The sequence below is a fragment of the Vicugna pacos genome, chromosome 2 (genome assembly GCF_048564905.1).
Source record: "Vicugna pacos chromosome 2, VicPac4, whole genome shotgun sequence".
Taxonomy (NCBI): domain Eukaryota; kingdom Metazoa; phylum Chordata; class Mammalia; order Artiodactyla; family Camelidae; genus Vicugna; species Vicugna pacos.
In genome coordinates this window covers 28,841,705-28,913,793 of record NC_132988.1, presented here as the reverse complement: position 1 = coordinate 28,913,793, position 72,089 = coordinate 28,841,705, and positions in this window count along the sequence as shown.

The window sequence follows — 72,089 nt, the reverse complement described above, 5'->3', positions numbered from 1 at the left end:
AAGTTATAGATCCCAAGCAACTCATCAGAACTTCACGCACAGAAGGACCACTGGAATCTAATCCTGCAAAACTGAAATGCTAGGGTTCCTGGATAAGCAGGCCGAACAGGACCCCCATAGAGGTTAAAATGAACAAATACACATGTAAAGAAACTGTTTGATTTAATACGTTATTTACAAGATCTAAAACAGTAACTGTCACATAGAAAATCCTAAATATTTATTTATTTATTTATTTATTTTTATTGAGTTATAGTCAGTTTACAATGTGTACAACACAATTTTTCAGTCATACATGAATATTCATATATTCATCTTCACATTCTTTTTAACTGTGAGCTATTGCAAGATCTTGAATATATTTCCCTGTTCTATGCAGTATAAACTTGTTTATCTATTCTATATATACCTGTCAGTATCTACAAATCTTGAATTTCCAGTCTGTCCCTTCCCACCCCCTTCCCTGCTGGCAACCACAAGTTTGTATTCTGTATCTGTGAGTCTGTTTCTGTTTTATATTTAAGTTCATTTGTCTTCCTTTTTTTTAATTTAGATTCCACATATGAGTGATATCATATGGTATTTTTCTTTCTCTTTCTGGCTTACTTCACTTAAAATGACATTCTCCAGGGACATCCATTTTGCTGCAAATGGCATTATGTTGTTATTTTTATGGCTGAATAATATTCCAGGAATTCCTAAATAAATACTTCCTAAATCAATATTCATTTAGCCAACATTGATTGGGATCTTCTCTGTGCCAGGCACCGTGGTAGGGTATGAAGGGATACAAAGAACACAGGGGCTCATCACCATTGTAAAGAGTAAAATAAAACAACTGTTATAAAGGAATAATAAAAGCTACAGAAACTGTCTAGAGAGATCATATAAATTTTCCCAGATAAAGAAGTATGTGATCCAAAATGTGAAGGTTGAATAGGAGTTCATAAGATGGAGTGGCACTGGGAAAAGGCAGTCTAAGCAAATAGAACATATGCGGAAATGCATAGGGTGTTTTAAAAAAGAAAATTAAAAAATTCTGAAACCAAAGATTGAGCACTGCGTATAAATTTTATTGCCTGGCAGGAAAAACCTAAGCTAACATACTCTCTATGATAAAGCACTAGAGAAAATAAAGTAGTTTTTTTTTTTTAAGTTTTTAAAGGTTTTAAAACTTTAAACAATTTCTGTCCCACACCAGTAAAGTCAAGTCTCAATATTGCTTATTGTCTGGCAATATGTGGGCTAATTATTGGGCATTATGGAAGGCTTGGACTGCCTGGAAGTTGTCTTCATTGTGTCCATGAAAACCTCAGTTTTGTATCACGGTGTCTAGTTGCCATGGTTGCTATTCCCCATGCCTTTTAGGAACTACAGTATCCCCAGTTGTCATTTGAGCAGAAGTCTCACCAGATGGCCATGTCAGGGTTTCTGTGGGTTGAGGGGAGTACAGTGGGAAGACAGTAGTGTATTGTGACTATATAAAGTGAATGGACTCTGATTAGCAGTGTGTGTAATAACAGCAAAGGAACATTTACAGAGATTTGGATATTAATAAGTATGCCAGTTTTTGTACCTAGAACTGTACTTTTAGGGGAAATGTGCTCAGCCTGCTCAGCATCAGAAGCACTTGGGAATTCTGGTTAAAAATGACCAGTGTATAATTTAAATATTATATTTAATGAGGCAACCATTTTAATTGAATGTTTAACATTATTTTCATTAAAAATTAAATAGGACTTGTGGGATATGTATAATACTTAAACTAAGATTATTGACATTATAAATTATTTCAGTGATTCTATGACATGTGATTTGAGTTGGTATTCACAATGTTATTAACTAGGTATTGTTCTCCATTTGACATATGTTTAAAAATTTTAAATGATTGAAATTACTTACCAAGAAATATCAAAACCAGAAATACTGCATCCTTTTAATTTTCAAGGTAACTGTTTTATTCATTCTTGCATAAAGCTTTATTAACTGGAATGAAATTTTAAATGTCCTCAATTAAAATTTTAAGAAATTGTTGAGAAATATTATTTATGCTTTATTTGATATTACTGATGCTAATTCTATTGTTCAATCATCATCATTTTCTGTAACTTATTTATTTTTATAATTAATAGAGAGAGTTATATAAAATACCATTTGGAGCCAATATGTAGCATGTCTGAATACTCATATTTAAATATCTAACATTGATTTTTTTTTTTAGCAGCAATAGTTACTTCTAGTAGCAATTTGTGGACTCTACACATAGTAATTAATAGACTTACTGCTTGAAATAAAGCAAAAGGACAGATAAAACTTAAGGGAAAAAGAGAATTGAGATAGGAAATGTATTTGGCATTATTAGGAGTCAAGATAATAAAATACTTACAGTGTAATTTAAGTAACAGTTTAAGATAGTTATAAAAACTTCAACCTGTTAATCAAATATCTCAGGATAGTGAGCTTGACAGAATAATTGTCTTCTTAGTCATGAAATACATACTTTAAAATTTAGTCATAGTCCTGGAATTGAAAGTAAACATTATTATGAGCAAATCACTATTAACATCAAGCATTTGCAAACCATGTGCTCTGCGTGGAAAGAGCTATTCATGGGTGTTCACATCATTGTTGAGTTCATGTCGGTCTTTTCTCTGGACATGTCCCCTGCTTCTACCCCAGCAGAGATGTAATTAGCATATGCCTTCAATTGAAGAAGAGCTTTAGAGATCCATTAATTGTTAAATTTTTCATTATGCTTAAAGCCACTGGAATGGAAAGATTGGAAGTGAAACTGTAATCCTAATGTTGAAAGCCATTACTGTTTTATTATCTCTCCAAGTTTATGAGAATTTTAAGAAAAAGTGAGCCCATTCTCTAGTGAGTATGTGTATATCCATATGAACAGTGATTTCAACCTTTTTTTTTCCACTATTAAAATTTTGTTAACTTCATTTGGTTGTATTTATGATTTTTTTAAAATTGGATATTTATGAAAGCCACAATTATTGTCATTCATTAAAATTCTCTTGTTATTTTCTAAACCTGAGTGTTATAGACAAATATTTTAATTAATTTTATAAGAATTTATTGATTTTAATGCAGTAAATGACATATTAAGATATACATAATTTGGATATTTAAAATGTGTATTATTTTAAATTATTTATTTAATATTTAATACTTTAATAATAATTAATATTAATTAAAATATTTAATACTATTTTAAATTATTATTTAAAGTAATACACATTTTCATTATTCCTCATGCTTTCGACAATGTTGAAATTTACCTAAGCCCTGTGCTCCTTGAAAACTATGACGGCTAAGAAACTTCTACCATTCTGAGTTCAAGAAAGTGGTTTACTGCCAAGAACTACCCTTCGCCAGGTGAATTAGATACATCCTGAGGATTATGTCCTTGTTTACCTATGTCAAGGCCAGGCAGACCCTCCAAATTCTCATTCTTTGTTACATAAGTGTTTAGCTGAATTGTGTATCCCCTGACCAATCTGGACAAAATGCCCTCTAACTTAACTTGACTAAAATCTAGTTAGCTTTCTCTCCTCCCCACAGACCCTTGAACCTGACCTGGTCCCTGAGATTAAGCAAGCACTGAAACAGAAAAAATCCTTAGTGGCTCCACCTGAGAATCATCTGACTACGGAGAAAAACTTTCCTGATCAAAACTCATGCCACCTGCTCATCCCACTACCATCACCTGATTTCTCTAGCCTTGTTTACTCCTCCCTGTGAAAGAAAAGCCCATTCTTTCAGACAGTGGAGACTCCTGCAGATTTAATGGTCCTCCTATTACAGTAGACTGTGAAAAAGTCTTTCCTCCAGCTTTGTTTTATTTTGTTTGGTAGTTTTCTGGTGTCCAGACTTCGATGGCGTGCTGACTGTCCTTGGGCCCTTACTGTTTTCTCACAGGTGTGAATGCCAGCTTCTTGGACCCTTTGTACCCTTTCCTTATGAGGATAATGGGGATCCATGGTGGTAAGTCACATTTTCTAATCCAGTGTTCTAGACGTCTATCTGTAGAAGAGCATAAGGAGTTATGTTCTTTGATTCTTTCTGGCAAAGAGGCTTTTTTTTTTTTTTTTTGTCCTACAAGGCCTTTTCTGGTTTTCCTTTGTATTTTAAATGAGAATTGAAGATCTTCAATCCTAAACTCCTGGATTAAGGATTATACTCAGGGATGAGGCGTTGGCTGCTTTGGCTCCTGGGATCCCACAAGGGAGTATTTGAATGGAGCTTTTCTTTAGCTCCTTTAAGAAATTATCTCAGACTTAATTACCTAATCCCACAGGCAACCTTCAGTCTGTTGGCTCCCTCTCTCCATTTCTCACTACATGCACCACCATTAAGGTAGTAACTCACTTTAGTATATTCAAAGATGGCAACATTTTATTAAAGATCATTTAGACCTTTTGGGAACTTGGCATGCCCCCATACTGGCTTCTCTAGGTCCTCTCCCTTACTATAATCCCTGCTCCCCCTTCCTCCTCTTTACTACCTTTGACTTTCTCTTCACCTCCCTTGAATCCTTGATTTGTTTTCTTCAACACCCCTACCTCTTCCTCCAATCCTCTACCCACCCTGCCAGACTTTTTTCTCTGGGCCCATCGGCTCCTATAGGTACTCAAGCTTCATGCCACCTCCCATGTCAGGAGCTTTTGAGATGCTCAGAGACCCTAAAAACACTCATCTGAGACACAAGAAGCTAATTAGAAATGTTAGGCTGGATCTTTTATCCACTTAGATGGGCTTTGGAGATACCCAGGCAGGTACTTGCTTTCTCCTTAGTCCCTCACCCAAAATTGAGTCCACAGCCTTCATAAGTTACACATCAAGACAAAAGAAAACTTAAAGATACCATCCAATATTGTAGGGGACACTTTAGCTCTCATGTTGACCAGGTCACCTTAACTTGTCCCATCTGCTTAAAAACACAATCTTGGTAAAAATGTGCAGGTGGAACAAAGTGGGGAGCCATAGCCTTTATATAAAGCAGTGAGATGATTATTTTTGTGTTCATGCCTGACTCATGGCTAAAATTAAAACCTTGAAACTATACTCAAAAAATAAAAAGTGAAGCACTGTTTAAATCTGAGTGATTATAAATATGCATGCATATATTAATGTATGTATACATACATTTATGTATGTTATATATGAATTTTTTGCCCTCAGATGGTATTACCAAATTATTGTATATAAAATTTCTCTGGAAGGAGGGCTACTCCTACTGACTTAGTGATAAACACTTATACAGATGAGATCTTCCTATAATTCCCAGATAGTAAGAAAATTGAACTTCTAATACTTTCAAAATTATTTGTATAGAAACAAACCCAAATGTATCCGCTATGTATTTTTTGCTTCTTATTTCTACAGTACATATAGGAGATATATATTCCAAGTCTGTTAATGAACATGTTCATTTTTGCCAAATTGGGAAGTTGTACTTACATGTAAATAATGGTTGTACAAAGTTGAGATGTATGTTTGTAAACTCTTCTTGTCTGCTACAAAATATTGTGTATGACAGTTCATAATTATCCACTTGGTAATTTTCTCTGTGAAATACAAGTTACTGAAGTTAAAAGTTATAATCAATATATGTAATTATGAATCTACTGGGAGAAATAATGGCAGAAAAGGACAGCTTTAGTATGCAAGGTACAGGGAATGTGTTCTTGTTAAGGAAAAAAGTAGTTTTGTCCTAAAGTAAAATGACTGCCTCTTCCATGTTAGATATAGAAAGTTGTAGAACGTTTGCAGAGTATGTGTATCCATATGAACAGTGATTTCAACCTTTTTTTTTCACTTTTAAAATTTTACATTAACTTCTTCATTTGGTTGTATTTAATTACGATTTTTTTTATCAGATATTTATGAAAGTCACAATTATTATTATTCACTTAAAGTTCCTTTGGCTGGAATGTCATTTGAGAATGATACTCATTTAATCAGATACGACCAGACAGCTTTAAGGAAATAATGTTGTTATTATTTTTTTAAAATGGAGCCAATGATTACAAAGCCCTTTTGGAAAAACTGGCCTGCTATCTGGCCTTCAGGGTTTTCAGTCTTACAGGGAAAATAAAGAAGATCATTTCCTGGAAAACCTAGGAATCTTAGGATATCTTGGTGTGACCTAGGGAAAGGAAGAATTCACCCAAGTTTATAAGTATTGCAAGTGAAAATTGATTGCATATTCTTGGCTCTTGAGGTTAGGAAGCTAAGCCTTTCAAAAGTTCAGTCTGCTATTTCTTGTAAAAACTTCTGGCAAAGCAAACTTGGAAAGGTTCCTATAAGTATGCCTCATTTTATTATGCTTCACAAATGTTGCATTTTTTACAAATTGAAGGTTTGTGGCAACGCTATGTGGAGGAAGTTTATATGTGCCGTTTTTCCAACACCATTTGCTCACTTTGTCACATTTTGGTAATTTTTGCAATATTTCAAACTTTATCATTGTTATTATATTTGTTATGGTGATCTGTGATCAGTGACATTTGTTGCAAAAGGATATGACTCACTGAAGACACAGATGATGGTTAGCACTGTTAGCAATAAGGTATTTTTAAATCAAAGTATGTACATTGTTAGATAAAAGTCTATTACACTTTACTTAATGGACTTTATAACTTTCATATGCAGTGGGAAACCCCCCCAAAAAACTCACGTGTCTCACCTTTTTGAACATTCACTTTACTGTGCTGGTCTGCAATAGAACTGACAATATCTCTGAGGTATGCCTGTATAGGAAATTACCATTCTTGCTAGACATATTTAAATGGCCATACCAAATTTAATGAGACTGTCCTTATATTGTGATCAAGAGTAATCTTCCCTTGAGATTATCTTTGATCAAGGTGAAGAAGGCTGTCTAGACAGATTTCAGTAGAAAACTATAGCTTGTCTTCCTGGGTTATATTCTGGTCCTATTCATTGTCTTGGGCTAATTTTGCTACTGTTTGCAAATTGCAGGTAACTGATGGGTATGCAAACTTTTTCTTATAGAAATTCAAATGACTCTTTCCTGGGAAAAACAAGTTTTGTGACCTAATTATAAATTAGATTGGATCCTGTCACCATGCACGAATTGGAAACCCGCATCAAATTTTTACTTCTTCCATTGCGCTTCAGTATCTGGCTACTATTCTCCAAACAAGTATTCCTAATTTTTCTCTCTCCTTCCTACATCTGTCATCACAGACAAAACCTAACTGCCCATATCCAGAATCGCCCCTCCAGAGCATCATGACTGCAGAGAGAAACATTCCTGTCAACTGTCCTATCTTGACAACCTGCTCATCTAATTTCCCACACCTGTTTCTTTTTAGGCTTGTTTACTCACTATTAAAGAATCCTTTCTTTCTGACCTAAGAGGCTTACATATATCTTATGGTTGGAGCATTTCCTCTATTGTAGTAGCCTTTTTGAGTTGTCTCTCCTTATATAAGTCTGAATTTATTTTTCATTTGACACTATCTTTCATTATATTCCTTTTACCTGTAATCATCTTATCTTTCTTTCATCTACAATTGAAATCCTCCACATATTTAAAACTGAAATCAAAAGTCACATATCTGTGGAGCTTTCTCTGATCTCCTAATCAGAATTAATTTCAAGTTATATTTGATCTTGTATTTATCACTTAATCATTATCTTTATAAGAATTGTTAGCGAATTTTGTGCCAAATTCTTAATTTCTTAAAACCAGGGAACTTACATTAGTCACTTACTTTTTAATAGTTCCTTGAAGAGGATAGATACTCAATAAATGTGTTTTTCCATGTAGTCTCTAGCTATACCGAGTTCTATTATTATTTAAGGGAAGAGCAAATATCAGTAGGCAACTATGTGTGTCTGTCCCTAAAGCCAAAACAATCAGACGAGGAACTTGTAGTGATTTACATCAGTGTGGAGTGATTTAAATCAGTATGGAGTAGGTATACCTACAAATAATCTATATATTTTCAGCACCAATTCAGCCTAGGATCTACAAGAAAAGGATATGGCAAAAGAAGGATAAAATGCACAGTAAAGTAAGAACAACTTGATCTGCCTAGGCCTGATAATTTGACAGTTCAGAAGGGCCTGCGGAGATATTCAGAGTAGCATTAATTATTATCCTGGAATTGGATGAGTTAAACACACACACACAAAATAAAGCAAACACATTAGATTTCTAGTTTCAAAGTTCCATTTCTGACTAGAGCTACATCACCCACCAGAGACTTAACACTTAAAACTGAGACTAGATTATTTAGGAATTACTTAATATATTAAAAGGCAAAACTACAATGCTTCAGTAAAGATAGTTTGTTCTTTTAAGTTTGCAAAAACTCCAAAAAGATGGAGATGAAAAACTACAGTATGATAAGGCAGAACAATAATTTTCTAATTTACCTGTTTAAAATGAACACAATTTTCAAAGTCTGAGAATCATTCTATTAATTAACATTGTGACTGTGTTATCCTTTGAGCAATGATCTTTCATTTGGCCTTACCATTATTTTGCTATAAAATACTGAACTTAACCATAATATCCTTAGACCTTGAATTTTAATATAAAACGCTAGAATTTTTTTCCAAAATCTGACTAAACCCAATTTTTATTCATTTAATTAAAACTAAAATTATACTCAATTATTCTTTTAATTTTACCTATTTTAGTAATAATCATGACTTGCCACTCATCTAATAGAGTAATTTCTATTTATGATTACATCAGTGAAATGTCAAAATAATCCATTTGGTTAGAAGATACAGTAAGCTTTCAGAAGTTAATGAAAGGTTATGAACAAAATGTTCAACTTTCTACAAATTATTTTGAAGTTCTTTGGAGCATGTATTCAGATATTCTTAATTTTTCAAAACTTGAATATTAAGCAAATGAATCAGTGGGCTCCTGATAACTTATGAAAGGTAACTGTTTTATAAGATATTGGTAATAGTAACATAAGATAATGGATATTCTTTTGGGTTTCTCCCATATAATCTACTTCAGAAAAATTACAGAGCAATAGAGAAGCATAGGTTTGAATGATTAATACTTAAGAGCAAGACAGCTGGGAGATCAAAGACAGCTTTGATCTCCCAGCTGTTTAAGGACATGTTTAAGTGTGTATGGGTGTGGGGTGCCAGGCAGATGGCTTAGTAGCTTGTGGGTTAACAACATCCTGGGAGAAAAGTGAATTGCAGTAGAAGGCTAGAATGGGAGAGAGTTTTACAATGCTGATCTTAGAATCACATTATCTTGGAAATGGCAGTACTTGCCATCGCCACAGAACTATATGGCTATGTCCTAAGAACACGCCCTGCTGGCCTGAATTGCTAATGGAACAAGTGCAGGAGAAGACGAGAAGTTCATTGCTCCATGTCCACCTCCTCTAAACCCAAAGATTGGTGTTATGCTTCTTAGGTACAAAGTTTTTTTTCTTGAGTTCTTTTTCTAAGAGTAATTTTTTCTTAAATCAGAAATTGCTAATTATCTCCTAGGATCTATTAGGCTCTCTTCCCTGTAATAATAGAGCCACCTGAATTGTAGCAGGGCACAAGTCTGCTTCAGTAGATGCTGTGTTCCTAGCTTCCTTTGCAACTAGATGTGGCCACGTGATGGAATTCTGGTCAATAGAATATAAATGGAAGTTTCTGTTTTCATAAAGGAAAACTTCTGGTTCTCCCCATGTCCTCTTTTCTTGCTGGCATAAAAATTACAACATATGTAGCAACTGACTTGGATGCAGGATCGCCTTTTATCCGTAGTCTTTCAATGACTTTGTGGTGAAGAAATATCTTCACTAGACAACTCCCATTTGACAAATAAGTGGAAAAGGAACAATTCTTTCATGTAGAAGTTATCATAACCTTGAGTCTCCTTGGTACAGAAACCTAACCTAGACCCTGTAATTCAGGGTATAAGGAGGAATTGAAGACAAAAGAGTAGTTAGGTAGAATGGTTAAGGCATGACATTTATCAAAAGGTTTTCAAGTTTCCTGAGATTCTTGAACCTGGGGCCTATCCCTCTGTCTCTTAGTTCACTAGGAAGGACACAACTAGGACTTACCTCCTATAATAGAGTCACCAAAAAGGTTAGGTGATACCACCAGGGGAACAGAAACTCACAAAGCAAAATGATAATATCTGGGAAGTAAACCCACTGTAAAGAAAAATAGCATATGTAACATGATGCTGAATTTTTGGAACAGACAGAATAAGAATTTAATTTTAATAAATTTATGAAAGTTTGTTATATAAGAATATCAGTAATCAAAAAAACAAATGGTTACAAAGAAATTTTACTATGGTTGACAAGTTTAATTCTGATTAGAGATAATTAAAGAATGAGTAAATGAACAGAAAAATAATATTTAAAACATTTTAAAGGCAGCAGGAAAAGACACTGAAATAAATACTAAGAAACCAGGGAGAGAGAGAAGTAGAATTGCCAGCACTTAAACATAGACTACCAAAGTGAAAGCAAATGTTTGAAGAAATAATGATAGTAAACTTGTGAAATTAATAAAGTTTAACATATAGTGATACAACGTAGAATGCCAAACTCCCTAGTGAAAGGAAATCTATTTAGAATCAGCATGTTATAATAAAATTTAAGTTTGTCTGTATTAAAATTTATTTGTCAAAGACAAAGAGCAAATTCTAGAAAATTTGAAAGTAAGAGGATGTTTGCACATTTTTCCTGATAAAGGGAGAAATAACTAACAGTAGCTATTCACTCTATGAAGTTAGTATAATCTTGAACAAGACAGAGACAATACAGAAGAAAACTTATAGATCTGATTCTATAATGAATACAAATGAGAAACCCCTAGATAAAACAATACTTGAGTGACTTAAGTGAATCCAACAGTGTACTAAAGTTAATGCCTCATAGTCATATAAAAGTTACCACCCCAAATCTTTTGCTGATTCAACATAAAAACTATTGGTGTTATAATTTACCACATTAATGAATTAAAAAGAAAGAGTGTATATCACAGATGTAAATAAAGATTTTGATGAAGATCAATACTTTGAAAAAACAACAGTATAAAGAAGGAAACTTCTAATATGGCAAGAATTATGTTATGTACCAATACCTATATGGACACATTCTATTTAAGAACAAGAGGAAGACAGAGATTCTCATTAGCATAGTCACTCTTTAACTTAATACTGAATGTCTTATGGTATAAGGATAATAGAAAGAAGAGAGAGTGTAAGGGAGAAAGAGAAGACAGAAATATGGAGAGAGAATAAAAAAAGAAAAGAAAGGAATTAGGAATTAGCGTATAAGGATTGAAAGGGGTTGGATTGAAATGTCATCATTTGCTAATGAGATAATCTACACAGAAAAAACTGATAAGACAGTGGAGAAGTAGTATATTTATACAGAAATCTGAGGTCTGGAATTGTCCTAAGGGAGCATGATAAAGTGAGCTATTTCTGAAAAGAAACTGTTTTATAGTGCAATAATAGAAAATAATTGACTTGAAGTTAAATAATTCTCTTTCCCATCCATATGTGGACGGAGTGTTGGGTAGCAATGGCTGAGAGCAGTGCCAGTGCTGTTTTTACTAGAGTGGTCCAAGAGTGTGCTGGGAATTTTTTCTAGCACTTTTGGCCAGGTTTTATCGTCATCTGGGAGACTACAGTTCATATACTATCCCATATAAAATTATTTTATAAATAAAGAGTAGTCTCTGAAACTGAAAACAGTGACCCGTATGATTATTTGTACCAGTGTTGAAAGTAAGGCTTTGATTCACTAAGGATGTGAGGAATGCAAGACATGTCGCCTGGCTGATTCTAACAATACTGGGGAAGCTCAAAGAAGGAAAAAGGATGGCTTCAGGTGTCACACTCAAGAAAACTCAGGGTCAGGAAACTAGGAAAATTTTTTTTTCCTTTTAGCTATGGGAGTTAAGTCCTTGAAAATGTGATTCATAGTTTTACCATGCATGTCCCTGAAATACAGCATATGTTGAATTCAAAGCCTCATCAATTCTCTTACATAAAAATAAATACATTGTTTGCTATCGAGTGGGATTCCAAAATTCAAATGGACCCACTTAGCATAATTGAAGGAAATCTGTTCTAAGGTGACTTTCTGTGTCTAATCAAACTAGTAGCTGTGAAGTTCACTTACTACAATGTATTTCAAATCTTCACTCACTAAGAAAGCTACTAAATGAAATATAAGATGAAAACATTTTTAAAATTGTACCTCTGTGCCTACTGATTTTATTTATTTGAGCTGTTTGTACTCAGAATTTTAATGAGAACACATCTATATGATAGTATTTTACTCTAAAATCTATACCTTTAACTGCATAAACTGTAATTTGATTTAAGTTTCAAAATTTATTTCAAATGTTAAAATGACATATTAACACAGGAATATGTGAGTAATAAAGTAAGCATCTGAAATGCAAAGATAATATAAATGCTTCATTAATTAACCAAAAGGAATATGAGAATTAGTTCTTAAATCAGAGCTTTTTACTCATAGTATATAGTTGCAATAAAACAAATGGAAGTAATAAGATTATTTCATAAATAAACTGTAATTCAACCAAAATGTTTCTTAGTTTAGTGGCATGAGCATTGCTTGGAAATCAGGGTTTTATAAATATATCTCAGAAATGATTACATTTTACACTGCTACAAACACTTTGTTTTTTAAGCATTAACTCTTAACCCTTTAATCTACCTTCCAGAAGTACAAACCAGAGTGTCCTCCTCATATATTTCTAAGTGTGTTCTACCCATGCTTAAAATTCTTCAGTAACTTTCTATTATTATTAAGATAAACTAAAATTCCCTCTGTATCCTACAAGGTCTTGCATGACTTGTTAACCTATCTATACTTATGTTTCACTGTTTTCCTTTGCTTTAAACTGCTGTTCTGCTATTTCACTTCCTCCAGTACTGTAGGTCTCAACCTCCAGTGGAACTTTGTACAGTTTCCTGAAACTTTTCACTCTCCCTCCTCGAATTTGGTAACCTGTTCTTTTACTTTCTCAGAAATAGCCTTTCCTGAATTTTCAAACTAATCTGTATTTCTCTATTATATGTTCTCATAGCATCTTTTTTTTGTGTGTGTGGCACTTATTTTCTCTCTGTGATGTTTGATAAAGGCTGTCTCCAATTATACTGAGTTCTATGACTATAGAATCCTGTGTTGTTGTTAATCGTGAACTGAATGCCCATAGTTATACCTGTAAATAGTTGGTACTTAATTAATATTATTTCTGCTTAAAGAAGTGAATTTTAACATCACCTATTTATGTTTGTTAACATTACAAATCCAAATCACCTTTTAAAAAATTATATAATATATATGGTGCTGTTTGCTAATGTAGGTGGTATCCCATGGAAATGTTATGCCCTGACGTTTTTGTTTTCTTCTGTCCTGCCTGATATCTTCATAGCTCTTATAAAAGGCTAAGCTCAACTACAGTTGTTGTTACCCAATTTTTTTCATTAACAGATATAAGTTAAAAGTCAAGAACTATCACTTAGTGCAATTTAATGAGAATATCTTGTGGGATTAATCTGAAAAAGAACCCACTGATGGGGTGACCATATATAGAAAGGAAAGTAGATGAAATTTGTTCTTTTTAAAGCTAAACAGCAATCTAGTTGAGAGAAAAGCAATTTAACTTATTAGCTGATAAATGTTTATTGAGCTCTTACTATGTTCCTCACATTGAGGACACAGTGATGAAGAACATAATTTGTGTCAGATACAGGATTTAGCTTACTCTCATAAGCTAAATTTGATACTAGATCTTAGAGTAGAATTAAAAGTCATACTAAAATGTTCAGCAGATTTGTGAAGGAAAGAAGTTCTAGATGGAAGTAAATGTGGATTGCTGTTATAAGTGGTTTGCACAGTACCATGTAAACAATTGTTTAAGAAGTACATTTATGTTTGTTGAAAGGGTAAGTTAAATTATAAGAAATACAAAGATCAGAGCAAAGAACATCTGTATCATGACTGGATGGTTGGAAATTAGGATGGCCAGAAAGAGAAGAAAGAACTTGGACAATAAGCAAAGAAATTATAAGATAATTTATATCCATAGATATCTAAGGTTTAGGAAAGGGTTTTAGGTTAATAAAGAGAAGTAGTTCCAGACAATGGAAGAAGATTAGAAATTACTTAAATTAGGCTATGCTTGTTTACCCTCATAAATCTTCTTGTAGGAAGTTAGTATCAAAACCCACTTTTTAACTTCTATGCGTATATAACTGAGATAAGGACAGATTTGAGAGAGGATGATCGAAGGTAGAAAAAAGTACTTCTATTTCTTTCAGGGTTGCTAATTGCAGATCACAGAATTCCCTGTAGCTGGTTTAAGCATGACTGGATTTTATAGGATGGTACTCATCTTAAAATTTTCTCTAGGAGGCTAGGGATCAGGTTTCTGTGCTAACCAATCAGCAACCAATTGAGCCAGGAGAAACACTAAACTGCACACAGAAACCGTTGCTAAAGGTGTTAAAGAGGCCACATGCTGGAGACCAGTCACCAGGACTGCCTCAGCAGTATGAAAAGCCTCTGACAGGATCTTCTCTCTGGGAGCCGATGCCTCTTCACATTCTTCACACTGCCCTGCTTTGTTGAAATTAATAAACATATCTACATACCAGCTCCAAGTAATTTGGAAACTTTAGTCTGTAGCTGTCTAGTGTTTAGATTATGAGCAGATATGCTTGAAGGGTTTGGAAGGATATGGAAAGAGCCAAACAGTTTTATCTTCCATAACTTGGCATTGTTTGACTCTGTTTATCAGGACTCCTGCATTATAGGAAATGAATCTAGTATGAAATACATTATGAAGAGCATTCCAAAAAACCTCTCGAGTTAGGATTCTAAGATAAGTGACACAAATTAGAGGTTGCCCAAGCAGACCACAATAAGTTAGAATTTGTTAATTTCTCTGGATGGCTATAGGAAAGAGGGATGTTATGGGCAGGGCGAATATAAAATTGATGTATTTAAATAATGGATGATTTTAGTGAGCTTAATATACAAAATGTCAAAGAGTAATTTTAAAGAAACAATTATTTAGCTCCTAAATGCTAGAGGAAAAGGGTGACAGATCAGTAGGTCTCAAGGAGATTATGAAGGCAAAGCTCTCAGGATTTGTATTATTTCATTGGGATCTTTAATTAGCATGAATTGGCAGACTCCGTCTGGATTGAAAGCCTGGGAAGATGGTAATTCAGGAGGATACAAGAGACACAGAGTTTGTAGATTCAGTTTATATATAAACCAAACTTACTGTGGGAGAGGCAAATATTGATTGTGTTTGAGAGAGAAATCAACTGAACAGTTGCTGGAGATCACTCAAGGTAAGGCTTATCATAAATTTGGCTAGCTTGTTAATTAGATGTCAGTAGGTAGTAAAATACATTAATGGCTTTAGCTTTACCTAAGCGTGTTCTAGAAAGGCTTACTTTGCAAACCTAATGTTCCTTGGAGTCTTCCTATTGTTTCTTGAACCTGGTGTAAAGTATAAATCTGAATTATTCCAGGAATAGCAGCCTACATGGATATGATACTGGAAGAGAACCTTTGTAAACCTATAGTTGTCTTAATTATACCAAATGATTCATTCACTCAAAAAATAATTAATGACTACACTTTCTAGGCACTGTGGTAAAATAGCAAACAAAATGATGTCCCTGCTATCTTGGCAGAATAGAAATGGGAGACTGACAAACAAACATACATACATAATGTCAGATGACAATGTGTGCTATAAAGAAAATTGAGACAGAGGGGTACATGGGGATTGGTATTTGATATAGGGTTTTCAGGAAAAGCCTTGCTGCTATAGAATCAATGGGGTTGAGACCTGAAGGATGTGAGCTAATAAGATACCTGAATGTCTAAGGGAATAGAATTTTCTGTAAAAGAGAAATAAAGGCAAAAAACCTGAAACAAAAGCGAGCTTCTCATGGACTGGTATAAACAAGGATGCTTATGTGGCTAGAGTATAGAAGAAGAGAGAAGAAATAAAGTAGAAAACTAGCAGAAGGCCAGATTAAGATCTCTGAGATCATAGTAAAGGCCTTAAATTTTCTGAGTGTAATGGGAAGATTTGAGCTGAGAATTGAATATGATAGGCCATTTACAAAATATTTCACTCTTCAAATAAACAGATTCTTCAAATATGATATTCTTATTGAAGGGCAAACGAAGATACATTTCTTTAGAATATTTTATCCATACATGTTTGACATGTAACATGTATATAAAAATTGTAATATTTTAAGATTTATTTTATAATAATGAATGAATTAAATATGTCTCTTATGGTAGAAAGTATTATTTTGCTTATGTTTTAAAACCGTGATAACATATTAAGTTAAATATAAAAAGTGTTTGATAGGCTTGCTACTATGGAGAAAGAAGACTTTCCATGAAGCTTAAATTTAACCAATGTTACTATATATTATATTAATTTAATGGCATTTAATAGTGTGAAAAATTGTGGCAAATATTGGCCATATGGTAAAAATAAATACAATATGCTCTTTCAAGTACACAAATTGCAGTGAAGAGTAGGAATGGAGGGCAATGTAACAACAAAACATATATGGTGTTTATTAGGATGGGATGGGACCAGACTGCTTTCTATTGAAAATGCATTGTCTGTGAGAATACAATTCTGAAGCAGGTTTTAGTATTTGCAACTGGAATCCACTAACTGTATTTTGGCATCCTTTTGCAACTATGCAAATTTTTCTTTTTCAATAATTGGTTTCTCATCAAATTGGAATATGATCTGCCTCATTGACACACTCTGCCATTTATAATAGGCTATCACTAGTTTACTGTGTGCCAAAGAACTTGTTTTTAAGCAGACATTTGCTGAAGGCTAACATATGTGCAGAAACGTGCAAAAATCTTAAGTTTAAAGATTTAATACAATTTTTGTAAAATGAACCCAATGTAACTGCCACCCACATGACAGTAGAGAATTAGTGGTACTTAGGGACATGACCTGGACTTTTGAATTTGAAGTGTAGTACATCAAAGCAGGGACTCTGATAGTCATCACAGAACTTGAAAGGATAGCAGTGGTCCCAGTACTTAACTACCTGTCTAAAACTACATTTTAGAGAACAAAGCACATAATACTGCTAAGGTGCAGGCAAATGGAGGTAAAGTGTCCAAAGTCTTTGGAATTTCATAGAAGTGGTGAAAGTACTTTTAATAAAAATTATAATAAACCAATGTTGTTATATCTAAAAGAACAAATTTTTGAAAAGTATAAAATAAGCCCTTCTGTTTTCTTCATAAGGTGGTACTTTTGTTTATAACTCTCCTACTTTAGTAAAGTACTCGTGAGACTCACTCATTCCTCCACACAAGCGATACAGTAACTTTTCAGGAGAGGGTGGGAGTTTATCATACATGTTATTCTTGACTTGAGGCTTCAGAAAGCAGCCTAATGAGCCATCAGCTCCTTAGAGTAGGTTGTGAGTTCTGAAAGATAAAGACGTTTTGCTAGTATAGAATAATCTAACATATTTTCGGTGGAAAACAGGTATCTGTTGGAGACAGGAGGCTTAAGTATTATATAGATTAAGGTTAAAAATGAATTAACTTCTGCTTGCCGCCTCCAAATCAAGCAAGGAGAAAAATGTATGGAGTAACTATAGAAACTTGCCATATAATAAAATATAAGCACAGTGAGTTTCATGGTTCTTTCTAAAAGAGAAACCCGGCAGTGTCCTCCAAGAGATGGTCAAGGCTAAGTAACCGTGCCTCACTTTCCTATTTTCTTGGTACATTCATTGCCTTGACATTTCTACATCAGTTACCCTGATTCATCTTTCTGTCCTTTGTCTTCTTTACTCATACTTAACACTTAATATGTATCAAACTCTGTTCAGAGTAATTTTCATTTATTCTCACAATATCCAATGAGGTAGATATCTATATAGTGAAATACTCAATATAACAAAACTGAAGCACAGAGTGTGGAAATAACCTACTCAAGGTAACATAGCTAGGTTGATGGGATGCGATTCAAATAATCCAGTTGGTCACAAAAGCCCATATGCTTAACTGCCACATTGCACTACATGTCCACCTGCTGAATCACTATTTCCATCTGGATGTCTCCAGGGACTGTAAACTAAAGATGTCCAGTGTTGAACTCCTGTCGGACTCCAGTAATACTCACTTTTCAGTTTTTCTAATGTCAGTAAATAGCATTTCCTATGTAGCAGATAAAGAAAAAAAATGATTTCTTCACGGGTCTTCCCCAGACACTTCTTACTCATCTATCCAACATGTTTTATTGATTTTTGAGCAGTTTTCTGCTTACAACTTTTTAATTACTTCATACAATCATTAAAATGTAAAGTCTTTTATACTTTCTGCAGGTCACCACTTACTGACATTAAATAATGTCCCTGATGTTGGATTCTCTGTTAGCTTAGAAATCCAGGTAAATACATGTTATAGAGACCCGTCTCCCCATTCTTAAGGTACAAGTTGACTGAGTAGAACTAAATTTGGCTGTATTAAGCTACTCACTTGTGCTTTTATTGTTGTTGTTATTGTTACTATAACATAAGCTTGCTTGAATCTGATAAATATCCTGTATTCCTTTTAGTAGCAATTGAAATTCCTTCATTATTTACTTCCATTATTATTTGAAATGATTTCATTGTTTGTAAATCCCTATTTTAAAGTTTCTGTTGCTGGTAGCTCATAGCTTAATGGAGACAGAGCTCTTGCCAGTCTAATTCATCATTGTTCTCTGTGCCTAACTTAGTCGATGGCCTACAGTAAAAGTAATAAACTCTGTGTGTGTGTATATGCTGTGTGTGTATACATATTTGCATATACATACACACACAGACCCTGGCCTCATTAATCTTATAGTCAAAAGGGAAAACTTCTTAAGTGGAAAGAAGGAATACAAATTACTATATAGCTACTATCTTCCAAGGGGGAAATGCAAAATAATACTGCAACTCACAGAAAGAGATCCTAAAGGGGAGTGTCACTGTGTGGGCATTTAACTTACGAGTTGGATTCAAACGTAAAATATTTTAATTCACAAAAGAACAAACATGCTCATTAATTTGCATGAAGTTTAAAAACACTTAATACTAAAGTGGAATGAAATATACACTGCAGGCAAGTACCAATACATTAGAACTTTCTATCTCACCTGTTGACCATTAAATATTTTATAATATTAAGACAGATTATTTAAAATGTTCAATTACCTATTTATATATTTGCTTTTACTTAAACAGTTCCAATCAGTTCAGTGTAGCTGAGTAGTTTCCAAAATTGAATATGCATATAAATTACTATATGAAGTTGTATTATACAAAGTTATGTTAGCCAGTGATGGTATGAAATTAAGAAAGTTTCAAAAATTTACTCTGTTAGTTTTAACTTATTCTTTCACTTGAGAACCTAAGTAAGAAGGGATTTTATAGTGCTATGGAAGGAAACTATAGTTCAGCTAATACCTAAAAAACTGAGAAGAAGTTGGCTAGCTGACAACACACATGAAAGCCTAGAGGAAATGGAGAGGTTGACTTTGTGGGGAAATTTAGAAAATAATATGTGTGCAATTTGAATATGTGTGGGAAGTTTAGGGCGGGGATAGAAATAAGGCTGAAGAGATGTATGTAGCAAAGGATTTGCAATCTACACTAAGAAGTTTTGTTTGAAGAAAATGGGAAATCATTGGAAAGTTTTAAACAATGAAATGGCTTCTTCATAATTTGAGTTTACATTTCTCAAAAAAACAGACATAATCTTTGAGCTAATGAAGTTAATGGTCTAGTGGACTCCAATAAGCAAGATCACAGTTCCATTTCAAAAGGATCATTTTGAATGAGTTACAGGGTATACAAGTGTACAGTGGATTTTTCCAGAGGCTACATAAAATATGATTTTGCAATAAACTGAACATCAAAGTAGACATGAGAATCCAGCTGATGCTAATAATCCAGAAATTAAATTGATTTGCAAAAAAATGTAAAACACTGCAATTTCTAGCATTTTTGTTTTATAAACTAGTTATTTTTCATAAAAATGTAATTTAATATATGTTTAATATCAATTAGCTAAGAAATATTTTTAAAATTCTAATATCTAATGTAGTAATTATAAATAGATATAAACATAACAAGAATAAACAAAGGTATTTTGGTGTCCTCAATAATTGAGTTTCAAGAGGTCCTAAAACCAAAACTTTTGAGATCCAGTCTTCTATTGCATCAATAATTTAAGTTAAAACTTTTTAAAAAATCTGTATGTACCTTGGTCTTTTTTTTTTTTTTTTTTGGTAGCCTATGCAATAGACAATACCTAATTAGCAATAGGGAAATATTTTTATTTATATGAGATTCTCTAAAACACAGAAAAATTTTAAGCAAATTTTCTTTTTATGTTAGATATCTATATATCTATCTATGCTATCTATATAACTTACACATTTATGCTGAGCCAAAAATAAAACTTTTTGAATTTTAAAAAATGTTTAATGCATTGATAACTTTATAGAACATCTGTTGTCTTCCTGTCTTATGCAATTATTTATTCCTATGGAAGAAACTGCTTTAGATCCAGAAAATCTTACCTTCAGATAAAGATATTCTAACAGTTAAAATTATTGACATAATAACCCTACCCACTATAGAATACATATATTAGAGCTCTCTATATATAGGAAAATTCATATTTTAAAGAATGTTCAAGTCAAATGAAAGTGTTCAAGTCAAATGAGAGAAGTAAAAATTTTAAAGAAAAAAAATTGGAAGGGAAGAAACAGATTCATTAATGTGAATATGCATCAGTGTAGAGTGGTTTTGTACCAGGTTACCTTTCTCACTCCTTTTTCTTGTCTCTACCATTTCCTCACCTAGTAATTTATCAGTAATTACGGTTTGGAAAATTGGGACAGAATCTGAAAAAGTCTTAAGATTTAAAGTTACATAATATTCTCTTTCAACTTGAAGTTGGAGAGAAAACTTTAAATCCAGTCTGTCTATCAGAAGATCTGATTCCAGGATAAGTGCACTATTTGAGGAAGGGCTTGTATGGGCAATACAGAGAGCTTGGGAGGCAACCTGAATTCAGAAATTCAAGGCAAAGAATTGATATTGTTTCCATCACTCACAGCCAATTACCAATTGTTTCCTGAGTATTTTAGATTATGAAGAGCATTCCCCAAATCCTAACATTTCCTATAGTTTGAGACACACAAGGTATAGTGGGAAATTTTGGGACTTTTATTCAAAGTAGCTGGACAACTAATTAAAATTCTGTCACTTAGTCAATGGGTGAATGTAGGTAAATTATCTACATATGTTAGACTGATTTCTCATCATGACAATGAGTACAGAATTACTTTTCAGAGAGTTGGTGGGTTTTAATAACATATATGAATATGCTAAAACAGTCCAAATCATACAGTAGGTATGCAATAATTTTTTTCTGTATTTATAATATAACAGTATTATATTAAATGCCTAAGAGCATAAGATTTCTTAAATAATTTGGAAATACTGTTTTTAATTCAAATTATAAATTCACTATATATTAAAATTTGGTGCTAGTCTTATTAAGAGTATTAAAAAAAATTCGTCACTCATTTTCTTTGGTCTGTCAGTTTGTGGAGTGATACAAGTTCTTAATCTAAGAAGTTTTAATATCTGGTGAAAATATAATAAATATTAAAAAAATATGCTTTTCTTTGTACATGAAAAGACATTTCATGATCTAGTTTTGCTGGAAATAAGATTTATTTTATTAAAAATATCACTTTATGAACAATGATTATTTACCTAAACTTTCTTCAAATGTTCTTTAATATATTTTATACATTATATCTAGCCTTTTAAATAATAATTTGATGAATTTTCTTAGTTCACTATTTTTCTGCTGCCTTGAAATTCTTAAGATAAGTAAATGATTCATTTAATTTTCATAATTAAGTACTGCAAGTTCCTTTTCCTTTAATGTATTTAGCAATCTTTATCTTGAGCTATTTCTTTATTCAAGTTTTGAATTTATAGTCATACTTACAGATTTCTTGTTAAAAGTGCATTAGCTAAAACTATGATCCTAAATTGGTTTATGTCTTGTATAATTTGGCTTTGTCCTAATGCAAGGGAAAACTGATTGCTTTATAACTTTGTCTATTTAACTCTTAAAGACATAGCACAATTGTGTAACATACCAAAGGATCTAGAAGAAGAGGAAGATAAAAAAGTACACAAAAGTAATTGTGAAGTTGTTATTTTACATTTTCTTGTTTCATTTTGTAATTTAATAATACATGCCGGTATGTGTATGTATGTATGTATGTGCGTGCGTGCGCACACACACATACACACACAAAATTTAGATCTGTATTGCCTTAACAGACACATCTCCAGAAGTTCGAGATGGCATTTGAGGCATTAGCTCAAGCCAGAGAATAAAAGTAGAATATGTTTCTTTGGTTTCTTTGGTTTACCTCAGAGCTTTTGTGGAATATATCTTATTATTTAAAATACTATAGATATATTATGGTGTTTGTGGAAGGTCTCTTGAATCTTTAAGCTAAACCCAAACATTAAGAAAAAGCACTTCACTTTCACAGCGCTCCTTTGGACTAAGGCCTAATATTCCTTTGATATTAGGAACACATCAATAGAAGTATGAGAAACATCATCTTTAAAATATTATTATGATTTTATGTTTCTCATTATAGGTAGTCAATAATTTCATTAATTCTACGCAGAGAATGTGCTGATGAAAAAGGTTTGCTTTACTTAGTTTACAGGATAATACAGTCACTCAGGCTGGCAGACACGAGCCCCCATGACATAGCTCTACAATAATTCTCTGGCCTTAATTTCTATGCTGCCACTAAATCTATCTCAGTCTTCAATGAAATATGAGTCTTGAATGTGACTGTATATTCATAGATAATTAAAAACCTGGAATGCAAATAACGTGTTTTATTTTTATTTTAAAAATCCCAAAAAAAGGGATAAAGGCATGTTCCCAATGACATCAGTCAAGTTGGTGGTCAAGCCAGATCTAGAATCCAGGTCGTCTATTATTCAGTTTCTTACTCTGTCCCATGTCTCTCCACTCATTAAAAAGCCCCTGTTCTTAATCTTGGATGTCTTTCCCCTTTTCTGACTCCTTATGATTTTACCCATATTTCGAGATAATTATCTTGAAACCTTTTTTTTAAACAAGTAGATTCTAGTAGGTTCTGCTGATTATTGTAATAAATCTAATGTTTCTCATTATGCAAAGGGAAGAGCTACCTTAAATTTCAGCTCTTCAAAGTATTGCTCACTTGTAAAATTAGATGAATGCATTTCTAATTATGAATACTTTTCTAATTTATTAATATTTTGATTATAATCACCTAAATGTTCTCACAGTGAGAATGAATACAGGTTAGGCAAATTGATCATTTGGGAGAAAATTCCTTTTCAATCACTCTGATTTCACATGAATTCCATAAGCTTTTCAAAACTGAAGAGTGTTTGAAAAGTTAGCACAGCTTTTAATTATTGTATGTATTCCCAATTATTTGTCCTTTTACCCTTTCCTGAGGAAACAGAAGCCTTTTCAAATAACAATGTAATGGAGATGAGACAAATCCTACATTTCTTAATAGGTGCTTTTCACTTAGATGAATCATAATCTCAAATTACTTCTAACAAGCTGTCCTGATAAAGATACACCCAATTTAAGTATAGAAAGTGGCACTAAAAGAAGCACAGAATGATTGAAATTGTTTGAGACTGCAAATCAAGTAGTTTTACGTTTATTGTCAAGTACGGTTTCTTTATTTAAATCAAAGAAATTTCTGGGTTACTTTAATTGGTAGACTATGTTCATTATTAAAAGTTTCTTTTCCAAGGGAATTACATAATATGATTGAAAAATGACTAATAGTGAATGTGCAAATTTTTAATTAGGTGGCTTCTCATCCCTAAGACTCCACAGAGGGAAATTTAGGTAAAAGAATTTTAATTAAGAAAACAGTGCTTTTCTTAGAGGCCCATTATTTATTCCTCCTCCACTATCTTTCTGTGTCTCCTTTTCACCCCTTCAGTTAATTAGAGGTACTTCAAATTTAATTGCCATTTCAGAAATTGTACAGTTCATCACTTGGCAATATTTTGGTGTACACCCTAACCTTCCTGTACTTATTATCATTGATAAGCTCTTTGACCATTCTGTGTGCTTCTTTCCATATGCTGTTTTGATGGCAGTATCATTTGACCTCTTGAGGGGCCTTTTGCCCAGCTGAGTAAAAATTTACAACTATCTGGCGAGCCTCAATCCCTCACAGGGAATTAGCCTTGTTCTGTGTCTGGGTTGGCATGCCTTGACATGTCTATAATATTAATTGTGAAATGAAGGGAATTTTAAAATTCTGCTTTACATCAGATATCCAAATCACTATCCTTGTGACAGAGAAGTCATGTGCTGTTGTCCTTTGTTGTTAAATTTGCATAAATAATTCAGATTTATTTTGCACTCAATGGGATGCAGACTCAGGATGTTTACAAATACTACGAAGTTGAAACAGTGGTTGAATTTTGCTTCTTGATAATTCTTTCCTTTATTTGTTAGGCTTAAGTTGCCTGCACTTTTTGGGAAAAATCTCTGGAATGAGATGATATTGACAGCATCAAGTTCCGAATCACATCTACCCCAATACCCGTAAGGTAGTGACAGTGTGCAGCCACTTGAGATATTAGAGAATCTGACGTTCCCTCTTGCACAGAATCACTGAGGTCCTGAATATTTCAATGGAATGTGGATATTGTTCATATGTTACCATATGCACTATAGTGAATAATTTCAGCAATTGCCTTTTTAAAAATAAGACTTCTTTCAAGTGATTTATAAGAGGATTTATATATGAGGAACAAATAACCTATTTACTTTCATTGTTCTGATTTATTTTTCCATTGTTTGAGAAACTTAAGACACTAATAGAAGAGAGGAAAAATAATTTCAGGGTGTAGAGTTTTTTCAAAACTTTAGGAATGTATTAGACATATAAAATAATAGAATGTTGAGCTGTAAAAGACCACTTAACACAATGTGAGGAATCTTATAGACCTTCAGAAGGTATTTTTGAAGTGATTCCATAATAGAGTAAGCCTTCTGTTATTAAATTTTATTCCAAAGTTGTGTGTCTAAACTTATTCTCTAAAATAATTTATTCTGAAAATATTGAGAGACATATCCACATGAGATCACTGTTGTATCATGTATGTTATATTACAAAGTTTTTCTCTGTGTATAGTTGTTATATAAGGATGTGCACTGACAATATATTATGAATTTGAAATAGCTACTGTTAATAGGTTAAGTGCTCTTCTGGAAAAAATTGACAGCATTTAAGAGCAGATAGGTTCCACATATGAGCAATCTCATATGGTATTTTTCTTTATCTTTCTGGCTTACATCACTTTGAATGACATTCTCCAGGGCCATCCATGTTGCCGCAAATGGTGTTATGTTGTCATTTTTATGGCTGAATAGTATTCCATTGTATAAATATACCACATCTTCTTTATCCAGTCATCTGTTGATGGACATTTTGGGTGTTTCCATGTCTTGGCTATTGTAAATAGTGCTGCTATGAACATTGGGGTGCAGGTGTCTTTTTGAAGTAGGGTTCCTTCTGGATATATGCCCAGGAGTGAGATAACTGCATCATATGGTAAGTCTACTCCTAGTCTAAAAAAAAAGAAAAAAAAAAAAAGAACATAAATACAAAACAGAAACAGACTCATAGACATAGAATACAAACTTGTGGTTGCCAAGGGGGTTGGGGGTGGAAAGGGACAGAATGGGATTTCAAAATTTGTAGATACTGACAGGCATATGTAGAATAGATAAACAAGATTATACTGTATAGCACAGGGAAATAGATACAAGATCTTGTGGTAGCTCACAGCGAAAAAAGAATGTGACAATGAATATATGTATGTTCATGTATAATTGAAAAATTGTGCTCTACACTGGAATTTGACACAACATTGTAAAATGACTATAACTCAATAAAAAAGTATAAAAAAAAATAAGAACAGGTAGGTGATGTAAGAAAAGAGGTAGAAATTGAGAAAGAATCAATAGGAAATGCTAGATACTAGAAACACTAACAGAAAGGAAGGCTATTTTCGATGGACTCATAAGTAGACTGGACATTGCCAAGGAAAGAATCAGTGACTTTAGAGAGATATTGTACCAATAGAAACCTAGCAAATTGAACTGCACATTTTACTTCTACCATACTAAAATTTTACGTATCTTTGGAAGCACTAAAAATTAATTCAACGTACTGTACTTAAAGCCATCATAATTTTTCTTTGCTCAATTAATTTGGGGAAATATTAATGTTTATTTGGGGAAAATTTTTAAATATCTTCTTTTCCTGAAATGTTTCAAAATAAGCATGCAAGCTTCTTCCATTTCTTTTTTCTTTGTTTCTTTCTTGTTTTTTGGTCCGTCAGCTAATTTAACTAGGTCACAATAATAAATAGCAGAGTTGTGATTAAACTTAGGTCTCACTGACTTCATAGTTTCATGTGTTAATCACTGACATATATAAAAATAATTCTGTATTAAAGATGTGATTTAAATAAGAGGTAACAACTATTATATAAAAACTTAGGAAATTTATTTAAAATTTCTGTAATCTAGTTTTTCTCATGTCTTAAGATAATTGTGCTACTGATCTAAAGGTTGTCAGAATAAAAGGAATTAATGTATAAAATATATAAAAATCACTTAGCACTGAAGCAAGAACTCAGTACATGCTGAAAATTATCAGTCCTAGTCCATGGTAGAGAAAGCTGTCACCATTAAAGGTTAAGTAAGTGAGACATAAATGTATTTGGGTGTCTCTACAGGATTTGTTAATGTGGGAAATTTTGTTAAAGTTGAAGTCCATATAATGATGAACATCGGGCATTCTAGAGCACACCAGACATGTGGACTCAAGCCCTGAGCAGAACCCATGCACAACAGTCAGTAGTTAGAGACACGGCCTGTCTGGCTTACTGGTTATGTGACTTTGGACAAGTTGTTCAATCAATCAGTGACTTCTCTGAAAGGTAGTATGGCATAGTGATGAAAGGGGTAGTTTCTGGAGCTGGTTCAAGTACTGATTCTACATCTTGCTAGCTTTGATTCCAACTCCTGGTGGTTTTCTTGGACTGTAGACATTTAAATGTTTAAATCTCTTCATCCCTTCCATTTACTACAGTAAAATCTCAAATTAAATTGATACTTATATGAAGAGTAATGTATATATAATAAAATTATAGCTTGCCACAAAATTTAAGAAATAAAAAATAATGAAGAGTTTTATATAGTAAAGACATAAATTGCCCCAATGTTAATTTGTATGTTTTAAGTAAGTACCCATACATTTTGAAAATATTGTCCTGTTAGTTTTTGTCTCTGTGCCCAGTTCCTCCGGTACAGCTGACCACCATGGTGTGAAGTGGAACTGGTGAGAAGGCGTCTATTTTCCGTGCCTCATAAAGCATACAGTTTTGTTTTGCTCTCAGTAGGTAATGTAATACAAAAAAAAAAATTCTAATATTTGAAAAAAAAAAAGTCTTGCCTGTCATTTTGTAAATGGTAAGTGAAACCATCAGGAAAGAAATGAGAGCCTCTGTTGGTCTTTTGCCTGCAGAGATCCCCTGAGTACACAGGAGGTGGCGCTAAAGGCGGCACTCACTCTTCCGTCAGCCTCCACGTCAGAGGAGTGATAGCAGCTGCTGCGCTGTGCTCACAGGAAACTAACCTTCTTTTGAGTCATCATCAGTTTCTTCCTGTTTTTATTTGCTCTTCTCCATGCCCTGGGTAACATTTCTGATAGTGTCTGCTATTTCCAGTATCTCCATATGATTTTTCTTACTGTTCCATAGTGTTCAACTCACTGTAAGTATGCCAAGTTATTCCAGTTTGCCTACTGGAGGTAATAAGGGGATACATTGTCGACATATTTATACTAATATACCAAATATTTAGGTGAAATGTATATTTAGAATACAACTTGCCAAAACTGATAGAAGAAATTAAAAAATGGAAACATTGCTGTAACGTAAAGTAACAGAATTGGTAATAATTTTTTTTTTAATCCACAATAAAAAAAATCACAGCCCACACAACATTACTATTAATTCTTCCAAATTTTTAGAAAGAAATAACATTCTCACAGAAACTATTTTAAGAAGTAGAAAGTAAATTCCTAACAATATTTTTCATGTCAGCATAAACGAACCAAAAATAAAAGGACGAGATTATTAAAATAAGAGGCAATTGCCTGGCAGTATCATTCATGAATACAGATACAAAAATATTTAATAAAATATGAGCAAATCGAATTCAACTATATACCTAAAGTAGATGATACATTATGAGCTACTATAGACTGAATGTTTGCGTTCCCCCTAGATTTCACGTGAAACCTTTTCCCCAGTACAAAATTACTTGGAGGTGGGCCCTCTCAGAAGTGATTAGATCCTAAGGTCAAAGCCCTCAGGAATGGAATCGGTGGCCTTGTTTAGGAGGCCCGTAGAGCAACCTTGCCCCTTTCTGCCATGTGAAGGTACAACAAGGAGCTAGCAGCCTACAAAGCAGGAAGCAGGCCCTCACCATACCCCACATCTGCCTGCCAGCACCCTCATCTTGGACTTCTCGGCCTCCAGAACTGGGATAAATACATTTCTGTTGTTATAAGCTACCCAGTCTATGATGTTTTTAATAGCATCCCAAGTAGACTAAGACAATCACCAAGTTGAGCTAATTCCTAGAAGGAGAAGTTCTTTATTTAAAAATCCCAAAAAATCCCCCAGTTTTTAATTTATTGAAAAGAGTAAAACAATGTAACTATCCCCCTGTATCAGAACAGAAAGTATGTACATTCACCATCCAGTCATAATGCAAAATCAGCAAAAACGAAATAAAAGTTGTGTTAAATAAGATTCCCTAGAAGGACCTAGATTCCCTGAAGCAGGTATTCATATGCATGTGCCTTATTGAAAGTCTATTCTTTCAGAAGATGCTGTAAGAGAGGAAGAACAAAGGCAAGAAAAAGAGCAGAGCAAAAATAAGATTTCTGGTAAAGCTTAGCTTTAATATTATTCACAGGTAGCTTCTAGAATATAAATAGCAAAACCGATTTTTCTCTTTTGAACCAAGATGTCTGGGCTTCAATCTTCCTGTTATGCCCTTGTCTGCCACCAAAGGGGGCGTAACCTTCCACATTTCTCAAGGCCAGACAGCTTCCTGTAGCCAAATGCCATGATCTGGAGAAGATTGCAGAATTTAATTATTAGCTCCAATACTTATAGCTGTGAAAAGATTATTTGGGTCATGCATTAACCATTTATTCTAGCAAGGGAATAGTCTCAATGAGATAAACTGTAACTAAAAAAAACCTTCAGCAAACAACATAATTAATGAGCAAATATTCTAAGTTTTCGCTTTGGGATCAGAAATGAGTCAATAATGCACCCGTCAACATATCTTCTATCTTGTTCAAGAATTCTTAGGTAGTTAAACGAGGGAAAAATTAATTTTAATTTGTGTTGTAATTGTAGAGCTGTAATCAGTTGGGTGTAAGTTTGTTACACATGCCAAATCTTATTTTTCTAAAGTATACTTCAGAGGAATTATATCCTAAAGTAATATAGAAACAAAATTTATTGGGAAAATTGCTATCAAACTTCTTAGTTACTAAAACAGATTTAATATGATTTTTGGAAATTTATAAGGAAAGAATGAAAATACTTCAGCAATTATTTATATTAATAATTAGTAACTAAATATATATGTATATTTATTTCTCCAAAGGTTTTCAGTACTAGTGAAAAAGAAAAAAAATATGAATTAAAATCTATTATATGTTTTATTTATTATGGATTAATTCAAACAAATATTATTCAATAATTTTATTTTCAAGGCAGTTAATTAGATTTTATAAGCTAGAGCAAAATGATTTTACTGTAGTTTTTAATATCTAAAGACATTTGATTTGAGCACTTCACATTCAAATTTATTCTGAAATATGTATCAGCATACATTTTTGCATTTTTAGTTTCTTGTTAAAACATGCTTTACACATATGATACTAAACTGAACCATCAGATTGAAATGAATATTGGATTAAGCACAGATTTATGTTCAAAATATTTTACTAAGCCTCAGAAATTCTGAAAATAAGTATGATTAAATTTCAAGTAATATCTGAAATTTCTTGAATCACTAAAAAATGATATATTGGCAGGCTGAGTTACATAATACGTTAAAATAAGGCTAATGTCAAATAAATGAAATTTCAGATTTCTTTTTTCTAGTTATGTTATATGTGTACCCATATGTATATATGTGTGTGTATATATATGTGTGTGTGTGTGTATATATATATATATATATATATATGCACATAAACAAAATCGCCTATCAAAAAAGATGTGTGTATGTATACAACACATATACACATGGGGGATATGGTTAGATTTTGTAAGATAAATGCTTCTAGTAACTTATTTCAAAATTTATTGACAACACATAATACAAATAATCCAGTACAGTTTAAGTGGAAGAAAACTGGAGAAGATATAATTAATTACAATAGTAGTTTCCTATTGTTGCTGTAACAAATTACCACAAACATAGTGGTTTACAACAACCCACATTTATTATCTTACATTTCTGCAGATCAGAAGTCAGAAATCTGTTTCAAAAGGCTGAAACCGACTCTAGGCCCATTCCTTTGGGAGGCTGTAGGTTTTACAGTAGTTTCACTCCCACCCTGCCCTTGTTAATGGTTTCACTGTCCGTGATTTAAGTTACCTGTGGCCAGCCACAGTCTGAAAATATTAAATAGAAAATTACAGAATAAACAATTCAGAAGTTTAAAATTGCAAACTGAATCATAGACCTAAATGTAAAATACAAAACTATCAAGTTCCTAGCAGACAACATGGGAGAAAATATAAGTGGTGTTGAGTTTTACAGCTACTTTTTAGATACAACACCAAAAGCACAATTCATGAAAGAAAAAAACCAATAAGCTGAACTTATTAAAATTAAAGACTTCTGTGAAAGACACTGTTAGAAGAATGAAAGATAAGCCACATCCTGAAAGAATATTTACAATATGCGTACATGATAAAGGACTATTATCCAAAATATACAAATTACTCATAAAACTCAACACTAAGAAAACAAATAACTCAATTAAAATTGGCATAAGACATGAGCAGACACCGCACCAGAAAACGATATACTCATGGCAAATAAACACTTGAAAAGATGCTCCACATCATATGTCATCAAGGAAATTCAGATTAAAGCAATGAGATACCACACATATCTTTTAGAATGACCAAAATCTAGAACACCGACAAGCTCAAATAGAGACAAGAATGTGGAGCAATAGGAATTCTCATACATTGCTGGTGGGAATGTAAAATGGTACAGCTACTTTGGAGGACAGTTTGGCAGTTTTACACCAAGTTATACATACTCTTACTATATGATCTTACCAAACTCCTTGTTTTATTTTACTCTAATAAGTTGAAATTGTACAACTGAAACTTGCACATGAATGTTCATGGTAGCTTTACTCACATTGCCATTACTTGGAACCAACCAAAATGTCCTTCAGTAAATGAATGGATAAACAAACTGTGTTGCACCTTAGACAATGGAATTTTATTCAGTGATAAAGGAAATGAGCTATCAAGTCATGAAAAGACATGGAAAAATCTTAAATACATATTTTAGGAGAAAGAAGTAAATCTGAAAAGGCTACATACTGTTTGATTCCAACTATGTGATATTCTGGTAAAGGCGAAATTACAGAGTAAAAAGATGAGTGATTCCCAGAGTTTTGGGGAGAGACAGAAAGGGATGAATAAGTGGAGCTCAGAGAAAGTTTAGGGCACTTAAACTATTCTCTGTGATACTGTAATTGTGGATACTTGTCATTATGCATTTGTCAAAACCCTTTGAATGTATAACACTAAGAGTGAACTATGGACTTCAGTTAATAATAATATATAGGCTCATCAATCAGTTTTTACCATTGTGCCATACTAATAATAATGTATAGGCTCATCAGTTTTTACCATTGTGCCATACTAATGTCAGACATTAATAATAGGGGAAACTATATGTCTGTGGGGGTAAGGAGGTATATACATTTTACACAAGTGTTTTGTGAATTAAAACTAGTATAAATAATAATTTCTAATAAAAAAATGTGAAACAGAGTTAGCCTTAAATATATTTTAAAAACTTTAGAGGTTCCCAATTTTTTTTTTTTTGATGTCTATGAACAGCAGTGCCTCTTTGGTTTTCTAGGGCTAACTGCCAATATTTGCAATTAAATCCCCTCTGCCTCCTTTGGGTCATTGCCTAGTTAATTATAGTACCTTCTTCATAAATTTTCATTTTCTCTTCAACCACCATCTCCTTCCTTAGTATCTGTGAACACAGCAGACATGTTTCCTGGAGTTTCATCTTCCTATTCTCCTTATTGGACACTTTCCTATAAATGCCCACATGTCATTTCAAATTCAGCATGTGTTAAGCAAGATAAATACCTTTCCCTCAAAAGAAACAGCTCCATCTCGCTACTCTATTCAGCCATTATTTTATATCCTAAAGTTAGACATTGCCAAATGAAGCTGAATTTTCCCTTGTCCTTTCTCCAAGCAGCCAATCAGGACACATAGTTTACTGTTTTTCAGAATGTCTCTGAATCAATTTTTCCCAATTCCCACTGTCATTGTCTTGCCTATTAACTCATTATTCTATGCCTGGATTGCTAAAATGGTTCTCTGAATAACCTTCTGACTGTCAGTTTTTTCTATTCCTATCTGTATTTCAGAAAGCACCTAGATCAATCTTTAATAACAGATTAAGTCCAACATGTTCTTAAATTTTATCAATGTTTCATCTCTAATGTGGTCTTAGAGATCAACTGAATCAAATTTTCTTCAGACATGTCAAGTGCATTCTTAAAGCTTCTGTGCAATTTATGCAATTTTTATTCTTAAATGCCTACTTTATTATTTTTTAAATTTTTTTATTAAGTTATAGTCATTTTACAACGTTGTATCAAATTCAGGTATAGAGCACAATTTTTCAGTTATACATGAACATACATATAGTCATTGTCATTTTTTTTTTTTTGCTGTGAGCTACCACAAGATCTTGTATATATTTCCCTGTGCTATACAGTATAATCTTGTTTATCTATTCTGCATATACCTGTCAGTATCTACAAATTTTGAAATCCCATTGTGTCTCTTCCCACACCCCACCCCCTTGGCAACCACAAGTTTGTATTCTATGAGTCTGTTTCTGTTTTGTATTTATGTTCTTTTTTTTTTTATTCCACATATGAGCAATCTCATATAGTATTTTTCTTTGTCTTTCTAGCTTACTTCACTTAGAATCACATTCTCCAGGAACATCCACGTTGCTGCAAATGGCATTATGTTGTCAGTTTTCTGGCTGAATAGTATTCCATTGCATAAATATTACCACATCTTCTTTATCCAGGCATCTGTTGATGAACATTTAGGCTGTTTCCATGTCTTGGCTATTGTAAGTAGTGCTGCTATGAACACTGGGGTGCAGGTGTCTTTTTGAAGTAAGGTTCCTTCTGTATTTATGCCCAGGAGCGGGATTCCTGGGTCATATGGTAAGTCTATTCCTAGTCTTTTGAGGAATCTCCACACTGTTTTCCACAGTGGCTGCACCAAACTGCATTCCCACCAGCAGTGTAGGAGGGTTCCCCTTTCTCCACAGCCTCTCCAGCATGAAATGCCTACTTTATTCTTGACAAACTCCAAGTGTAAGAAAAATATAAAGTGCTGTTTGGTCAAAATTTAACATTAGATGATATATTTTTATCGCTGGTATTTAGGTTTTCTTTTTAATTTAGCAGGTAAGTTTTCCCCCTTAATTCAATTCACCAGAGTTCTTTATTCCTTTTAGACTTGGTCGCAAACTATTTTTTTAACGTCTGTCTCCATCTTGAATGCGTGTTGATATAACTTAAGATTGAGACAGGTTTTTCCCTTACAAATATACTTCTATATTCTAATTTTGCAACTTCAGTTAATCAAAAATTAATGACTAAGCAGTTGATGTCACTCTTTTTCATGTCAGATTAATTAATTTTAGTGGGGACATCAGTAGGTTTAACAAACTTTTAAAATACCTCTGTAACAGAATTCTCTAAATCAAAATTGTATCTTCAACCAAGAGGTTAGTAAAATTGAAAACTGTGCAGCTAAACTACATATTAAAAGATAGAGAGCTGATTTGTGTTGTAAAGAACATTTTACTCAGCAGACATATAGAAATTGCTATGAACTTTTATGCACTATATGGTTCCTTTTTGAAATGATAAAGAACTTATTTTAGAAGTTAACCTTTAAGGAACTGATGTGCATTCTGTTTGAAAAATCTTTGATTATGGCTAAAGGAATACATATTGTAGGTTACCATAAGTGATATTGCTTCATAAAACAACATAGCTGTGCAGAATTATCTTTTCTGGAAAATAGTGACCTTAGCAAATATTTAAGAAATAATATGTCTATCAAGCAGTAAAATCCCTCAAGGCTCGGGCTTCTGTAGTACCAAATAGGGGAAGGAAGGACAATTGCATTTATCTTAATGATTTTTAAATGGGGAAGTAATTTTGTAAGTCTTTAATTACCTGAGAAACATATGGATTAGTATCATTAAATATTGTTTTATATGAGATCAAAATCATCCAAATGAAATATTAACCCTTATGCCCTCTCTAACAAGAGCTGAATTATCAATGCGATGGCACAGTCTAGGAATGTCAAAGAATGAACAGTGGAGATGACCTCCAGGAGGAGGAAAAAGGAAAGCAGAGACTGGATTGAGCCGTAAGAAGTGGAGGCAGCCAGACAGCATCAGGAGCTCCAGGGTGGGAAACTGGTAGAAGTTTTCTTTAAGTGGGTAGAGTACAGGGATAGGAAGGTGTTGGAAGACAAAGCCCTCTTAACAAAATCTGTCAAAAGGCCAGGAACCAGGTTCTCCTTTAAGAACAAAAGCATGACTAAGCCCTTGAGGAGGAAACTCAGTAGGAAGAAAAGACTTAAAATGAAGCATGAGGATTAACATTTATTTATTGCCTTCTATGTGCTAAATCCTCACCTATGTATTTTGCAAACGTTATTTTTGTTATTTAGTCAACAATGCAATGATTTACTTCTTCATATTCTCATTTAAATATTAAGAAGCTCACAGAAAAATGGTAGACTGTGTATATTCAGTTTAGAACTGTGTAATTTCAAAGATCATTTTCTTATCTACTCTGTTGACTCCCTAATTTTGACAACTAGGGTACAAGACAGTTTGTCATGGACATAGCTAAGGCTGTCAATGGTGGTTAAGTGTACCATCAATGAGTAAAATTCTGGAAGAGAACAAGTAGTAAAGATGAATTGGTACCTAACCCATTAAGTTACTATGCTAAAACCCAAACTGATAGAAGCTCCAGCTTCACTACATGTGAACCATGGTCATCTTGAATTACAACAGCAGAGAAAGAGCTAGAGGGGTTGCCTGTCTTAAATACCCTTTCGTTCACAACCCATTTTCCAGAGCAAAATTCAAAACCTGCCTACTTATGAAGAGAATGGGAAATGTTGGCAAGCTCATGAATATTCAGTGAGTATAGTAAATGATAATTAGAAAACAAGATGGTACTATATTTTTCTGCTCCTCTAGTTGATATGAGAATGAATTTCAACCCTAGTGTACCTCAGATTTCCTTGAAAAATATTTTTCAAGCTTACAGTATTAGATTTTTTTCTTCTTTTCTTAATTTTAGGGTTACTTTTATGTTTTATGTATTGAAGTTATATATTTTTACATTTTATTAAATTTTATATAGGGATATGTTTTGCTCCAACTTTTAATTTGTTATCTTTGCCTGAAAGTTTAGCTTCTACCTACTAAGGGTATTTTATCACCTTGAAATATATTATTGTTACCTTATTTTGTATTTTTGGTTGTTTTATGTTTTTGTATTTTCATCTGTCTACTGTTATTTTCTCATAAAAAACACTTTCATTTTGGCTTTACTTTCCGATGTGCCATACATAGGATACATCATGTGTTTGATTAATGGGAATGTTTACTTTTAAGTTTTAATCTATTTTCTAAAATTCCTCAAATTATCAAGAAGTTAAGCCATATCATTTTAGTTTTTTCATGTTAGATGAAAAATAATTTACATAAAAGCATAACTTCAAATCCCTCTGGTTGTATATTACTCATTTAAAAAATATTACTTATATATGATTTTAAGGCTATTTAATATTTTTAATTTATTAATATAAACAACGGACCTTTAAAAATATATAAGCAAGTAGTTTATATGGTAGACATTGATTATAAATACTAATTCATTAACTCTAATCTTACCTTTTATTTATCTTTTAATTAACTAATTTAATTTTATTAATTAAATTTTATTTATCTTACTTTTTGAAATAATTTAAAATACTTAAAATTATAATTTAATGTTATAAATCAGAATTCATTATGATTGACTACATAATAAACACATCAATGTTCAACATTAAAACATTTTCAATTTTTAAAGTAACTTCAAAATTTGTTTAATAACTTCAAGGAATTTTTTTCACACAGTCTTCTTAGATAGCATTTATTTTTAATTCTTATACATACTGCATGTGTGTATATTTTGTTGTATGATTTATAATCCTTTTCCTAAACATAATTCTCCAGAAATTTTTGAAGGTAATCTATCATCCTTAAGAGGTTAGTGTTATAGAAGGGAAAACTAAAAGGCTATCTTATATTTTTAAATTTTTATTGTTAAGCTACTTTTCTCTTCTTGGGATTTCATTTTATCCTTGAAACTCAAAGTTTCTGCCAGATGCTGGTTTATTTTTACAATAAGGCTTGATGAATGTTGAGGTCTGTCACTCTACAGGGTCAGATGTTTCTAAAAGTTTTATTTTACTTTACTAAATATTCAGTTATTTCTTTAGTTTCATTTGTTCCAGTTACTTAACCAAAAATGCCAATTTTTTCTTACTTATGTGAACTGTTTTGTATAACTTTCTTTTCTCTGCCTTATGGTATTTTCACTGTATATTTTATAGTTTTCTTACTTTTTTATTATGCACTTACAGATAAAACTGTTTTAATGCACAGTGCCAAAAATGAATATTTATTTATAAACTCTATATGTTTAAATAAAATTTTTTTTCACAGTAGGTAAAATAATGACTCTCATACAGTTATGAAATGAACATGTCAATCATTTTCTTGACTCAGTAATGAATTAGGGAAGCACTAAAGTGTTATAACCAGTCCAAAGGAAAACTCAAAGGATCACATACGTATATATATATATATAGGTCAATAGGGATTATAAAGTGCATTTACAAATACATTAAAATAGGTCTAGCCCTTGGAAATAATCAATTGCATTCCAGATGACACAATTAATTTGCATTTTTACTGTTAAGAGTTGGTTGCATTTCTCAAAGACAAAGGAAGGCTGATATAAACGTGAAAGGTTCATATGAAAAACATTACTTCTTTATTATGAACATAAAAAAATACACGATGTGAAATTTTTAAGTGAGGTAGAAATAAAATTAACAATTTTACTGTCATGCTAATTTTGGTCACTTCACACAAATATTAACCAATATTTCAAGGTCCAAGTTTCTTAGGGTAACAGGTTATCATAATATAGGGGATTAAAAAACCATACTTTAAAAAGTCTTGATAATTTAAAAATTATCAGAACAGATTAACCAAACGGTAGTCCAAACGAGAATATAACCAATTAAGTCAGAATGAATAACAAATTTGCTGAAAACAAAAGAACCAGAGTAGCTGTGGCACTACTAACAGAACCCTGGCTCTATGTACTAAGTGTGCTGGCCAGTTGCCTGTCTAACCAAATTCCTGGTGTCTGGCTAGCATTCATCTAGTTGATTTTGTTGCACTAAAAGGAATCTCCTGTTCTTCCTCCTTGAATTTCTGACTTTGTGGAGTGCCATACTGAAAACTTAAAACACCTATATTTCTTCCTTTGTCAGAACCAGCACTCTACAAACAGTAAGTCCCAGAATGCAACACCTCTAACCCCTTTCCTTTCCTGCTTTCTTGTAACTACTCATATCACAGTCTAGCTGTAATGCACTACTACACGTCTACTTGTGCCCTAAACTTGATATTTTAGAGTACTAACAATTAAAGACATGAGTTAAATGTAGAAATGTAGGTGTTGTGGTAGAGTTTGAAGAGGGTGATACAGCTTAGCCAACTTGGAAAACAATTTATATATTAAGAAAAAGAGATTACTGAATTTCTGTTAATGAAAGCTAAATGTTTCTCCGTTAGGAATTAACAGTAATTACAGATGAGATAAACTTCTTCCCTGACACTTTTTTTTTGTCTTTGTTTTTGGAAGGGGGAAGTGATTAGGTTTATTTATTCATTTTTAGAGGAGGTACTGGGGATTGAACCCAGGACCTTGTGTATGTTAAACATGTGCTCTGCCATTTGAGCTACCCTTCCTCCTCCCTGACTTCATTAAAAGACACTCTTTTTACTTTTTTAATTCTTTCTGTGAGTACTGTCATTTGAGTCTGGAGTATTATTGCTGTCTATTCCAGGTTTTTAGGTTTTTTTTTTTTCAATATTGCATGTCTTTGTATATTTTCAATTAAAAGGAGATGGCAAAGTTAGACCTTAATTTTGCATCTTAATGTAAATGCCCCAGTGTTTATGTGCAGCCCTTGCTTTGCTGGAATCACTTATAATACTTGATACATTGATCACTTCTTCCTTGTCTAGCAGTTTCCTACCCTCTTTTTAATTTTCCTCCTCTCTATCTATTCCTTCACAAATTTCTCTTGCATTATTCCTTAAAATAACTGGTCACCATAGACTTGACTTTCTTTTGGCCACTCTTACTAGTTAGCTCATCCACTTAGCTACAACCATAGCTATAATTAATGACATTATGCCATTGATTCTTTTAACTATATCTCAGGCCAGTGCATGACTAATAAAATATAGAACTCCATATTCTATTCTATAATGCAGTATCCTTATTTGGATATTGGACATAACAAATTAGGACTTACTATTTTTTCTTAGCCCTTCAATATACTTTTATCCCCTTCATTTTTTAACATAGTCAGTGTTAATATTATGCATCCATTATACCAAAACCCTAATTTGTGGTTTATCTTTGAATTTTTTAAAAATCAAATCTCTTATAATCAATTGTGCATCAAAATTTGTTGATGCTACTTTGTCAGTATCTCTCAAATACACCTCCTCTTCTTTATCCTCAGTGGCCATTCATTAGTTCAGATCAGCAGTATCTCTGTTCTTTATTACCACAACTGCTTCCAAGATGACTATAAAACCTTTAGGTTGACGGTCCAACAATCCACTTTTTATCTTGCTTGTTAGTGATTCCTCTAAAATAGTTTTCAAGGCTTTAATAGTCATTGTTTTTCCTAAAGCTTTCAATAAAAAATCTAGCTCATTGTCCTAACAAGTATGTAACGACCACTTTAGTAGCAGTTCCCCAAATCTTTACATGAATGGTTATGCTCTCTTTTGCTTCTATGTGTTTGTCTCATGGACCTAATCCTTTCTATCTGCCTGATTCTTTCAAAGAAAATCAGAGCTAGATAGAAGTTAAAGCACAGAAAGCAAATTTCTTTCAGGACTATTACGTGAGGGGAAATAGACCAATATACAACTAGGTTCCATTCCAAATGCAGCAGGGGCAAGTAGGGCTTTATAACCAAGGAGCAAGGGGACTGGTGTACAGAAAATTACTAAGAGGAGACATCAAATAGGTTGGGGGTAGGAGGCAGGCTGGATTCTGACTGAATTTACCTAGCAGGATTCCTGCTGAAGGCAGATCAGAGTGATCAGATACCAAGAGTAGGGAGTAAGAAATTTTAATCACACATTAAGGGTGATCAGGTATCAGGAGGATTCTTGCTAAACTGACTTATCAGGATTCTTGCTAAAATTGTATCTTACAATAAAGTGCACAGATGGGCCTAGGAGAAGATTCAGGAGCCTGACTAAAATTTGATTAAGCAAAGAATATTTGCCAATGCCTATTCATGACACAAGACTGATCTTGGGTAACATTTCTTTTGTAAAATTTTCCTTAACTATTCTCCCATAAGGACCAGTGTGTGCTTCTATTAAAGCATGCATTATAGTACATTGTTTAGTCTTTCCTAAACATTTTTGCAATATTTTCTACAACTGAACTATCAGTTTTTTAGAGTATTGATTTTCTTGGGTTCTCAATGTGGGGCATGGCATCTGGTACATAGTAGGTGCTCCATAATTTTGTTTGGTTTTTTGATAAAAAAAGGAATAAATGATACTGAAATTTATATGCATGTTAGCAGATGTTTTCATTAAGTAATTTTTGATTAAATATTTTGAAGGTAAGAAATATCAGGAAAGGAAAATAATATTTGCTAAAAGCAAGCCTCTTCTAAATTACAATTTTATGCATAACTTCTCTGCCTGAATAACTTAAATATATATAAGCAATGGTTTATCTTGTATTCATAATACAGTTTTGTGAATTTTTTCATTACTAAGACATAATTCATATTTCAGTAGTTTGTGATAGAAATCTAAAATTTGGTAGCCACAATGCTAATGAAGTACATTAGTGTTAGATATTTTAAATTGGTGGTTAAATATTTACTACTTACTAGATTTTTCTTACCTGCTGCTTCATACAAATACGCTGATGATTTGAGGTGCTCAGAAAGATCTCTGCATATCTTTACACAAGGAGCCAGATGGCCTTCCACCATGACCTTTGCCCAATGCTATTAGCATCCAAGGGAGCTGAGAAGCTCTGGCTCATTATCCACAACCAGATGTTTTCTACTTCTCTATCACTATTGCTAAGTGGCAGTTAATGTCTAGCACAATGGGTATTTGCTTGAACCTATGATCCATGAAATGCTGTCTCTTAAAATACAAATACCACCCACTAGGAGAAACTTCTCTCTGTGCATTTGTAATTCAATCATTCTTCTTTATTAGAAATCCTGCTATAATCTTAGCAATATTTTATTTAATACTTTTCTATCTTTCTCAGCTGGCAGCAAGTTAGGATATTTTAGCCTAAGAAAGAGTCGAGTTGTAAATTCAAATAATACAGAAATTACTTCTGAATATTTATTGTTTCAGATAAGTTATCACAATGTATTAACTCCATAAACAGCTCACAAACATCTAATTACCCCATCACTCTCCTGAAAGCCTGATGCTCAGAAAGGGAGTAGAAGCTATTTCAAGTACTAGCAAGCCCTATGCCCTGACAGGTTTAATAGTCAGTTTTCCCCGAGTTTGACTAATGAAAGTCACTCATTCAGAGTCTGATATTTTCTGGGTAAACTGATATAACTGAAATTATAGATATACTTTAACTTGTAGGAACAAAGTATCCTGATGTAATTGGAGCATGGGGCGTGGTGCATACTTATCTTACTTTGTGCTAAGCCAGGCAATATATGGAATAGTATGTCTGGTGTGATTTTTTTCAGATGTGTCTTTTAATAGTGAAGGACTTTTTACAGTATCTCCTAATCTGTAATGCCAGAAATAGTAGAAAGAAGGATGACTGTCTCTTATGATTGATAAAGTGAATTCATATATCAGGACACACAAAACGAGGCTGCCCCAGTGGCCCTGCCCACATCACAAATCCAAACCTAAGTCAGCCTGCACTTTAGGGAAAAACATGTCACGGAACATTAAAATACACCAATCACAATCCTTCAACTCAGCTTTAGCCAGCTTATCTTACCCTAGAAAATAGGACCTGCCAGCCTTCTGAGAAAACCCCTGACTTCCTAGCCAATGAAGCCCTATTTCTTCATTGCCTTTTCTAACGCTCTATCACTCTTGCCCAGAATCCCTCAGAGTCCTCCACTCCTTGTGAGACACTGTACTCTCCCAATTCGTGGATTGTTTTCCCTTGAATAAAGAACATCAAACTCTTTGTTACTAACTTGTTTTAATTTTGTCTTTGACGTTGTTAAAGACTTTATCAAAGATTGTAGCAATTTGTATTAATTGATAAGATATACCACAAAACTAGTCCTTCTTTGTAAAACTATTGCATTATTTAGTGGACTCCATAGATTGTTGATCTGTCAACATTTACTTATTCATCTACTTAAGTATTTGTAATATGTCAAACATTCTCTGATAAACTGTGTATGTATTGGTAAGCATTAGAGATAGAGAGTCTTTTAAGGAGAACTGAGCAACCATATTTTGATGAAAAGGATCACTCCCTTGCTTTCATTCTTTTTTTCACCAAAACATGGAGATACAGTCTTCAATAACTGAACTAAAGTATTTTTATTTCAATTGACTATCTTACAGATATCTTTAATTAAATTTTGACTGCAGATTGCATGACTTCTTTCCCCTTTGGAATTATTTGTCATAATAATTTCAAATTTAATTTTTCATATAACAATTAGATGAACAAAAGGAGATCCCATTGATAGGGCTGCCAGTATCCCTTGTCAAGTGTATTTAGTGAAATATATTGGGGGAGATGCTGCTCCAAACCAGGGCTAGTAGCTTGATGAGCAAATATGATTGAGGCTAGATTTTATACTCTACTCAATTCCTAACCTGGGACACTGTGCAAAATACAACCTTATAACCATATGCAGAGGTTTGGCCCTCAATGTGATTTGTCCCTAATTGAAGCCTAACTAAAAATGCTGTTTGAATATGGCTTACTATTGATTTTATAAGAACTGCATTCTCTTTGGGTTAAAAATGATGCTGGTATCATAAAACTTCTTATTTTATTTAACTTTCAGACAAAACATTAGTTTTTTCCTTATGTGGTAAAACCATGATTATCTCTAAGCAAAGTTAACCATGTGTAACAACCCAGATCTTTTATAATCAGAGCCAGAGGCAAATTTTAAAGTATTAATGCTTTGGTGGTTGCAGTGCTATGATGTTGAGGGGGAGGAGAAAAGAAGTAAGGAAATACATGTAGCATTATGGTGCTATGACCTCATCTGCCTGGCTACTGCTTCAGTATGAACTGCAAAAAGGCACAGAAAACTGTTTCTCAGGCATGCTTGCTCAGCATGTAAGCTGATCTGGAAACTTTGTAACCAGAAGATTACACCTAGCAGTATTCCACAGAGGGAAGATGGGGTGGGGGAGGTATACCAGCCCTGGTCCTCTCTGACCTCCCTTTTGCATTAGTCAGAGTACACCAGAGGAAGCTTGTGTTCCAGATTACATCCTCTTGCCCCTCAGAGGCTGGCCAAACACCACCCTGTGGTAGGAATTTCACGCAAATCTAGAACTGGATAGATGCTTTTGTTTCATGTTTCACAGACAGAAAAAGGAGGAGGTAGGTGATAGAGGGAATATCAGCATGTCCACAGTATGTGTGTCCAGTGAACAGTCTTCCTATTTCCGTAGTACTTAATTCTGTGGCTAAAGGCTACATGTGATGGGTCTTAGTTTTTAATATGCCTTTTTCTCACACTAGACTCCAGGATCCTTGAAAACTTACATGGTTCCTGTTGTCACTTTATCTGTGTTTAGCTTATTGCCTGAAACATAATAGGTACAGAGTAAATACTTGTTGAATTAATGGTTGGTAATAAGAGGTAGAGAGCAAAGAAGTGGTTTAAGTAACAATGGACTCTAGCTATTGTGTTTAAGAATAGAAAAGGAGAAACCATGAATTCTTCATGCATTAGGGCAGACATTTGGTGCCAGTTTTTTTTCACTCTTCAGAAAATTTTTTCTCATCTGTTTTATTCAGCATAGATGCCAAAATAAGGAATGAAATTGTCAAAAGCCTATTTATCACCATTTGTGGAATTTGAACAGTGTTCTGGAATGCCCTTGAAAGCAATGGAAGGATTCAGACTCTATTCGGGGTCTCAGTGAGCTAGGCTAATATCAGTGTCCTCTAAGTAGAACTGTATAAATCATCTATTTGTGAAAAACCAACCAACCAACTAACATTCTGTATCTACCACAAGAAAATCATATAGTAGGTTCACAGATGAACATAAAAATATAATATGTAGTATTCCTTAATAACTCTCTCTTCTACTTGTGGGTTATCTATCCAAATTTTAGGAGTCTTAAGAGCCAGTGGGTAGGACCCATTTCAGAGTACTGGTTGAGTAAAAAAGACTGATTAGGAGCAAGGAATTTAAAACTATATGATTTATGACTAAACCCTGTGTCCTTCTACATCTTGACAGCTCAACTTAATCTCAAACTTAACATATTGGTTACTTGCAGCCAAACCTATTCCTAAATTATATACACCTCAATATAATTTGGAAGATAGAATTTCATAATTGGAGACAACTTCTTAAATTAAACATTTAATTTTATTGAAAATAAAATACCACATTTTTCTTACTTTTCTAATATTGTCACAGGTAGGTGAAAACTTTATTACATTTCATACCACTCTTTAACTTTGGAAATCACTAAATTAATCCAACCTTAGTATTTACTACTGAAGAGATAGTACGTAAAAGCTATGTGCGTGATGTCTTAAAAAATAACCTAGCCAGTAAGCAATAATACTAGAATAGAATCCTGGCCTTCTAATACTTACTTTAGCATTTTAGTGCAAACCAGAGCAAATTAATTATAATTTGAGGTAAGCTATAAATCAATATGTACTTTCTTGCTGGTGTGTTTTTACTGTGTTTGTTACATGTGGTAGAACTATTATGGACTTCTTCCCACTACATTGTGTTTATCTATTTTGTATGATGTGGGCCATTAGGATGTAGTAGTTCTGTTTACTCAACTATCCATTTTCCATTTTTAATTTTCATAGAGTCAGTTAATAGAACTCAGAGTATCTGAAAGCCACCGATTACTGGAACATGTTCTATCTCTTTGCTTGCTTGTCTGTATCAATCTAACAGACTCTGAAACAAACGTTCATACTTTGTTTCCCATCCTTGCTTTTGTACAGGACTTCCATACATGAAATGATCCTTTCAATGCATTTAAAGAAATAAGACTTTTTATGTATTCAGAAACTTGTCTGACACATTTAGAAAGGTCACGAAGAGATGGTAAAAGATAATTTTCAAGAAAAAGGTAAAAGCATGACTTGCATACAGTATAATAACCAACACATATTAACTTCTTTTTTTTCCTCATATGTGGGGAACAGGCAGATGTTATAAGCAACTCAAAGGAAAAAGTCAAAACAGCACAAATGTGTGTGGAGTAAAGGAATGTTGAGATGAATTGCAAATAGGAACAAAACTAGTTTTTCCTTAGGGGGAAGAAAGTCAATTAAAATCTCTACCCAAGGGGCAGGACAAAATTTACATATCTACCAAAGAAAATTATTTAAGTGAGTCAAATAGAGGGTAAAAGGTTTATTCAGCTGGTGTACACCTCTGAGCACCAGAAGGCCCAGAGCTGCCCCCATGAAGCAGGGTCAGGGTTTACAGCAAAGAAAAAGTTAAGTGTTTGTCTTGTGGTTTCGGTTTAAGCAGCAGTTTCTGATTCTAGCTGAAACTTACAGTTGAAAGTCAGTCCTGCTCTCATGCCCTTTACTTGGGATCATTGGTAAAATACTGAAAACCATCAAAACAGTATTTTCTGGAAACCACATTTTTGGTCCTGAGAGGATTATCAGCCAAAAGTTCACAGGGTGGGAGAGGTAGATCACAACAAAGAAAGAACAAGTGGCAGTGGTAGAAGGCAAGGAGGAAGCTGGGAATTCTCTAGGGTGTGTCTATTTTCATCCTTTTGCACATCTTGTATTTACTCGACTAAGGTCCCCCTTTTATACAAGTAAGTTGAGGAAATTGACTGTTGATGACTTTGGCACCTTTGAGTCCCCCCTGCACTCCTTCTGGCGGTGTGAGGTGCAGCTGAGAATGCCTCTGGATGGTCTGCCCAGTCCTTTCTGTATATAATTTGCCCACAGTAAACTTAATTGCTACACTTTATGGAGTTGCCTGCTTTGTTTTTTGAAGGATATTTTCCTTCCAAGTTCATAGGATATTATTCAGTATCCCCATTGTCCAGCAACCCCTAACATTGAAAAATCCTCCCTTTCTTTAAGTACCCCAAGCTGCTCATGTGGGTTCGTGCAGACATCCAAGGATTGCCAAATGTAGCTGAAGAAAGTTGCCTCCGCTTTCCAAAATCCCAGCTTAATGAATACTTGCAAATCAGAAACTATCTGTTTCATTCTTTTACTTTGTAGAACGTAACTCTCCTTTCCCTCCTGAAACTTAAGTGGTGGCAGATGGGTTCCCCACCTCAATTTTATGAATAAACATCCTATTAAAATTTTGTCTCAGATTTAGTTTTACTTTGACAGAACATAAAGAAACTTTCTGTTGCCTGGCTGATATGAGAATGTTTTATGAAGAGGCCTTCTTTTCTTGGAGTCTTTATGAAATGTCTGTTTTCTAACTGGTTTGTTATAAAAGATAAGGTATTTTGTAAAATGTTTGCTAGAAAAACTTCCACTTAATCCCCTTGTACTGTGAAGTAATAACTTTACAAGGAAGTCCAACGATCAGTGAGCCGGTGAGGCAGGCACATTCATGACATGAAAAGAAAATCAGTATCCGGTCAAGGACTGCTCTGTCTCACATGTTACATGGATGAAATTGTTGCACCAAGGAGGAGAAATTTCCCATGTTAACTTATAACCCGAACAAGATATGTCAAGATCTGTTATTGGAAATTGGAAGTGCTTCTGTGGACTTCAGTGAGGAAAAATTCTAATCTTTTTAGTATTCTTTTATAGGAAACAAACAAAAACCACTCACACATTATTAAAAAAAAAAAACTAGAAAATAGAACTTTAAGAGTTGGAAAAACAGTTATTTAGACAAAAACTTTAAGTTTAAAAGTAGGATAAAATGACTTAATTGAACAATTCACATTTCATAAATCATGTTCAGCCAACTCTAAGATATTTCCCTTTAGACTCTTCTTGATTATTTTTCACATAATTTTAAATGTTAAATAATAGTTCCTAAATCACAGCTTAAATTTTAAAGTTGGTATCCTGTTATTTCTTAGTTTTATAGGTCTTTCAATGGTAAGTATCCATTTTATTATTTCAGACTTCATGATTCTTCTAATACAAAAGAACTTCAGAATCATTTCTTTTCCAGCAATGCATAAGTCATAGGAAAGCTTGCGGCAACTGAAATTGCATGATTTTCTTTTGCTATTCATTAGTCCATGGACAGTATAACTTAATCCTTTAAAGAGAATTATGAATGTGTTATTGGCTTACAGTTGTATGCTAATAACAACAAGCTATCAAATCAGAATTAGCATAAAATGCTTAATTAAAAGTAAATGTGACAGTAATGTGATAACTTAGAAGTTAAATTCAGATCATTTCTAATAGGTGAAATGAGAACTAATTATCTGCTTTCTACTTAACAATTCTTAAATAGCAGTGTTGGCATTAGCAAAAGTCACAGGGTAGATGGTAAAACTGTCTACTAAATGTTGTAGAAGAAAATACTAAATTAATTACTCTATAAAACAATATTTGTGGATTTTTGTTTTCACATTTCTCTAAGAGAAAGCTGGGTGAAAAGATTTTTTCAGGTGAATAAACCTGAACTTGACAACTGAGTAAATTAAATGTCTGATTTAATTGATTTAAAATTCTAGATTATAGCACAAAAACATAATCTTCATTTAATTCAGACCTTTGTCCCCAAAATGCTCAGAAAGTAAGAGAAAGATGCAAAAATCTTTTTATTTGGGTACCAGACTGGGAATACAAGGTGATAGATTGTTGTCAGCAGTGTTTGAAATCACATTTCTTTCTAATAATTGTGAAAATAAACAAGATAACTAAATCATTGTTACCATAATTTAGGAAAATTAGAGTAATTGTGTGCTCATACACATGTATTAAGTGTTCTTTGAACCTACTTACAAAACAGAAAATTGCATGCAAATTTCTAATAGAATAAAATGCTTTTAAGTCCAATAATTCAGAATTTGAACCAATTCAGTCAATATTTGGTTGAAATACACTTTTTTAGATTGTTGACATGATTTTTTACCTTAAAGTATCTTCTTCAACAATTTTAGTTTTGCAAAAATCTGTAATAACTTATATATATATATATATAATTATTTTAAATCATTAAAGCAAATCTAACAATTTTTATTAGTTTATTCCAGTTACAAAGGCTGCATAATCATAAAAATAACAAAATGAAATTGAAATATTTAATGTTACATATTTACATTAATGCATTAGTGGTTTTTGATAGTGCATTCCTCATGGGTAATGAATGTTACATAGCTGCATTTCTATTGCAATTCAGAAAGAAAAAAATATATTAAATACTGAGATAGTTGCATGTCTTACTCTGTCACTTTATGTAGATGTTCTGGTCAAATGCCATCTGCACAAAGAACCTGTCCTTGCCCAAAAGGCCACTGTGTCTGGAGCAGATTGCCAAAAGTGGAACAAGATACAAATATAGAGATAGCTGGAGTTAGGTGTTGCAGGTTCTTATCATCACTTCAGTGACTTTTGGTTTTCCATTTGGTAAAATGAGCCATTGGAGGATTTAAGCAATGGCTTCTTATCTTAACTCCAAGGGGGAAAAAACAAAATAAAAGATGTTATTGACATAAACTTTAATAGAATCATTCTAGCTGCCACATTGAGTAGGGTTATGAGTGAGCAAAAATGGAAGCAGGAGACCAGTTGGAGACGCTGATGATTGGAACAAACTGCTAACTTTATCTCCATTAATGTTCTGGTGGCATGAATAATTCACCTCTAGAAATATTAACTACTTAATATAAATACAGAGTGTTAGTTGGTGCTGACTAAACCTCAAAATCCTCTCTTCAGCACAGTATATTACAGACCCTTATTTGTCAAGTATCTTGACCAAAACCTTTTATTTTAAATTGCTTCAATTAGATAAAAATAAAATCACTCTAAGTTGTGTATTTTGAGTATATAACTATGTGTTGCTTTTCTTGTCCTTATATTGGACTATCATGCCTTTGTTTGCTAACACTATTTTGGCTAGTAACAGTGATGTCTGTTACGTAAACAGATACAGACAGATGCATATGCTGGTCTGATGCCGTATGCCTGATGATGAATTGTGGATGGTGTCTATTTATTCATGATATTCCTGTCACTGACTTTTGTTATGTATACATTGAGCTATCTGGACACATGGCCTTTCTTTTCTAAGCTCTAGGGGTAACACATCTAAAATTCAAGACAACTGCCTTTTGAAGAACATCTTTTGTGATAACCTGCAAGGGCTAGATTGTCTTTCTTAAATTGTTTTAGAAAACTTTTCAATACAAACAACTTCCTTAGGTGATTTAAGCTGTTTACAAATTCAACTTTATAAGTTTATGTTCATCACATTAGAAAAAAGCAATTTTGAAAGAAAAGGGAAAAAAAGATAAGAATTTGATATTTTTTTTAACCAGCTGATTCTCCCTATCTTAAATTCATAATTCTACCAGAAACCATTCTTAGGTTACCAAACTATTATGGTAGCCTCTAAGATGGCCCTCGGTGATTCCTACGTCTTGGTATCCATGCCCTTGCATGTGAACTGGACCTAATGACTTACTTCTAACAAATAGAATACTGTGATACTGGTGGATTGCCACTGCAAGATTAGTTTACAAAGAGAATATGGCTACCTTCTTGTGCTCTCTTGCCAGTTCATTCTGAGGGAAGCCAGCCAACACATTGTGAACTGGCCTAAGTAGGAGTCTCACGTGGCAGGGAAGTAAAGGTGGCCTCCAGCCACCAGTAAGCAAGAAACTGCGTTTCACGGTTGAACAGCCCGCAAGGAACTGGATCCTACTAACAACCATGTGAAATACTGGAAGCCCGTCTTCCTCTGGCTGAGTCTTCAGGTGGCTGCAGTCCCAGCCAACACATTGACTATAGCCTTGTGACTACACCAAGTTGTAGTACCCAGGTATGCTATGTCTAGATCCCTGACCTACAGAAACAGTGTGATAACGCAAGTTTGTTGTTTTAAACTGCTAAGTGTTGAGGTAGATGTTTTTGCACAGCATTTTATAACTAGTACACTCTCCAGTTTGTCATGGGATTTAACACATTTGAAATGTCTTCTTCATCTAAGATACACCTGCTAATAGCATGACATAGGGCTCCAATGATTGTCTAAACATTAATTTCTTAAATTATTATTTTAAAAATGTCTTTTGAGCGGTCTCCAATTTCACCTACATATAAAAAGTTAAATAAACACAAATATAAAATTCTCCTGAATATTATTATTACAGTGCCAGTATTAGACAGGCCAGTCTTTTTAGAATAAAAAAATACAGCACCAGAGAATATAGTAAAATGTAGGGTACCTAGGGGTCATTAGATATGATTATTTTATTACAACTAGAGTGCATAGTAGCAGATTTTTTTTGTAATTATACCATTATCTGGATACTGTATTGTCCCCTTTGTACAAAAGCCTTTTCTATACATTAAATATAATTGTTAATTTAAAATGGTACTAATTTCCACACCAAAAGTTCAAAGATGTTTCCCTCTCTGTTTGCATGCTTTAATCTACCAAACACTTTCCTAAAAGTGTGCCCCATGGGACATTAAACCTCCTTTTTATTGTCTGGTTGTGCGGTACCGGCATTTCTGAATTTGGTATTTGGCTAATAGCTCTATTACCTTTCATGCTGAGTCCAAAGCATTACCTCCTTCAGTCTTTACTTTTGCCAACTGGAAAATTTTCTGTCACGTCAAGAAAACCCACTGTGCAGTGTGCTTAGGGAATGGGCCCTCTCTTGCTGACTGACAGCTATTCAATAGAGAAAAGAGCCACAGAGAGATGCCGATACGTATTAAGCTCACTGAAGAGAATAAGCTTTGTATTTCAAAATGTCACTTTTCTTAGAGTTCAGTGGGAGTGAGTAGCTATAATAAGGTAATTTCTAGAGGGACCCATACTGTAGTTCATTGTATAAATAATTGATTTGATCAGCTGAAATTATCGTGCCTGGTCCTGAATGACCTTTCAGATGAATTGCTAGGTTTTCACTACAAAAGCAGCTACAGCTTATAGTAAGATATCAAAAAAAAATCCATATACAGTAGTTTCCTATAAAAAGAAAGGGTATTTACATGGCATTATTTCCTTAGAATAACTAAAATGTGATCACTTGCTTCCCTGTGTACAAAGTAGAAACAGTGTATCTTGGGTTTTATTCTTGTGTTCAAGGTCAAACACTTTTTAACAGTAAATTATTTCAGGCACATCTTATGTATGAATGTTTTAAAGAAACTCTTAAAAATATAAGATAGAGGAACAAAAACATAAATGAGATTACACCACAGGGAAATGATTTCCTTTCTCCAGATGAACACAGCATTATAATATCTTAAGAGAATAGTTTCTATTAGAAAATTAACAAACACACTTGAAATTCTGCACAGTGTTAGACTTTAATATCTCACCATGGTCTCATCTCTTACTTTTCTTATGTCCCAGACCTCATTATTATGTATCACTGATGTCTGTTCAAATTGACTGTATTCTCTTTCTGTTCAGAAATTTTACATAATTAATCACATTATATCTTTCCTTCATATGCTCACCTAACATATTTGCTTATTTTAAATTATATAATAATACTGCTCATTGTTAAACATTATCCAAATAATACAGACATACAGATAATTTAAAAATTATCTGTCCCCAGTTCCCTTAATCCCTATTTCATTCTTCCACTCTCCATGCGTAACCATAATCCATAGTTCATTGTGCATTTTCCCAGACCTTTTTGATACACACTTAACTGTATATCTATTAATATTCATGTATATGTGTACATATATTCATATGAATATTTTCAATTATATATTCATAGCTACCATTTTACATCCATTTTAACACAAAAGAAATCATTTTGTGCATATTTTTCAGTTAGCATTTATCACTTAAATACCTCTTAAACACATTTTTCTCATCTCATAATATAGTTTTTAATTATGAAAGTTACATATGCACCAATTAAGCCTTCTTACAGTATAGAGTGCAAACATAAATTCTGTGCCATATGCCAGGAATTCCTCTTCCATAATTTTAAAATATTTCTACCTAATTCTTCCTAGTAGTTGCCTAATATTTTTTTGATGGATACACTGACGTTGGTGATATTTTTTTCTGTTTTCCTATTTCCTATATGTGAGTTTTTCATTCATTCCTTTAGAAGTATTCTATCTACATCCTGAAATACTAAGCATTCATAGGTAAAATTCAGCTGTAAAAGGCACACTTACAGAACTGAAATGGCCTGACTCTAGTAAACAGAACTTGGATTTAGCTGTTGAATGATTGGGACTTCTTACCACATGATTACAGTTCAGTCTAAGCCTATTTCCCACCATCTGATAGCATAAAAGTTATAAATCTACTTTATTTGATGACACTCTGTTTGCTTACCCTTTGCAGCTCCAGCAGCTCCAAGGGTTACTGTGGTTGGGGGCACTAGTATTGGGAAATTATGGGTAAAATCAAGAATAAAATTAGTCAGTGTCAGAATTCCAGGAAGTTTCCATGGACATATCTTTGGCATTATCTGTGGAAAAATGCATGTTTGTTGTCAGTTCTTACATTCCTGGTCCAAGTTTTTAACTATATCTGGAAATGACTCTGCCATTTGTGTTTGACAAAGGCAATGTATCTGCACAATTTCCCATGATTACTAGTCCTCACTGCAGGGGAGTGCCGTGTAGCCAGGCCCAACCTGAATGTGAGCCCTTTCCTAAAATTTGCTTCTGTTTTAATGAGTTCTCTAAATTCTCCATAAATATGACCTGACCCTACTTAATTAAACAGCCACATGTTAAGCCACCATTCTATACCCATTCAAGTGATCTAGCATTGACTCCAATGAAGAAAGCACTTTTCTAGTTGTAGACCTTCAGTAGGCTGCTGTTTGTTCAGAAGTCTAGCCATTTGGCCAGTGCCATGTATTTGGCTAGATGTGTTACATCTTTAGCCTCTAGTAACAAGGTCAAATCTGAGTCCATACCTCCAATCCCACTCCTCTCACCTCCTTAGCCAGCTTAAAAATATTTTTGCACACCATTTGTGTGACCTATTAAGCTCTATAAAATGAAGAGTCATTATATAGACACTGTCTGACACAGTGTCATTCATATTCTAGGAGATCCATAAATATTTGTAGAAAGAAGGAAATGAAAATTGAAAAGGGCAAATAAGAAAAGAAGAAAAATAACCAGCTATTAGAGCATATAATCATGACAGTGAAAGAATGAATGTACAAATAGACAATGGCCAGATGATCTATGACAGTAGAGCTCTTACCCAGAAACCCAAGAAGCCACATCACAACCTCCGCAACAACATGCTCAGAACAATAAGGACTTAGTCAATAGCCGCCAGATTCCATATAAAAATATATATATTTGCTTAGACAATAGGAATTTTTTTTCTCATAGTCCTGGAGGCTGGAAGTCCAAGATCAAGGTGTCAGCCCAGTTGGTTTCTTCTGAAGGCTGTGAGGAAAGGATCTGCTCCATGCCTCTCTCGGTGGCTTGTGGATGGATGTCTTCTCTTTATGTCTCTTCACATGGCATCTTCTCTCCGTGAGAATCACTGTGACTAAACCTCCTCTTTTTATAAGAAATGTGAATTTGGGGTGGGGGACACAATTCAACCTGTAACAATTACCTTGCCAGTGACTTCTTTCTGCTGCTACTTCTACAGATTTCATATTTTTTGTTACTATTTTCAACTCAGAAATAAACAAAAAGCGAAGTGTACATTTTCCACCGACTTCTAATCTGAATATACATGAAGGCTTCTCTTATTTTTTCAGTCTGAAGCTTTCCCACTCCCTGCCTGCCTTTGAGTCTCTACCAAACTCAAGTGATAGTAGCTGACTCTCTGCTATACCAAGCACTGAAGAAATAGGCTCAGGTTTTTCTCATTTGATTGGCCTTGTTTTATTTCCATACCTATGAGTGTAACAAATAATTCTGTAAGAATATAAAGAATGGGAACATGACCTTCTTTGATACATCAGGTATCAGCCATGTATGTTGTGACCAGAATGATAAGTTAGCAGAAATTTCTTAAATTCCACACTGAAGAATTCATGACGACTGGTTGGTAGTATGCAAATATTTGAGAAATTTTAATTCTTAATTTTTAAAAAATAATTTTATTAAATGGTAAAAAAACTATTTCTTCATTAATGCTTCTCTAGATTACTGGTTTAGTTGCAACGGTCAGAATCTAAATAATAAATAACTCCTATTATTTTAAAAATTCTACTCAAAGTCTATTATTATAGTATTCAGTAGCATGTATCATAAGCTGTTTAACTTTATAAATGCTTTTTATACAGGTATGCACATTATAAAGCAAATAAAGTTAATGCATCCCCAGTATAGCCAGTTGCTAATTTTATAAATTTATTCAACAAATTTTTATACAAGAACTTTTTTTAGGAAATTCACACTAATAAAGAAGATAAAATCTGCATGAGAAATGCATACACGATAAATTCTATTAATAGAGATACGAACAGTCTGTACAACTTGAGGTAATCAACTACTTTCTGTTAGGACAATTAAGTAAGAAATTATGGATAATATGGCATTTAATCTGTTGTCTTAAAAGTATTTTTAAGTTAGTTAGAGTCTGAGTGGAAGGAAGTAACAGAAAAGCATCAAACCGAAAAATTAAATCGCAAAGATAGGAAGTAGGTGCTCCAGAGAACTCTGAATAAGTGTGTGCAGCGTAGTTAAAAGGCAGTTTCACTAGAATATAGGTCTCATAAATGGAAAAGTGCAGATAAAAGCCTAGAAACATAGGTTAGATTCAGATTGTAAAGGTAAGCACTTATTAAGAATTATTGTAATGGACTGAGCAGGCAGATACTGCAGAGTGGGTCATTCAACTCTATTCCACCTCTATTGGAACTTGTACTTCTTCAAGTTAAAGGGTATAAACCTAAAGGCTACCTTTCCCAGACTAGATTTTAGTTCATTTCCAGCCATGACCCAGCTTCCCCCAAGCAGACACAGCTATGTACATTTGGACTGTTGTCGGTTCGCAACCTTGAGAGTACAGGGGCAGTTGGGGGTGGATTTAAAGCTGTTCCTCCATACATGGAGGACAAGGGGAGACCCAAGAAGCAGAAAACCAGATTCCAGGTTTGTAGGAGGCTATTTTAATGAGTCAGGGAACTTACATAGGAGGCTTGTCTTGGGTGGCTGGAAGAATAGTAGATCTCCGCACGTGCCTCCCAGAATCTGAAGAGTTTATGTGGAGGCCTTAATTGGGGTTCAGTCGTGTATTCAGTCCTGATGGTCTCAACCCCACATTACTTTCCCAAGGCTGTGATTGTGCAGGTTTAGCTCGTGGGTCAACCTGCAGTCATGTCCTCTTGATGACCTCCTTCAAAGCTCCACCCCTTGTGACTAGCTCTTATTTTCTATGATTTCTCTCTTTCACAACATGCCCTGAGCAGGGTCAGTAAGGGGTTTCACTAGCATGAAGGTGGCTCATTTGGTGGCTCTCTGGCTGCACTGGAGGCAGATACCACAGCAACAATATAGATACAGGCAAGAGAAAACACAGATTAAAGTAATGATTTCCAAAATGAGTAACTTTTTTTTTTCCCACCAAGAGCCCTGTGATCTGAAACTGATTTATTAAGTCTCCTAGGCTGGGGGTTGGGTCACTCAGGATATTCACTTGTGTCCTGATATGATTTATTAAAGATGACACATTAGCAAACTCATCAGGTATGAATACACACATTCTGTTTGGATAACAGCACAGGCGCCCACTTGCGAGACAGTGATAATGCCCCAAGTCCATCCTATTTTGCAGACAGCTTTTCTCTTTAGAGACCTTTCAGTGTTCAGTAAGGACAGGCTTTGCTGACTGTCATTCAAGGCTTGCTAGGTGAATTATTAAGGCTTTCTCTGTGTGCTATAATGTCCTCCAGGCCAATGAAGGGAACAAAGATGGTGGCCAAATGATCATACCATAGAAAACAGAACATGTCCACCTGGCCTTGAGGAGAGGAAAGTTGGCAATTTTTGCTACAGTGGGAAAACACAAGGTACAGAGTCGCAATCATGTAGGTGAAGCCACAACTAAAGATTTGTTCCACATAACCATTGGGTCCCATTCTGAGCTACCTAATAAATACCTGGGTGGAAAACCAGTCAGTGTGCCAGACCAGTTGCTATCCTTTTATGTGACAGGATGGCTACTCAGTGCCAGTGATACCTATGCAATATACCTGCTACATTTGGATAGGTTCTGTTTAGAGTAGCTTTTCTGTTCTCAGCATAGGGGTGCATGAGTGCTCAAATGTCTATAACATGGGATGAGCCGCATGAACCCATCCCACCTCTAAGCATAGCCAGCTATGGTTCTGATGGTATTTTTAGGATCCTTCCCAGTCAGCAGTTTAATGGACTGCTAGTATAGTTTGATTGACAGGAAAAGAATACCCATGCAGAATATTATTAGAAGTGTGTGCCACAGGACCGGTTTCTGGGTCAGTATTGGTAATATAAGATGAATTAAGAATTAAGAGTACTAGTCCTAGCTTCCTTAACGTACTGTTTTAGTGCCTTCTAATCCCCTCCTCAGAGTGGTGATACCCACCGTGGCAATCTTGACAAGGAGCTAGAGAGGGGCAGCTGCCTAGATACCTGATAATTGGGTTGATTTCTAGGCATATAAGTGAACTCACTGAGAAAGGTATTTCTATACGGTGCCCATCCTGTGACCAGACACTACAGGAACAGCAGAAGTCTAAGGTCAAAAAGACATACTTGGTAGGAACTTGTATGTTAAAGTCTTCCCCTTCTGTAAGAATTATACTTCTGACCTATTGCTTAGATGTCAGTGTGGCTGCAGCTTTAGGAATTTGACCTGATTGTGCGTTTCATACATGTTGGCCAGGGGAGGCAGCTGGCAGTCATGAGGAGATGGACTTGGGGTAGGATATGACAGACGAGGACTTTCATCTTTTCCCCCTCTTTCAATGGTACATATTCCATTCCAGGTGTAGTGCATTTCAAGTGGTCTGGCTTGCATCAGGACAATGGGATCCCAGGGGCGATTGAGTAGTTCCCTCCCACGTAGGGTTAAAGTAACTTGTCCATCCCAGTGAGATGTCCCACTGCAAATTCCTGTAGATAATGCCTCTTTCAGGTATTGTGGAGCCTGATGTTCTCAGCAGCATAGCACATTAATTCATGGTGAAATTTGGGGCAATGGCTGCATCCCATGTCTTCCATACCCACATGGTGTTAGATATCTCAGCAGGGGTTCCCCATCTGGAATATGGGGCAACAGGCCCTACTGGCTGATCATTCAAATATATTAAAGCCTGGGATAGTACTTTAGTCTACTCAGTCAAAGTGATTTTACCTGTTAGTAATTTAATCTGCTACTTTAATATTCCATTCTTCCTTTCTACCAACCCTGCTACCTGTGGGTTACAGGCGAGATGGAACCTGCATTCAGTGTCATGTTTTTTTGGCCCAGTCTTGCCCATTGTTACCCTTAAAATGTGACCCTGATCACTGCCTATTCAATGAAGATATCCGTACATGGTAGTTGGTTTCTCTAATTCCCTAATGATAACACCCTCATTTGTGCAGCAACAGAGGAAAGCTTGGATTAGGGCAGATGCAGTGTCCACACAAATAGGGCATATTTAGAATCCTCACTCAGAGGAAGGGGGCCAGTATGATCATTTTGCTAATTCATGACCAGTTGGGAAGTCTGGTGGACAGCACCAGACTTCTTTGGCAGTTGCCTTTGGTGTTGCTTAGAAAACACATGACATGCCGTTATGACATTAACCAAGTAACAGTTTCAAAGGCAGTCTAGCATCTTTCACAGTAAGCCATCCCATTTAAGCAGTGCAGTGGCCATTCTTCCTATACACCCAATCATCTGTGTCTACTGAAGAGTCACTTGGTAGGGCTTATCAGCTTCCTGATTGCCAGGGGGTGTCTGCACCTTATGAGCTGGGACCTGGAAAACAGTGAAGACTACCTTAGCCTCTTACAGGCAAACCCAAAGATTTTTCCACATATCCTGACCCCACAAAGACTTATACATGATCATCTATCCCTTGGCTGCCCATGGTCCAAGCCATGTGATTACTCCTTTAGGACAGCCCAACTATCAGTGCAAAAAGGTAACAGCCAGGAGTAATGAGTGATCAATCACCAGCCAAACTGCTCTGAGCTTAGCCCACTGGGTGCTGTGATTCCCTCCTGTGTCCATCTCGATGGCATCAAGGTTAGGCTGAATAGTGACTGCAGTCCATGTGAGATTGCCCGACCTGACCATCTGTATATCAGGCATCAGGGGAATTGTCCCCATTTCCTCTCTACAGGCTGCAGGGGCCACCATTAGAAATAGGGGTGGAGCATATTGGCACTCTTAGTTCTCCACTTTATCATCCTGCTCTTCCACCTAGTCTGCCAGTCCTGAAGCTAGCAGAGTAGTGAACGCCTACACGTCTTCCTTTACCTCAGCTTTTCTGCTAACTTTCTGACTTGAGTTTCAGCCATTGGTTGAGCCTCTGTGTCCAGCTGACCTACCCATGGAACAGGCCAACTCCCTGCATTAGGCGTGTATTTCCCATCTTTGCCAGAGGTGCTGTGTGGTGTTCTTCAACAAACGCATTAAACCTATTGGCATTTTGGGGTGTCCCTGTACTCATGTGGTGGTCCACAGCTTCTAACATATGCACCACCCCTCCCCACATAAAGGTCAGTGTTCTACATGGGATTTTCCCCACAGATGCCTCTTTCCCAAGGCCTGTTCTTTGGTCTCCTGGCTGGCTAGCCAATGTTCATTCTCAGCCTTGGGAGTTCCCCAGGGGAAATCTGAAAGTGGCTCCTATACATGGAGGGAGAGACTAAAAAAAGAGACAGACCATTCCACATTGGTAGCTGGCAGTTTCAGTTAGCAAGAAAACTTACGTATGAGGCTCATCTTGGGTAACAGCAAGACAGGTAGATTTGCACACACACGTAGACACACACACACCCCAGAATCCCAAGAGTTTATATAGAATGTTTAGAGTTTATGTAGCCTAAGACAAGTTAAGTCAATATACAGCCTAGATCTCAATAACACATTACTCTTTCAAAGCTGCATCCTTGAAGTATCTCCTAGTATAGGAACAGTTGGTGGAACATTTGTTTCAAGGATACGGTAAGGAGCCTCTGATCGCCCAGGTCTGGCACACCGGCCAACAGGTGGTCACGTTCTATTAGTGACCTCCTTCAACACACAAGAATGGGAGAGAGTCAGACATCTCTTTTTGCAGTTAGGTTATGTGTGGAGACATCTGATTCATTTTTTCCTCAGTGATACAAGATATCCCAGTGTTTTCTTTTGGTTTTGTGGCTGTGAGAGGCATAGCATGGATTATTTACTTTGCTACCATTGATCAAGCCTTAGACAGTATGACCTTGAATTAGCAGCTGAGGCAGTGATTTTGATTTCCCAAATTTTAGATGATGACAGAGACACCACATTCCTGGTGTAAAAGTTTTGCAGCGCTGTTTTAATGATATTTCTTAGGAGACTGATCCACCTTTCAACAATTGTAAATACTTTTCAGTAAATACATTTTCTGTTTAAATTAGCTAGAGCTATTTCTGTTATGGACAAGGACATGCTGTGTGACATGCATAAAATATACAAGTTTTTATTTTCAATTCATTCTAGACCACTGATTTTCAATTGTGGATGGTTTTGTTTCTCCAGAAGACATTTGGCAGTGTGAGGAGACATATTTCAGTTGTCACAACTGGGAAATCTGCTAATGGATAGAGGTCAGGGATGTGGCAAAACCTGTATGGTACTCAGGACAGAGCCACTACCACTATCTGCACCACTTTCTGCAGGTGAATTATATGTCCCAAAACACCAATAGTACCAAGACTGATAAATCCTAAGTTACATAAAGTTCTATGATTTTGACACTAAGGGTGAAAAGAAGAGTGGTATACAAGAAATATGTCAAAACTAAAAATGATGATGCAATTAACATGAAGTATGTATACCAAGCAGAACATTTTTGGAAAGGGTATAATGAATTAAATCAGGATGCACTTAATGCTTTATGTTTAATTAATAAAACAATTGCATATACAGGGCTTTGAATGTGTCACACACTTGTCTAAGTACATTATAATTATTAACTTCTTTATTTCTCACAATAACTCTATGGGGTTGTTAACATTATTTTCCACAAATAAGTTTACTCTATATGAAGCCACCCCAAAATATCAGTGGTTTTATACAGTTGAAGTTTATTTTTCACTTATGTCAGAGTTCAATGTGAGTTAGCAGAATCCAGGTCAATTTTACCATTTGGCTTCTCTGTCCCTGTTAGAGAGAATGTTATCTCCAGTGTGCCCTATTTTGATTCTTTAGCCAAAGAATCATACACATATTAAAAATAGTTATTTTATTCCACTGAGTTTATGTGGTTTGTTTGTCAATAATAGACCACTGAAATGCTTATTCCAGGACTACAAGATTGCCTTAGCATTCAAAATTAATCAATGTAATTTATCATATTAACAAACTAGAGAGTAAGTAGTGTATAATCATCTCAACTGATGCAGAAAACACTTTGAAAATATTCGACATACATTCATGGAGAAAACATTCAGAAAACTAGGAATAGAGATACATTTCTAAATTGCTTCTAAATAGAAATAAATTTCATAAATAGTATTTGTGAAAATTCCACAGTTACCATCATACTCAAAGGTGAAATGCTGAATACATTTTCATATATAATCAGGAAAAATGCAAGGATGTGTGCTTCCATCATTTCTATCCAATTATTTACTGGAGGAGCTGGCTGGTGCAACAGAGCAAGAAAAGTAATAAAGATTGAAAAGGGAGAAATAAAACCTATTTGCAGATGTTGCGTTTGCACACATATAACTGTACACAAGATACAAAAGAGCTACCAGGTTTTATAAGCCTATGTAGTTGGACATAAAGAAAAAATGATTGAGTTTCTATGTACTTATATTTCTACATATTTTTAAATTTAGAAAGCAATTTAAAAATAACATTTTAAATATTTATACTGTTTACAGAAGTGTAAAACCATGCATGAACTTCTCCCTGAATACTACAACATTTGGTGGGGAGAGAAATTAAAGGAGAACTATTAAATGAAAAGCTATACTGTGTCCTTATATCAAAAGATTCAATAGTATTATATAAATATTGCCCCAATAAATCTGTGCAATAAAAAATACATAAAAATCTCCTCATTTTATTAGCTGATTCTAAAATTCATATGGAATTGCAAAAAAAAAAAACAAAATACTCAAAATAATTTGGAAAAAGAACAAATATGAGGACTTAGACTACCAGAGTTCCATTTAATATGAAGCTACTTTAATCAATGTGATGTGTGATTGGTGTAAGGACAGAAATAAGTTTTACTGGAACAAAATAGATAGTTTAAAAGTAGATGCACACATATATTGTAATTCAGTGGTGAAATACACATTTTAAAACCCAAAATTCTGTCTGTAATTCTTAGAAGTCATATCTAGAAAACATATTCCCTGACTCTATTTTTATTTAATTACTACCTTTTGTCTCATTACCCATTAATGAAGCTTTCTGGTCTCCACACTCACCTGCACATGTCAAATTACAGATACAAATAGAAAAAATATATAATCTAGATTTAATTATGTAGCTCTTCATTTAATTAGTTGAATTCCAACTTTCTGAATCTTTGATTTATCCAAAGTCTTTTCTTAAATATCTTTGAAGTGTCTTTTACAGAGAACTCCCAAAATGTCCTTGCATCTCTATCTAGTATATATAATTTACCTGTCAGGCAAGCAGCATACGTTAAATGAGGCAAATATTGTATTGGCTGGAATTTTTGAAGGGAGAAGTTCACTCATTGTAGGTTTTTATCAATGCATGAAAACAGTGTTCTAGATTAGTTATATAAAATTTTGAAACTTTTTTTTATCTTTGAAATATCATTTTCTCTTTATTTGTGATCACTGATATGTTGTTATTTTAAATGTGGGTTCAGTCTGCCTATCCTATGATTTAGTTTTATTACATCTGAAAGACAAACTAAACTCAAAAGTCCTTTAAACATAATCATTAACATTTTGGTATTTTAACTTAGCAATGGATTCTACTCAGAACAAAAATGGTAAAATCATAATAATTTGTTTTGGAATAAATAAGGAAATTCTTCAGTGAAAGAAAGTTGAGAAAACAGCATTTTTGAGAGATAGGTATGTTTTGTAATGCCAGGGAACAGTAAGAATAATGACTGAGCATTCTGATTGGCCAAGATAGTTGTTTTGTTATATAATTAAAACATCGTTAGTATAATAGAACATTTCAAAAAGCAACAGTCTCTGCTTACAAGACTACTGCCAATGTGATACAAAAGCACTTACTGAAAATGAGTATGCTAAGATCAAGATAATTTTCAAAACATGGGATAATGTTCTCATAGATAAACTTCATTTTTATAATGAAAGAATGTTATATCACAAGATAATATGATCCTGTATGAAGCAGGTGGTTAAAGAACAAATAAATTACTGGCAGATTTCTAATTATAATACATGTTTAGTCTTTCATGATAAACAACAGATGTGTGTTTATGAAAATACATTATAGTAGAATCAGGTCAATAGAGTTTAAATGAAAAAGGCTTAATTTATTTGTACTCCCATTTGAATTTAAGGGGATGGCCTATTTAAAAGGGCCACCATTAAATGTAACATGAGTTCAAAGGAGATTTATTTAAATGGACCAATGAATACCTTTTTCATTAATTGTCTAGATAGAAAGGAAGATAATTTCAGAGTGCAAATAGGGGAGAAAATAACAAATCAAAACATACTAGAGCAGATTAAAAAAAGAGAATATTCTAAAATAATGGAACACTAAATCAAATCACCTTATTTATTTTCTAAATATTGATAGTATATTGAAGTCTTTCACTATTTAACTTTCTAACATTTAGTGATGTTAAATTTATTTTGTATCATCAATTATCTGGATTTTAATCTTTTGATAAAGGAGAAAAATAGCATTTATTTTTAAGTGCAAAGAAAATAACCAAAATAATTTGAGCGTTGAAATGTATGTAAGTTGGAAAAATTAAAACGATGAATCTGGAGTTCAGAGAAGGGTAACAGATCCACTTTTGCCATTTATTAGCTGTGGAACAGAGCAGTACTTTAAATAGCTGTGTTTTTAAAAGCTAACTAGGTATACTTTCAAGCCCTATAATGTGCCATGAAAAGGAAGCAATGTTTTAAAGTCATCTTAGGCCTTCTTTCATTCTTCGTTCTTCTGTATTATTTATATATTAATATGTCTTAAGGAATCACATTGATGCTACCAAAATATATAGTATTATTTAATGTATTGAATTGTTCAATTACTAAAGGCTAATTAAGGTCATATTTTTACATGCAATTTTAATTTTTCTATCTCCATTTTTCTGTGTGGTATTTTCTATACATTATTTAGTTCTTTCCTTTTATTTGAATTAATCTATCGCACTTTTACAATTTAGTACTGACACAGTTCAAAGAAAGAATATTTGTTATAGTCTTCTCTCTAATAATATATAATATAAATAGAGATTTTTTTTACATGTGTTTGCACATGTAAAATAGCAATTATAATGAAGACAATGTTTGTTGAAGCCACATGTAGTCACTTTAGAAGTTTAAAAACCATTAAAAACACATTTGAAGGGAATTCTTATGCAGAGGTTCACAGAAGAAATAGGATTTAATCTACATCTTTCTTTCCAATCATCTGTTGCTGTGTAACACACCACAGAAAGTTTTGGTGGATTAAAAAACAACTATTTCATACTACCCAAAGCAATCTACAATGCTACCCAAAACAATCTACAGATTTAATGTGATCCCTATCAAATTACCCAGGACATTTTTTACAGAACTAGAACAAATAATCCTAAATTTTTTTTATGGAATCACAAAGACCCAGAATTGACAAAGCAATACTGAGGAAAAAGAACAAATTTGGAAGCATAACTCTCCCAGACTTCAGACAATGCTACAGAGCTACAGTAATCAAAAAAGTGTGATACTGGCATAAAAACAGACATATGGATCAATGGAACAGAATAGAGTCCAGAAATAAACCCATACACCTATGGTCAATTAATCTTTGACCAAGGAGGCAAGAATATACAGTGGAGAAAAGACAATCTCTTCAGCAAGTGGTATTGTGAAAACTGGACAGCCACATGTAAATCAATGATGCTAGAACACTCTCTCACATTGTACACAAAAGTAAACTCAAAGTGGCTCAAAGGCCTTTAAGACAGGACACCATAAACCTTGTAGAAGGGAACATAGGCAAACATTTTCTAACATAAGTCATAGCAGTGTTTTCCTAGGTCAGTCTCCCAAAGCAATAGAAATAGAGGCAAAAATAAACAAATGGGACCTAATTAAACTTACAGGCTTTTGCACAACAAAGGAAACCATAAACAAAATGAAAAGACAACCTATGGACTAGGAGAATATATTTGCAAATGATGAGACTGAGAAGGGCTTAATTTCCAGAATATATGAACAGCTCATTAAAACTCAGTAACAAAAAACCAAACAACCCAACCAGAAAATGGGCAGAAGACATAAACAGATATTTCTTCAGTGAAGACATATGATGACCAGTGAGCACACAAAAAGGTGGTCAGTATCACTAATTATCAGAGAAATGCAAATCAAAAGTACAGTGAAGTATCACCTCACACTGGTCAGAATGGCCATCATTAAAAAATCCACAAAAGATAAATGTTGGAGAGGGTATAGAGAAAAGGGGACCCTCCTACACTGTTGGTGGGAATGTAGTTTGGTGCAACCACTGTGGAAAACAGTATGGAGATTCCTTTAAAAAACTAAAAATAGAGTTACCATATGATCCAGCAGTCTTACTCCAGGGCATACATGTGGAGGAAACTCTAATTTGAAAAGATACATGCACCCCAATGTACTATATACAATAGTGTGTGTATACACACACACACACACACACACACACACACATGTATATACCACATTATATATAGTGGAATAGTACTCAGCCATAAAAAGAATGAAATAATGCCATTTTCAGCAACATGGATGGATGGTTTTAGAGATTATCATACTAAGTGAATTAGCTTAGACAGAGAAAGACAGATATCATAATGATATCACTTATATGTGGAATCTTAAAAATTGAGACAAATGAACTTATTTACAAAACAGAAACAGACTCAGACACAAAAAACAAACTCATGGTTACCAGAGGGGAAAGAAGGTGGGGAAGGATAAATTGGGAGTTTGGGATTTGCATATTCTAACTGCTATATATAAAATAGATAACAGCAAGGTTCTACTGTATAGCACAGGGATATATTCAATATTTTGTAATAATCTATAATTTAAAAATTTATGATATTCATAGACTCTGTGAAGCAAGAATTCAGATAAGCACAGTGGAAATGCCTTGTCTCTTTTCGTCCCCGTATGATTTATGAGGCCACGGCCTGGAACACTCAAATGTCAGAGAGTAGATCATCTGGGGGCTTCTTCAGCCATATGTTGGTTGTGTGTGTGGCCTTAGATGCCTCATAGTCAGGGCTCATTTGGAACTGCCATCCAGAGAGCCTTGGCTTCTCCATTTCACTTGAGCTTCTCTGTGTAGTGACTGGTTTCTGAGAGGGCAGTCCTGAATGGAAGTGTCAGCAAAGCCAACTTTCCAAGAGACCAAGGGAGAAGCTGCAGGGCCTTTTATGGTCTAGTATCCAAAGTCCCCTAGCATCACTTCTGCTGTCTTCTATTGGTCAAAGCAGACACAAGTCAATCCAGATTCAAGTTAAGGGGATCTTAAGTCAGAAAGTGTAGAAGGTCTGAGATGTTATGCACCTGTTATGTAAATGAGCCAAAGATGATCCCTGCATGTTGGCCCTAGGCTTACTTCACAGCAGGCTGGGACCCAATTTGCTCAAAAGCCTGAAGGTGTCAAACTCAAATTTTTATAATCCAGTTGTTTTAAATATAGTCCAAGTAAGCAGATATTTTAACCATTTTGAAATTGACTACTTTGAATACGCCACAAAACTGTGCTTAGAGTCTGCTAACCATAGATAAGATAAACCCAGGGGTTATGAATGACCCCAGGCTACTGCTGCCCTTCAGAATTCTCTGACCCAGAGACTCCCCATTATGTTGTTAATTGACAGCATGTAGTCAGGTGAACCCCTTCTCTGATTGCCTACCCTGCTGGAAGTTCCATTGCCTCCTCAATTTTCTGGGTGTGGTACTATAGCCTCTAGAAGGTCTCATGCCAGACCCATTCCCTCCCCTCTACCTCCCCACTCCCCAGCACCGCCCCCCTACACACAACACACCCATGCAAACCTGTAATACCACCACCCAAATAAAGCTTATTGTATGCTACTGCCACCTCATGGTCATATGTTTTCCTTGATCAGCACCCAAACCCCTCAAACTCACTACGTTTGTATGCAAACAAACAAGCCTTCCACAGTGTGGGTGTGTTGGCAGGAGACACAAGCATTTCTGGATCAGAGAAACAGACAGCTGATTACTCATAGCAAAATGTAGCAGCCAGAGCCCCAGTCCCCACAGAGCAATATGATGAAAGACAAACATTATCTGTGCATGAAGTGGATTTGTGTCCCAAGGGAGAAAACCCCAAAACTGAGATTCAGGGATTACATAGGTTGCTGGTACACCTACCCATCTTCTTTCCAGAAATCTCTTTTGTGGCGGAAGATAGGGAATGGGGTTCATTAGCCTGGGATATAAGCAAATGTCTCCTGGAAGGAGAAAAAAAGGGGATTAAGACTCTTATCCCCGCAAAAGGTTCCTGTTTTTAGAGACTCTACAGCTTTCTAGTTTGCTATGCAAACATCCTTTCAGTGTACATTGCTTATATGGCCTAGACCATACAGAAATATGAGACTATTTAGAGGAGATTGCCTCCCAAAAGGGTAGAGGCCCACCTCTTGAGAAGGGAACCCAGCAGGGATGGCTTGTCTCTGTTCCATGTGTCTAAGGCCTTGGCTAGGAAGACACAAAGGGCTTGGGATGAAGAGGGAGCTTCCCAATAGGGAACTCGCCGCAAGCGAAGATTTCAAGAGAACCAGACGGAAGCCCAAGACTTTTCATGACCAACCTTGGAAATCACGTGGAATCACTTCTGCAGGTGGTTGACACAATCACATGGCTGACTGATACACTATAGGAGGGGGACATGAAGCTTACTTGCCAAGGGAGGGATGACAGAAGATCAGGGCTACCTTTTAAACTGCCACAGTCTTGAAAGATGTTGGGAACATGTCTCAGAGGAAGCATGTGAGCAAGGATCCAAAGGTGTATAGGCAAAACTAGGCAAAAATCACAAAGTATATCATTTTTTTGTAGTCACATCTGACTAAAGAATAGGTATTAGAATTGAAACATTGTGTAATAAAATAATAAAAGTAGATTGGGCAAGTGATCTGTATTCCTGAATGCCAGAAAAAGTAGTAGTGTTTCTTTTTCAGGAAATAAAATTTGATATATCAAAACTGATTTAGTCATTACCGGAAAAATGAGAACTTTGTTAGACTATACTTATTTTATGGTTTACCTTGTTGAGGAGAAAGAAATTTTCTCCTACCCTTCCAAATTCTTCTGGTTGGTCTAAGAATTAAATTGACATGAGAAAGATTAACAGGATAAAAAAGAAATTTTCTCCTACCCTTCCAACTTCTTCTGGTTGGTCTAAGAATTAAATTGACATGAGAAAGATTAACAGAATAAAATCAAAGTTCAGTAACATGTACACAGGGGAGAAACCCTGGAAACCTGAGTAACTTGCCAAAATGGCCAGAGCCTTTATTTTAAATACTATCTTCAGCTAAAAACAAAAGAGGATGTTGGGGGTAGTGGTGTGGGAATTCAGAGGGGAGGAAGACAATTCACATGAAGATGGGACACAGGGTAGATCTCTAGGCCCTGCAGTTTCCACATCATACCTGGTCTATATTCTTGGCAGATGTGTCTGATGATAGCTCTGTTCTGGGGACAGAAACTTTATCTAAATTAGTTTAGGTAGTTAAGGGGGTGATAACAAGAAGCACTTCCTGAGTCTTCTGTTTCTTAAAGAATAAACAGCCTAGATTAATCTTCATACCAATGAGACACATTCTGTGGTGACAAATTTTGCTCCCCTATAACCTATTTACTCATTGATTCTTATTATGTATTGAGATTTAACATAATCTTTATGCTCTCTTGGTCTTACCATGCCTGGGATTTTAATAATTTGAAAATAATTAAAATGTATCTTATGGCTAAAAAGAAAAAATTTAAAGAAAATAATACACAATATAGCTTATCCATCTTTTCAGAAAAATTGTAAGTAGTCAATTCAAAGGAATAAAATTATAATTGACCATGTATGTGTAATTTAATTGCCTGATAATTCAAAAGACTGAGAAAAGTTGTTCTTATTCCAGGGGATTCATAGATAAATAATTTATAATAATCTTCCCCATCAAGAAATAAATGAACTAACATATTTTAATGCCAGAAATCATGTCAGACACTTCACTTAAAAGCATTAATGTAACTCTAAAACCTATCCCACATATTATTTTCTTCATTTTAAACACTGAGGAAATAATCCTATGCACAGAAATCTTGAGGGACTATATATACAGTCCAATTGTCAGTAAATGGGAGAACCAGAATTCACACACAGACTTATTTCACTTAGCATAATACCCTCCAAGTCCATCCATGCTCTACATCAGAAACTAATAAACATTTTTATTTTATTTTATTTTATTTTTAACATTTTTATTGACTTATAATCATTTTACAATGTTGTGTTAAATTCCAGTGTAGAGCACGATTTTTCAGTTAAACATGAACATATATTCATTGTCACATTTTTTCTCTGTGAGCTACCATGAGATCTTGTGTATATTTCCCTGCACTATACAGTATAATCTTGTTTATCTATCTACAATTTTGAAATCCCGTCTATCCCTTCCCACCCTCCGCCCCCTTGGCAACCACAAGTTTGTATTCTATGTCTGTGAGTCTTTCTGTTTTGTATTTATGCTTTGTTTTTTCATTTTTGTTTTTGTTTTTTAAGATTCCACATATGAGCAATCTCATATGGTATTTTTCTTTCTTTCTGGCTTACTTCACTTAGAATGACATTCCCCAGGAAAATCCATGTTGCTGCAAATGGCATTATGTTGTTGGTTTTTATGGCTGAGTAGTAATCCATTGCATAAATATACTACCTCTTCTTTATCCAGTCATCTGTTGATAGACATTTAGGCTTTCCCCATGTCTTGGCTATTGTAAATATTGCTGCTATGAACATTGGGGTGCAGGTGTCATCCTAAAGTAGGGTTCCTTCTGGATATAAGCCCAGGAGCGGGATTCCTGGGTTATACGATAAGTCTATTCCTAGCCTTTTGAGGAATCTCCATACTGTTTTCCACAGTGGCTGCACCAAACTGCATTCCCACCAGCAGTGTAGGAGGGTTCCCCTTTCTCCACAGCCTCTCCAACATTTGTCATTTGTGGATTTTTGAATAATGGCCATTCTGACTGGTGTGAGGTGATACCTCATTGTAGTTTTGATTCGCATTTCTCTGATAGTTAGTGATATTGAGCATTTTTTCATGTGCTTATTGATCATTTGTATGTCTTCCTTGGAGAATTGTTTGTTCAGGTCTTTTGCCTATCTTCGGATTGGGTTGTTTGGTTGTTTCTTATTAAGTCGTATAAGCTGCTTATATATTTTGGAGATCAAGCCTTTGTTGGTTTCATTTGCAAAGATTTTCTCCCATTCTGTAGGTTGTCTTTTTGTTTTACTTCTGGTTTCCTTTGCTGTGCAGAAGCTTGTAAGTTTCATTAGGTCCCATTTGTTTATTCTTGCTTTTATTTCTTCTAGGAGAAAATTTTTGAAATGTATGTCAGATAATGTTTTGCCTATGTTTTCCTCTAGGAGGTTTATTGTATCTTGTCTTATGTTAAAGTCTTTGATCCATTTTGAGTTGATTTTTGTGTATGGTATAAGGGAGTGTTCTAGCTTCATTGTTTTACATGCTGCTGTCCAGTTTTCCCAACTCCATTTGCTGAAGAGACTGTCTTTATTCCATTGTATATTCTTGCCTCCTTTGTCAAAGAATAGTGGACCAAAAGTTTGTGGGTTCATTTCTGGGCTCTCTATTCTGTTCCACTGGTCTATATGTCTGTTTTGGTACCAATGCCATGCTGTCTTGATGACTGTAGCTCTATAGTATTGTCTGAAGTCTGGGAGAGTTATTCCTCCAGCCTCTTTCTTTCTCTTCAGTAATGCTTTGGCAATTCTAGGTCTTTGATGGTTCCATCTAAATTTTATTATGATTTGTTCTAGTTCTGTGAAATATGTCCTGGGTAATTGGATAGGGATTGCATGAAATCTGTAGATTGCCTTGGGCAGTGTGACCATTTTAACAATATTGATTCTTTCAATCCAAGAGCATGGAATATCTTTCCATTTTTTAAAGTCTTCTTTAATTTCCTTCATCAATGGTTTATAGTTTTCTGTGTATAATTCTTTCACCTCCTTGATTAGGTTTATTCCTAGGTATTTTATTACTTAGGGTGCTATTTTAAAGGGGATTGTTTCTTTACTTTCTTTTTCTGTTGATTCATTGTTAGTGTAAAGAAATGCAACTGATTTTTGAATGTTAATCTTGTAACCTGCTACCTTGCTGAATTCTTCGATCAGCTCTAGTAGCTTTTGTGTGGACTTTTTAGGGTTTTCTATATGTAGTCATCTATATATATGCCGTCGGCATATAGTGACACTTTCACCTCTTCTTTTCCAATATGGATCCCTTTTATTTCTCTCTCTTGTCTGATTGCTGTGGCTAGTACTTCCAAGATTATGTTGAATAGGAGTGGTGATAGTGGGCATCCTTGTCTTGTCCCAGATTTTAGTGGGAAGCTTTTGAGTTTTTCACCGTTGAGTACTATGCTGGCTGTAGGTTTGTCATATATAGCTTTTATGATGTTGAGATATGTTCCCTCTATACCCACTTTGGTGAGAGTTTTTATCATAAATGAGTGTTGAATTTTATCAAATGCTTTTTCTGCATCGATTGAGATGATCATGTGGTTTTTGTCCTTTCTCTTGTTGATGTGATATATTACACTGATTGATTTGAATATGTTAAACCACCCTTGTGTCCCTGGGATGAATTCCACTTGATCATGATGTGTAATCTTTTTTATGCGTTGTTGGATTCTATTTGCTAATATTTTGGTGAGGATTTTGGCATCTATGTTCATCAGTGATATTGGCCTGTAAATCTCTTTTTTGGTAGTGTCTTTGCCTGGTTTTGGTATCAGGATGATGGTGGCTTCATTAAATGAGTTTGGTAGTATTCCCTCCTTTTCAATCTTCTGGAAGAGTCTGAGAAGGACTGGTATGAGTTCTTTGTGTGTTTGGTAGAATTCCCCGGTGAAGCCGTCCGGTCCCGGACTTTTATTTGTAGGGAGGTTTTTTATTGCTATTTTGATTTCATTTCTAGTGATCCGTTTGTTCAAGTGGTCAGTTTCTTCTTGATTCAATCTTGGTGGACAGTATGTTTCCAGAAACTTGTCCATCTCCTCTAGGTTATCCAGTTTGGTTCCATATAGTTTTTCATAATATTCTCATATGATATTCTGCATTTCTATTTTATTTGTTGTAATTT